A 55,909-nucleotide genomic window follows, 5' to 3' on the forward strand; every position below is an offset into this window, starting at 1 on the left:
TTTCATGTTTTAATTATCATATTACATCAAATAAAACATGTAAAATTAGATAAAACGGCTGCTGGAAAATGGGTTTAATTATCGGAGGGTCGGGAGTCACTTGTTCTACTATAAAATCCTTTTTTTCAGAGGGGTATGAAATGTGTGGAGACATGTTCTGTTAGTTTGAATCATCCTCACACATGAATACTGCAGATGCTACAATGTCATCCCCCATATGCCATAGTCTTGTATTATGTGAAAACAAAGTGTCAGATTTGATATGATTATCACACTATGGTGAACATCCTCCCCTCTACATATATAATCGTGCAGGTAATATATCACAGTTTAAGTCAGGTGTGGCAATCATTTACCCAGTGCCGTATCTGAGATTTTAGGTGTCCCTTGCAAAATTAAAAATATGTGCTCCAACAAAAAAATAATAATAATACACTCTCTATCTCTTAATACTTTTCTTGTTTACTTTTATCACTTTTGTCAATATACATTTTTTGATCATGAATATCTTTAATTTCGTATTAGTATTAAATATAAAAATTTCACCATGTTAAAGTACTCATAAATACGAAACTTAAATTTAGTCTTGTAAATTAAACGTAAATTAGTAATTTGTCTCAAGGCATGAACAGTGCCGGCATCTCAAATGGAAAAAGCTTTTAGAGACGGAGGGAGTAGTAATTATATAAAATAATAAAAAACTGGAAAAACAAGTACAAAAATAGTAAGATATAATAATTATAAAAAATATTATTATACAAAAACTAATTTAAATGTAAAATTTATTAAATTTTGATGTAAAACTTTAACTAACTGATTAATTAATTCTAATTTAACTTTTTCATTGAATATATAAACATTCAATAGAAACCTAATTTAAAATAAATTAGATATCCAAAAATTAAATTATTAAAACTAATATAATGTACAAGTTGTTTAACCGAAAACTAGTGTTGACCATTGTATTTAATTATTAAAATTAGTAGTCTAAATTACTAATCAAATAGATTAATATTCTTATTACATATTTTTCTTATTAATTTTATTTTAAAAAAATTATAAATTACTTTTTCATTAAAACTAATATAACATTTTTTAATTTTGCTAAGATAATATTTTTTTTTCAAACAATACATACATATACATATATATGTGCCCCTCAAAATTATAGGTCATGTTCCATCGAACACCTTGGACATCTAAATTGAATCAGCACAACAATTTCTTCGTTCATGCTAAATGTGTGATACCAACACATTTAATATCAATAAAAAGCTCGACACTCTAAAGACTCCACTTAAATTTGACAAACAAGAAATTAAGCCTGTTTTTTAAAAAAATGTTCGAAAGGTCAAATGTGTATACCCAACATTAAACGATATAGACAGAACGGTTAGCCCGGGAGGGGAAAGAAAAGGAGAACCCCGGGGACGGCCGTTGTAATGAATCAGAGAAGCAATAAAAACAATGAATTGACATATAACTAGCATTTATCCATCAATTGCTGGGGCTAATTCTTTATGCAACACTGCTAATATATATACACCAATTTTCCAGAACTTCTCCAGAGTAGGGCAATGCCTTCCAACTCTGTGTTCAATTAGAAGAAGCATAAGTTTAATTTTGCCTGGAGAAAGGGTTGAATAAGCCAAAAAGATTAATAATTAAAAATTGAGCCACTTGAAATACATGCAATGGGAACAAATGCTAACCCACTGTACACTTTGATCTCACAATATACAACAAAGAAGGCATAACTTCTGTTGAATAAATTATCTTTATAAGGAAGTGCCAAGCTCAGATCCACCCAGGTGTTGATACTGCCATTTCCTAGTCTCGTTGGAAGCTTGCTGCTGTTGCTCAGACTGAAACACGAATATATGGACACAGAATTGTCCCCCGGGTAAAAGAAGTCATAAAAGAGTTGTGTAGTTCTACTCATCACTTCTAATATGTTCCTGGGTACATGCACCAGGAACTGCTTCTTTCTCATTTGAAAGACAGCGAATGGGAACATACACAAATCCTTTGGGTAACCGTTGGTTCTTCATTGATGCTTGGTCTGAAGTCATTACCAATTCCTTTTCAAATGTTTCAGGATGCTGTGTAATTTCAGGAGCGTTAACTTAAAACTGAAATCGGATTTTAAATTAATATATTTGTAACGAATAAAAATGAACACCAGCGCAGAGAACTTGTTTACCTTTCTAAATTTAGCACGCTTTTCTCCCTCACTAGAAAAGCTCCATGATGCTGCAGAGGAAGGTCTAATTGGAATTTGTTTACCAGAAAAAGATACCCTATCTGACGGTTTTGACGGGAAAAGCTGCTGGGAAGTAGAGCTGTCATCTGTCTTCTGATCATTGTCCATCGACACAGGTAACTTAATACGCCTCTTGCCTGCAACTGTGCTATCTACGGTTATGTCATCCGATCTTTGTATTGCTTCACTGCCTGACTTGTAATCATCTGTATAACCTTTCAGCGAGGTTGTAGCTGATTCAGAACTGACATCAGTTGGGCATAAGGAACTATAACTGACCGCAGATAAAGCAACAGCCTCTCTATTCGAAGCCAGTATTTCATGTGAGCAAAGAACCAATTCACGCTGCAACATCCACAAAATAAGATACATATGTGAAAAAACACCACTAAGTCCCCACAGTAACGCAGAAGATATGTAAATTCCATGAATATTTTGGTCACTTTATATCTCTACTAATTACTTCCCGCAAATTTATTGTTGGATGGATCAAGATGTTCAAAATTACATAAACGGGTAGAACAGTAAATAACTAGGAAGCATGAGTGCGGGTGCGGGAGTGCGGGTGCGGGAATTCGTCAAATCAAATTCCAAAATATGGGGATACGGGTGCGGGGGATACGGCAAATATTATAATATTATATATTATATATATATATATATATATATATATATATATATATATATATATATATATATATATATATATAATACCTAAGATGCATTTAAGTAGAACAAAATAGTTGAATAACTAAATTAATCATCCTTAAGTCTTGACAATTAAAATACATAAATAAATATTGCAATTTAAGTGATTCAATTGAGCATAATCATGGCTTCCATGATTTTGACCAACTAATTTTAAGGGTTTTTTTTTTTAAAAAAAAAGGTGTAAAAAATTACGATTTGTGCCACTCCCGCACCCCCGCATATCCCCATCACTGCCTCCACCGATACGCCACGTGGCGTATCCCCTGCGTATCCCGCAGCACCCCCGCACCCCCAAGTATCCCCTACGCAGTTCTTCACTACGCAGTTCTTCACTCAGATGAAGTATCCCTGCTTTCTAGGTAAATAAACATGCACAGAAGTAGAGAGTAGTTTAAATTTCACCATTATTCATTTAAACAATGGAGAAGGCCTAATCCAACACCAAGGACCTCATATAATATAGCCAAAACATAGATTTGTCTAATGGTTACAATTACTTTGCAATCGATATTTATTACTAAGGTTTTCAGTATTGTTATTATTAGTTAGCATTGTACTAATTTTTTGAGTACTAGGGTCTCTACTTAAGTCTTCTTTAATTGGAATTAAGTTATCTCATTATTGATACTATGCACTCTTTTCAAGGTATTAACCAAATCATTTACCCGTCCCGCATCACCTAAGACCATCTCCAACCAGCAAAACCCCTAGCTAAAATATTAGGTATTCTACCATAAATAAAGAATAAAGAATATAGAGAATGTGAAAAAATTACAATTGTTCACTCCAACTAGACATTCCCCTCCACTAAATTTTAGCGCGTCCCATCATATATTACCATATTTAAATAATCTAATCTATTCATAATAATTAAAAATAATCATAAAATACTACTTCTAAGATATAGCCAAACATTACAGTCAACCCACTCTGAGTATAAGAAAAATCTAATCAATATATTACCATATTTAAATAATCTAATCTATTTATAATAATTAAAAATAATCATAAAATACTACTTCTAAGATTTACTTAGAGAATGCAATGCAGTAAGAAATGTTAGATTATATGCTAGATTATGACAGAAAAATCAGTAGAAGCTTGTATACATGAATTGTATTTATACATCTCCAAGTATCAGGCAAAGCCTTTGAACAAATGTAAAATTTACTGCCTATTGATGTAGAACTCCTACAGTAACTTATTAAGCTTATTAGTTAAGCTTGCAGGCCAATGATGTCATTGTGATGACCTATCTCACGTGTCATTAAATCCTAAACACTCCTATATTTAACACGTCTCCTAACTGGAAATCCGATCTTGGGATGAAAGACCTATCTTGGGACTGAAGGGTGGAACAGTAGGAGCCCTTGAGCATTTAACCTGACCCATCTTAGGATTCATCGATTTTGGAAATAATCCTATCTTGGAATTGACCTAACTTTAGAAGCAAACAATACAATTTTGGCCATGTCAAAATCCACAGGATGTGCTGCTGTCAGCACAATGGTAGATGGCCGCTAATCAGTTATTGAAACTGATGCCCACCAATCAGTCCAGTCCTTGAACTGAACTGATGACTTATGACATGCTAGCACTCATTCGTATGACCACTCGGTATAGAAGAGCCTATGCCTGAACAGAGGAGGTGCTGATGTCAGCACTAGATAAATGTGCCTCTGTCATACTTTGATCAACTGGAACGGTAGCTTTCCTGGACAACATATCAGTCACGAATTGATCCATCTACTTCTAGGAGATGAATGCAAGAGATGGCAGTGAACAGTGTGTATGTATTTGTAATTTTGTATACATACTACTACCGCTACTTTGTCATATGTGGCAGTCAACTTTGTGTATATATACCACTACTTCTGCCGCTTTATATGCTAATATGTCATGATGAAGGGGGCATGAGCCTGGAGTACACAAACAAAAGCAGTATGACGAACTCTTCTTCGCAAGTACTATCAAGTATCACCTGATAACTTTGTCGGAACTAAAGCCGGAATATAGCCCGGTGAACTATTTAATTTGCAGCAACAATAAATAGTGAGATACAATCATGCGGACCAACCAATCCAATTTTTTTTTCAGCAATATTAAATCTATAACTCGGAAACTCTTAAACTAAAGTGATACTACTGAATTCAAAGATCCGGACACTGTTTCCCTTAGGAAAATAAATGTTAGATATTTTTTTAGTCAGGTCTAGGCTCATTAAATCCCTAAATGTAACAATATAATAACAATCGTGCTAACTAATAGAGTCAAATTAATCCTTAAACGGCCAAATATTTGTTAATCTTTTTAGAAAACAGGCTGGCCGAATAATACAAGCCCTAAATAAGAGACCAGTTTATAATTCCTTAGACTAGACCAGTTGGCCCACTAATAAAGGGTGTTTTCTTTTCTTTTTAGGCTCCAACCAATTAAGCATCTTCTGACCTAATTTTAACAGCCGCATAGTATTTTCTCTTTTCACCCCTGATCCATATCTACGTGCATATGTATAGAGGCACCAAATTTTCTATACACTGAAAATCAGATTCCTTTTTGTACGCATATCTAAAGAAATATATACTCACACTATGAAATGATTTATCAGCCGTTCTGTATCTTGCATACATATATGCACACTAAAATGAAATTAACTGGAATCAGGCTATATTTTAGTATGGTTATACTCATAAAGTGGCGACCAACCTTTCCTTAAGAAGAGTTGCCACAATCTGACTGCAATCGCAGGCTTGTGAGCAAGTGCTTGCCTGATTCAGTTCTACAGCGATTATCTTGGTGGTTCTTAGGTGGAATTTCACTGACGACTCACCTCCTAGAGCTCTAGACGGGTATGTAACTTTTATTCTAATTTGATTTTGTGAAGGGCTGAAAACACAAAAAAAAAACTAACTGGGAAGCTTGAGTTTCCATTGAGAGAACTCAAAGCTTCAACTGGTGGTCTCTAAATCCTTATATATATCACCTTGCTATGATATCATGTTAGCAACTGAAATTTATATGCAAAATTCTACTCCCTCCGTCCCCTCCAATTCTTATCATTTGGAATGGAGTGCTCGGCACGCATTTTAAGGCTCATATAAAATATAGTTTTATAACTTATTTTTATAATTTTCTTTTTCTGAATAAAATTTAAACATTAGATTTTTATTCAGAAGAAGAAAATTTTAAAAATAAGTGATGGAACTATATTTTATATGAGCCTTAAAATGCGTGCCGAACACTCCATTCCAAATGATAAGAATTGGAGGGGATGGAGAGAGTATATGTTACTCCGACTCGGGTACGAAGTGTCGGACTCAAAAAATCTTAATATTGGGGACACGGAGACACTGTCCCATCTTTTGAACACAGGTACGAGGACATGGCGTAATACATTTATAAACAGGAATAATAAGTAGATACCTTAACAAAAAGTGACTATCAAGGTATTACCAAACACAAATTTGTAAGGAATATTGCGAATTAGGGATCTCCGATGCTTTTTTTTTATTTTTGCTTCTTTCTTTTTTGCTTTTTCTTTTTCTGGTTTGCATTGTATATTCAACTTAATGTGGTCTTTTAGTTGATCAAATTGTCCACATTTCAATCACAGGATCCGACATGGAATAAGTGTCGACAGAGTGTCCAAGTGTTGGACAGGGTACGACTACCTAAACAGAAGAGTCGGAGTAACATATTGATATTTGATAGAGAAAAAAGAGAAATCAGTTGCGACAGAAGCTCATATATGAATTCACTGCCTACTGATACAAACTACTGACCAACTCATTAGGCTTATTAGCTAAACTTGCTGCCCTGTGATGACATCAGGATGATCTCATCTCACATGTCATTAAATTATGATAATATTGAACACTTCAATACCATTATCTTATAATTTAGAAATACGACATGGGTGAACGGATATCAGTACAATAGTAGATGAATATATATAATACAAACATTAACCACGAGTTAAGTGATGTTAGCACAAAAAGTCATGTGAACCACACAACAAATAAAAACTGAAAAGGGGAAGTATATCTATAATACAAGATTAGATTAACAAAAAATTTCAAGTTTGGCTATAACTGGAAATTAGTATTAGAATTAATATGCAAATAAGCAGGTGACAATCTAATCTATTAGATATATCATGTCCACGTATTTATGAACACAACGGAAAAACCAAATACCAGATCAAGTAAAATATGATTCAGCATACAAGAAGCACAGTATCTCACAGATACCCTTTAAATCACATCCTGAATTTTTAGTAGTGACATAACCTACTAGGGCTGAAGGGACAAAAACAGAAAAACATAACATAGAAAATATTCAAAAGAAAGGGACAGATTTTAAGCTACCTTTAGTTTCTCCCTCTTGATAATTCTTTCACATAGAAGCCGTAACTTCTCCAGTTCAACCTGAACAAAAGAATAATTGCCAAGGCTCTATAAATTTTGAAATACAAAAGATGCAGAGGATATTTATTTAATTAATCACATTATTTACAAGTGGATGAACAAAGGACTAGGATGTGAATAAACAAAAATTTTGAGAGAACAATATCTTGGACATAATTTTACCCTAGACAGTGCATAAAAAGGTTCTGCACATGCAGGAAAAAAATATTCTGTCAAGAGGATGAACAAAAGACTTGACAAATGTGAGTCAATATGCACGTGCAGAAGCAGAACCGTCTATTAAAGAAGCCACCCTTATGTTCAAGCACACCATGGTATACACAATAGTAACTTAAGAAGTTAACAACTCTTGCAAGAAAGCCCTTCATAACTATGGACCCTAGGATAAAAGAATACAAGATTCGCCAGAAGTTCTCTTAATACACTATCCAGCTCCTGTTTTGCTAAAAAAAGAAAATGACACACTAGACCATAATTGGCCATGAAACAGCATTCCATCATAAGGTAACACAAGCAGTGCAGCAAGTATCCTTACCCTAACTGGCTTAAGACTTTTAATATCTTCGATCCCATGTCTTTGAGTCTCCACCTGAAAATACATTGAAGCAAATGAGGCAACAAACTTTAAAGTAATATCAATAAACACAAATTGCAACTTCACCTTTGCCCTTTCTGCCATGCTATGCTTTTCACAGTAAGCCTTGTGCTGCAACTTGCCTCCGCAAGCCTTTAAATTCATGTGAAAACCAGCACTTTTAGCACAAGAAGGATGAAAGGAGCTCTGACAATGGCCATAGTTGCACTGTTGACAAGAAATTGCATAGCGATCGCCAATTTTAAAATTGCATCAATCTTCAATAACAAGTAAAGAGTCAAGGGAAAGTCGCATGCTAACCTTTACACAAACACCTTGCTTGCGTTGACAGATGTGACATGTCTCACTCCCTTTAGATATCGTCTCCTGACATAAATCCACAGTGGTAAAAAAAATTATTAATGCAAAAAAATACCCTTTTGGCTTAAAATCTTAATTAAAAAAGATCTCAGTTGAACCAACGGGATAGTCTTAGAAGGAATATGACCATGTCCATTTCCAAAGTTCATTAGAAGACATACCATTCCCTGTACCAGATTTGCTTGGCCCCTTTTATAAGTAGATTCTAGAATCCACTGCAACATGAATAAAAAAAAATCATATATATATATAAAAGAAAAATCACGCAGAAGACAACAAACACAAGCCGTGTATATATGTATGTTAGGATTGCGTTGAATCACAAATCTTTTAAGGCTACAAATCTGGTATGCACTAAAAATGAGAGTATTATTCACCAGATATTTTGAAAATTAAAAACATAGTTCAAACTAATAGACTCTATATTATTTATAATATAAGCATGGTATAATCATTAATGTACATATTTCCATTGTAAACACGGAAGTAGATGTTATATTATCCGATTCTTGGTGAATCTTAAAACCATTTTTTGGTGAATTATGAGTCGATATTGGTGAATTTTAAATGGTTTGTTGGTCTGTAGGCTACGATGGTTTGTAGTGGAATATGCCCCTATGTGTGTGTATATATCAAACTAGCGTAACTGGAAAAAATAAATTTACTTCAGCACAGAATGCATGAATCCATTGGCCATCAGTTGACTTTCTAAAGGCACCCGCGGTGCCACCACATAAACCACACTCTGCCAGAAAGTAAGGCTTGTCCCAAGAATTAACAGCTGCAGCACCAAAGCTTCTAGAGGAAGACATTTCTTCACATAATTCACAATACCACGGTCCAGCAGAGTCTTTAACGCTACGATAACAATCCAGGTGAACTGCAACCTGTGGCAGCAGGAAGAGTTAAGAGTTGACCATATGTTTTATATTCAATTGTAATGGAGTCGAAAGTTATTAACCTTGCAACTGGAGCAAATTGATATTGGGTTTAAAATTGTCTCAGAACGTCTGCAAATCTCACAAGTTCTAGGGTATTCCTTTGAAAAATCAGAAGTTGAATGGACAGCATCAGAATTCTTCTCTATCGAAACTCTTGTGGTACCTAATCTTGAAAGTGTCTCCTTTGCTCGCAGCATCTGCTGAGAGTAAAGACTTGCCCTTCCACTTGAAGAATTCACCTTCAATCATTCCATAAGACAGGTAAGAAATTGATTATGGCAGTCAAAAGCTTAGTTAAATGTAATCATACGACAGTGTTCTTCTGTGAATGCCATTGCATTGTGAAACTTAATATGCTTAAACAAAAGAACTTACTATGTCCCGTTGAGCAGATTCCTCTTGAGAATCTTTCCTAAAAGAAGAAATCCTAGATGAAGCAGCGGCAGCGGCAGTTGCAGCAGCAAGCACAGCCTGAGCTTCTTTATGGCGTCTTTCTTTCCTGCCCTGCCTTTTCAGTTCTTTAAGCTCACTAAGATATTTATTAGCTGTAACGGCATCCCATTTTTGTTTTGCTAGAGCATCGGTCTCCTTTGGAAGATTTGTCAAAACCTTAACTATTATATTGTCTGCAGAAAAAACGAATACAAAAGATTAACTACAGAAAATCAATGAGGTAGGTTGCATTTAAGGCAACTCGTAAATCATAATTAAATATGACAAAAAGAATGTCACAAAATTAAGTGAGAGAGAGACCACTAAAATGCTTTCTTTTAACCGCATTGTGGAGTAGGTGCTGCTGAAAATAGACAAGTTCCCCTTCAACTTCATCTGCAGGAGACTGCTCCAAAATACCCATTCTCCTAGCCTGGGCCAACTGTTCTACAATTCCTCCGACTTTAGAAGTAGAGCCAGGAGAAACTGAATCTTCAGTTTGATGATGACAACAAATACTAGAGCTAGAAGATGCTTCCGCCGAGGAAAATTCTCCATCCCTTGAACCTGCCAAGCAAAACAGAATATTACATGAACTTGAAAATTTTGATGGAAGTGCACATATAAAAGCACCAGATGAAACCAGAATTTACCATCATCCTCGTCCGATAATGGTCTTTTAACAACCAAATTTGGTATCTGTGACAGCGTCTTCTGTATGGTTGGGTGCATGTAGGAAATAGATACTGCTTCTGTTTCACTGTATTTTACAGAAGTAGATATAATCGACTTCATACAAGATAATGCAATTCCAGAGAAATAAAGGAATTGTAGAATTATACAGACTTATCGTCAGAACATGGTGTGACTGAAAATTATTTATAATGCTTACATGATATTAGGGACACAATTTACAGCAGTATCGCAAACTGGATTCGCCACAACAGATCCCAATGCAGCACTATTCTCAGATACAGCACCACCCTCGGCCTGGAAAGACTTGACAGCAGTGCAAATCAACAAGGAGGCTCCTTTACCTGCCCAACATAAGCACAAAATATGAACAAAAGCCCAGTACTGCTATTGCAACCAATACATTCATTAAATTACCATACATGACACTAAAATATCTTTTAGCATTATAAGATTAAACACATATTTAGCACATCTTAAACTAGGCAATTAGGGAAGCCCTAAAGAGAATTCTACATAGTTATTTAATCCTTTTGAATAAATAAAAGAAAAACAATCACTTCCAATGTCTTTGACAAAAAAAATGTGCACTTAGTTCATTTGTCACTTAACATCCTGTTGATTACGAGTGTACTAGACACATACTAAGATATTGTAAGTACCTAGTTGCATTGTATTTCCATAATAAGGATTATAGAAGTTCAGTTTATCCTTTCAAAGTTATTAAAAAATACTGTATACAACTTCTACTTGAGATGATTTTTCTAAAATGTATTTTCTCATGAGATAAATACATTTGTCATTAGATAACAATATAATATACATACTGCACAAGGCTCCAGAAAACCACAAACTTGACTTAAGATTCTCCAAAATATGTAAACACAACCTTCAGTCTTAGAGGAACTGTTTCGCAGAATATCTTGAGACCCATCAGGCTCGATCAAAATCTGCCCAAAAAACAAGATTGATAGATAAATTATCAAAATCAATCCTTCTACATCTTCGGTTGTCAGCAATACTAAGGCACAACATTTAACCATTTCTGTCAGGCAACTCTAAAAGGCAACCCAAAGTGCAGTCAAGCAATTACCGACCAAATGTCTAGTTGAGTAAAACATAGCTAGAAACTAAATTAATAAGGACACTTCTGGAGCTCTTCCTAGGGTTGGTGGAGGGTCTATGTGATGGCTCAATAATGTGATAAATGCCTGAGACCTTGAGGCATTAATACAATCCATTATAAAAAACCAACAGACAGAAAAAGCAAACAAGTGAAGGCAGAACACTCAACACGTCTAGAGAAGCATGTGCTTCAGCCGATATTACAAATGAGGTCTTCTGATCTGCCCCCTTAACTTTCATATTAAACAACTCGTACATTAATTGATAGACTATCTACATGCGAAAAAGAGGGGCTTCTGGGTTTATATTCGATACTAAAGATAAATGCGTCACTCACCACCTCATACAAAGATAATTATTAACAAGAGATCCGTTATAGAGAAGGATTCTCTATCGGATTAGTGTATCAGAGGATTTATCTTTTGGACTTCTAGGGTTCCGTTGACTAAGAGACAACCACAAGACAGAGGTTAAAATGTTCCAAATGGATTATGACAAATTTGATGAGAACTCCTACTAAAATCTACTAAACTATCAAAAGGATGTGGACAAATTTGATGAAAATTTCCACTAAAATCTACTGAACTAACAAAATTACAATATTTTGTTTACTATTATATACAAAAGAAATTTCATCATAATGGTTTTTAATTAAAGCACATGAAGAAAACTTCGATTACTTAATTTGGGCAGCTAAACTAAAGAATTAAGAAGTACATAAAGGTTACTAGGCTCCTATTAAGCATACAATTAACAAGTGCATGTTTTCCAGAAATATTACCAAGGTTCCAAAAAATATTTATGTAAATAGTAATCATTTAGTTATAACCTTCTGGGTGGTATCACTTTTACACGCAGGCTCATGCATGGCGAGATGATGAGCACTTTTGTCACTCATGGCTACTCCATCAGCAATCGAACTTGACTCAGTCAAGCACAGAGCTTTACCATCTCTCAGAATCCTAATGTCATTTTTTGTTCTTCTTCGAGGTGGCACAGATGTAACAGAAACATTAGGAATACAAGATTCTGACACTAAAACATGGGTTTCATCAGTAGATCCTGCCTCAACTTTGGTTGGATGTTTAAATCTGACTTTCAGGTTCTTTTGCGAGGGACCAATAGTAGCATGGTTTTTTTGCCATTCAACTATTTTGCACTGCACTTCCGGCACCATGTGTTCACCCTGCAGTCAGAAATGAGTGTCAAAATGCAGTCAGATATATAAACAAAATATATGGCAGACCGGCACATATATGAAAAATGTGTAGATGTGGTAGCAGCAACATTCTGACCAGACACAATACTCTGTAAAGCTAAGCATAAAGTTGGGCATTACTATGAGATTTGACGTCAAAACTTCAGGAGAAACACCAATTTCCGAAGCCACATCAGTCATCTTTACTCTTCCTCGATCAATTAACTGTAACAGATTATTAACAACATTAGCATAGATGCAATTTAAGAAGAGGAAATATATCCAAATCACAAAGATATATCCCCGCCTACTTTAGGTTAGGTTGAAAACTTACACATTCACTCAAGTCAATATCATCCCTGCTTTTCTTTGCCAATACATCTGCATTGTTTGACTGTTGTGTATCACCAAAAGCCAATTGATTTGTTAAATTTGAACTCGCATTAGGAAACACATCGCCATGAGGTACACTACTATCTACCCTGTCCAAATCCAACTCTGATGTTTCATTATGGCCTGCAACTTTTTCTTCATTTTTTCTACCAATTTTAATCTTATGTGTCATAGTTGACATTGGCTGATGCTTGGTGATGTGGGGATCAGGAATAAGCAAACGAGAGTCACCATCTTGCAGCGTGATAATATTATTTTGGATTTCTGAGTGCTTTGAGCAATATGCGCGGAGCTCAACCTAGAAAATTAGAAGACAAAGTTGTTTCAAGAAAGAAAAATAAAACCATTTGACTAGAATAGCCTCTTCACTCTTTATTGCTCCATAGGAATTAGGATATAGTATCAATTCCCAGATTTCAGTGAAGGCACCCTTATAGAGTTCTCATTCAATAAACGGAATACTCAAAAGAAATGAAAAAAAATTGAACTTACATCATCACTGCCAAATTTTCCCCAAATCTCCATCCTATGTTTTGCTTCCCTTGCACATATAGGATGAAACGAAGCTCTACAAGCTCCTAAACGGGATAAGAGAAAAAAACAGATATAAATAGTGCATACTGCCTAGTGACATTTATTAATAAGTAAAAAAGAATAAATACTCTTTTACCAGATCAACATGCATATAATGGCTAAAACTATCTACCAAATATAATATCAACATATTATGGTGGAATTTAAGAGGGAGACTACTGAACTGAATTGGTACTACATAGTAAATTCACCCTATAAACATACAACGAAGAGCCCAACCCAAGTTAAAGGACAAACTAATCATCAAATATACAACCACTCCCAAGAAGAAATAAGCTCTGACATCAACACAAAAAATTAGAGGGAATTGTCTCGTATGTATAACCCAAAAAAGACAATGGATGTCGAACTTTTCTTCTCTTAGAATCAAAAAACAAATTTACTAGAAAATAGAAAACCTCTTGATCTTAATTTTTTTTTGTAAGATAATGGTTTATTCACAAAGTTCTATGCATCAGTATTTACTTTGTGGACTACATAGTTTACTGCTTCTCGTGTTGTTTCCAGAAAAGAACACCCAGTTCATACATCATCCTGGATTTAAAGAGCTTCATTTGAAGAGCGTAAATCTTCTTAGAGACATTCATCATTACCTAGTAACCTTTTGCAGCTTCTCAAAAAGTTACAATACACTAAGTTTTCTGATATTTCAGAATATTTCACAACTTCCCAAGATTTTCATCAACAGCAAGGAATTACAGGAGACTAGTCTATTCACTTCTACGAGTAGGATACTTCTGCGTACATCTCACTCTCAGACCTAATTCTCAGTAAAACACAACGGGTATCTCTAGTTTGATTTTTAGATTCGATTACTCAAGTGGGTGTCCAGTACTACAGATATTTCTCCACGAGGTTGTTTTTTCTGTTTACCTAAAAAGGATACCATCATGTACTGGCCCAAAAAGAAAACATACAGAGAACATCAAAACTATCACGTTAACTGAATACATTTTCAGGGAGAGAGAGAGAGAGAGAGAGAGAGAGAGAGAGAGAGAGAGGAGCGCAAACTTATAATCAAGAAAGTACTTTCAGATATTTCTTTTGAAACAAATCTTTTCGGTTAACTTGCAGGAACCACAAGGCATTGGATAAATACAAACAGAATGCATTACTCATATATCATTATAATTCAATCCAATGTTCCATTTCTACGTCAGTACAACTATATTAATATATATGTATGTAACCAATTAGCGTACTGTAAATTTCACATATTGAACATAGTTCTTTCTTTCAGTGCAAGGTTTTGTCTACTACAAAGCTTAGATCATTAGGATAACACCCGCAAGTTCAATATATTAAGATGACATCCCTAGACAGCAGGTTTTTCGGGAGTTGCTTCCTACATTAATCTCAGCTATGATTTTGTGTGTTGGAGGTGCAACAAAAATTTGTGGCTGGCTATATGGCTGCAGGTGCATAAGTGGATAATCAGAGCAACTCAGAACTTTAATGTTTATGTTAGGATAATCAAAAAAATTACATCAACATAACAATTTTGAACATGGAATTAATAATCTGATATATATTTATATGGATCTATATACACATTTACATGTGCCAAAAGGACAGGCCAAATGCAGTGACAGTAGTCCATTAAAACTTCTTCAAACTATTGTAACTTGTTAACAAGTCATTGGCAATTGATATATCCCAATATACATACCTACTATACAAAATGACCAAGCACTATTATTACCACTACTTCCATGATCCATCTATAATAAGGAATTAGCTTTCATCAGATACCTACCCCCTGTACAAAAAAGGCAAACAGAGAACATGCTAAATATAGCAAGCAACTATTTCCTCTGCAGGCTCCAGAGCTCTTCAAAACTCTTAAAGGTCAGAATCAGGTATTAAGGTTTCAAAATTCACAAACTTCATAGTCCGCCGCATCTTTGATTCAATGAGAATTAGCCAACTCTATACCTAGGTTTGTAAGAAAAAAGGTAAATGTGCTTATTGGTAATTCAACATTTCCATACTAATAAAGCCCTCAACGACTTCTAATTAAGGGCCCCACTTAATTGTCAATTGATATCTCAGTCCATCCCAATTTCAAGCAAAATGGAAATGCACGTCACCAACATAAACAAGGAATAGAAATGCAATCTACCTCCCACCTCAAACGCAATGGAACAGCAGAATATCGGGTCACATGACAATATGGTGACCGTTCCATTCCAGTAATCTAAGCTGAGGCTACATTCTTCTCACATAGAAACATGGTAAATTAACTCTAAATTTGCCAACGTTATTTATCACAAAAAAGCCTATTACAGTTCTGGAGGGAACAGCAGCCAACCTAAAAGTCCCTTTCTTCTAAATGATTGGCAGTCATTGATGTTCTTGAACACCAGAAAAGTGTGGTAGTAGTATATTCCAAAACAATTCCACCGACTTCTATCTACAAACAATATTCAACACTTTAAACCAAAATTAGCTAGTATGTCCGCTCTTAAAGACGGTGAGCGGAGTCAGTGTAAGATGTATTATGCACGCAAACCTTAAGGAATGAAAAGGCTATTCAACACTACATAAAAGTATCTACAGGGAAAAAACAAATGTGGGTCTGTGTGACAGAAGTGTTGCGCAAGGTTTCTGCAGACATTGAAGATTAGTAGGGTATGACAACAAGATAACAAGGCCTGCCAGAGTAGCGGCAAAGGTGTTATAATGCAAGAAGAAGTCTATAGTTTGATAATTACCACCCACCACCTACCCACCCACCCACAAACACCTAAATATATGAACTAACTAAGTACAGTACCATCATAAGATTTTTTAGGGAAAAAAACATATCCGATTTACAATATCTAAAAAATACTCATAAAAGAAACTTGATTTCTGTAGGATAGAATTTCAGAAAATATTGATAATTTTTTATTACAGTCCAATGAAAAGTTCTCTATTTATTTGAAGAACATGTATGGAACAAATTAATTAAATTCTCACTAGCACTTGAACTTGTAAAAAAAATGAAGGTATCCAGTATGCAAGCAACTAGATCAAAAAATGCCTAAAAAAACCCTTCAACTAGTGGATGTTGATCAAGTAGGTGTTCTTCTAACATAAACTTCACCATGAAGAGATTACAACTGCAAGAAATCACATAACCCAAATGTTGACAAAATCTACTTTGCTCATCTATTTCCAGAGGTAAGGTAGCAAGGTTGCAGATGGAGACCAAAGAATATCCACAAAAGCAGGAAAATTTATTTGTACTAGACAGAACAGAAGTTCAGTTATACCTTCAATTGAGATACTAATAATTAGTACTTATCTAACCACTGATATGTCTATGTAGTTTGTTTTTAGTTATTGGTCATTTATAAAATGGGAAATCTTTATCCTTAGTTTTACAAAACGATTCTTGTTCCATAGACGCTATTACTGAAACATAAGTTTTTAGTTGCTTTGATGTCAGCAGATGCAGAGTGACATATGATGATATATATTATACTCTTGTGCCAATTCTCTGAGATGGCAACTAATCTTCTACGTTATACTACACCTTGTCATCAAATGTTTGTCCTGGATTTGGACAATGTTGGGGGGAAATCTACTCAACGGTTATGTATGTAATGATACAGCTAGCACTTGAGCGCCATATACTATATGTGTCATATACCTGATGATATGCTTCAAATAAAATAAATAAATATCTTGCAAAAGAGCTTGAGACAAATGGAAAAAGCACAAGTAGGATTTAACAAAACGTCTAAACTACTTATTTGTATGATCATTATAAAGTAAATATATCATCCAGTTAACAGAAACCAGAATTAGCTGAGAGACCATACGCACCAGCACAAGAACCAATACAAACACCAATAGCTTGGCCATCCAGCAAAAACTACAGGGTTGTGAAAATAATAAAGCAACAGAACATACCATTACTGCATCGTAAACAAGCCCCATGTCTTATCTTGCATAAACGACAAATTAGCTTGTGCCGAGTTTCCATTATCCCCTCTAGATTCATAATCGGCTCCATTCTCCTGGTGTCTTCTATGTAGACCTCAGGCATCCACTGACAACAAAACAAGTGAGCAAACCCACTGCTATCACTTCCACAGCCTTTCTTCCGAACAGGCTTCAGAGCACCAGCCTGTTTCGGACAAAGCAAACACGGTCTTTCTAAATCCTTCTGGTTCATGTTCTTACACCAAGTACACAACCAAGACTCTGACACATCCTCCTGTACACCATAACATCTTTGATGAACTGCCATACTACACGAACTACAAATTATCAACCGGTTTAACTGGTCACCAGTTTCACCCAAACTGCAATAGTGACACAAAGAAGATGACCCTTCCACTGCAGAAGCAACAAAAAGTTTCTCCAAACCCGCATCCCCGCCCAAAAGCTTCCGTTTCTTTGAAGGACGTTCGGAAGTCAAATATACCTTACTCCTAGAACCTAAAAGCCACTCTAAACCACTACCCTGCTGATTCAAAGCCCTGTCCTTCTCTTCCAAAGCCAATTCTATGCCTTCACCACATTCCACTTCCGCCAACTTGTCATCATGTGCATCTTTAGCTTCTTCCTCTTCTTTTTTATAAGAAGCAGGGGATACGTCACCAAATCCATTATTCAAATTACTATCATTTCCATTCGATACGCAACTAGAAGCTCTCACATTATTCACACAGGGTATCATAAGACAATTCCAATCACCCGAAAACTTAATAGAACCCAGCTGATACAACTTATCAACATCATCAACCGTTAATCCTCTAAAATACTCCTCATTCCTCGCCCAAAAGGCAGCACCTTTACTTTTCGCCAGCCTAGTCGACTTCGATTCAGCGGCATGAGACTTTTTATGCCTCTTCCTCCCATCCGACTTCCTAGACAACAAATCCGCGAACTCCTTTGGCAAACTAACAGTTTTAACAGCCTGTCCATCCTCCAAATCAAACGGACACCGCTCGCTTAACGCCTTTCGAGCCTGCGTAAACAAATCCACTTTCCCAATCCCTAGGTCAATTTCCTCAATTTCGCAATTTTCCCGCGAAAAATCAATCGGGACCCTAGAATCAACAATTCCGACGTCGCAACCGCCCTTCCGCCGCCTCGAGCATCGGCCTCCGGTCATTTCCCCAACCAATCACCACCAACGGTCTCAAATTCCATCACAAATCGAACCCAATCCAATTCCTAACCCTAATATCAACCAATAAATATCAAGATGTGTATGTATAGATGAATATAGATATATTTAATTAATTGATTACAAGAGAGATGGAACAGAAAGAGGAATAATCGCGGCTAGGGTTAGGGTTTTTTCGGTTCGGATCCGTTTTCGCGTTCCGTTATTTTAATGGATATCGCTTTCGCGAGAGAGATGGAGAGAGACGATGAAAATTTAGACAGAGGAGAGAGAGAATTGAATATTGTATTAATTTTATGCGATAATGAAGGTGTTGTTTAATTAGAGTGGGGGCATGTGTGTATAGAAAAAGATACTCCCTCCGTCCCTATTTATCTGTCCACTTTGGAAGTAAGAATTTGTCCCTATTTATCTGTCCATTTATACTTTCAAAACTAATTTAATGATAGTTTTTCAAATATATCTCCATAATTTCAATTTTCAAGGCTTGACTTATTTAAAACTTGGTTGAATTCATGTTTTCAAGACATAAAGTAGGGGTATTCCACCATTTTCAAGATATTAATTAGAGGTATTTAATGAAAAAGTTCATACAATCAATTATTCCTTGGTATGTGTTTTTTTTTCCAAAATGGACAGATAAAAAGGGACGGAGGGAGTAGTATTTACGAGTGTAGAGTTGTAGGTGCACGATAAGTGTAACGTGAATGATGAGGGGATAAAGTTGGTATATATAGACGTTTGTACAGCGTGAATCAATAAAGAACCAACTAACTGCTCTGACTTTTGGTGGCGTGGCAGGTTTCTGTGCACGCACAACACCGTTTTCTCTTAAAAAATTCAATCCATCCTTACGTTTCAATCGTCCGTTTCAAAATATTGTAACGATTTTTTTCTATAAAACGTAGTTCAATTTATTCACGTATGCATTAATTAATTATTTTAAATAAATGTTAGGAAACTCAAAAATATTCTTTGCATTCTAAAATATCGTCTCTTTTTAAAAAGTTTGCGTATTTTAAAAAAATTTGGTCAACTATTTAATTTTCTTATTTTTGATAATTTATTTTTCTTGTTTTCTTAATGATGCACCAAATTAAATTGAGTTGGGATATATGTAACCTTTTGTTTTGAAATATAGTTTGTTTATCTTTTTTACACATACTTCTAAGTCCCTTGACTTTATAATTAAAATCAACATTATTAAAAAATATTTTGTAAATAAAAATATATGATTAATATGATAATTCAGAATAAGAAAATTATAAAAATCTTGATTTAGTTATGGATCAAAAAAATTAGAAATGAGTGTCAAAATTCAAACAACTTATGTGTCAAAAAGGAGGGAGTATACTAGTCAAATATTGGAAATTATATTCCGCTGATATTGAATGAAAAAATATTCAAAAAAATTGATTTGACAAGGAACATGCAAGTATGTTGCCACGGATTTTTTCAAAAAAAACATGTAAAATGGGACAAGTGTGATATACCATCCATATAAACAGTTTAAAAAACACATAAATTACGTGACAAATGCGATATAGCATTCATATAAGCAGTTAATTTTATTGAATAAAAAAATATTAATTTATTACATCACTTCTTTACGAGATTTCGGCCGAATCTTTTTTTTACATTACCATTTTCTAATATTATCTTACACTCTAATTATGATTTTAATATGTTTTTTATAATAAATTGATTTTTAATAAACCGGTTACAGAAATAAATCATAAAACCAAATTAAACTTGATTATTGGACTTGGTGAAAATGTGTAATCAATTCTCTTTGTTTGGAGCACAACCACTTTTTAAGTCCAAAAAAATCGATTTGTTTAAATGAATGATATAACTCAAATTAAACCTAACAAGAGTCATCGCTCGTGGAGTGAAAAATTGTCTTTTATGGTGAAAGATTGAGGATTTTTGTAAATCCTATTAATAATTATCTTCTTAAAATGCAAGCTAATTATTCTGTTTTTCTTTATTTGATGGATTTTAATGAAGAAGGCCAAATAAAAATATAGTTCGGGTTACTTGGTCGTCAAGATACTGACACATTTACTTAGTTATTTAAACCATGATTAACATGTATGAGAGGGTGTGTTCCAAGCGCAATAAAAATTATCAAGATAAGACTATGAAAATGCAATCAAAATAATTCCCCCCCCCCCCCCCACACCAATCATTGATGGTGTTTGTTTTAAAAAGTTACTTGAAATATAAATATAAAATTCATAAATAGCCCTCATCTAACACCTTAAGGTCTTAGTGGGAATGGTTCTCTATATGGTATCAGAGCTCTGGTTTGCGGGAAGTCTCGAGTTCGAGCCCTTGCCACCCCCCAATATTCTCACACTTTAAAATGAACACGAAGACAATTTATACCCCAAATTTAAAATGAACACGAAGGCAATTTATACCCCGAAGATGAGCGCCCGTGATCCACTTTTCAACCCAAAAAAATGGGATTTCGACCCAAAAAAATGGGATTTCGAGTGAGGGAGAGTGTTGAAATATAAGTATAAGATAAATAAAGAGGTCTCCTCTGACACCTTAAGGATGTGGTCATGTGGAGAACCATTCCATCTAAAACCTTAAGGTGTTAGATGAGCCCTCTTTATGGATCTTATACTTATATTTCAACAGAAGGCATGTGAAGAGTATCATCTATCAAAATTGACTTGAATAATACAGTTTATAATTCTCTCAACCAAAGTTAATTTGAAAAGAGCTGGAGTGCGATGATTGAAATGCCTGTATAACACAGTAATGCCCGGTTACATAGTTTTGTTTTAATGTGAAGGATCGTTGGGTGCTAATATATGTGAAAGATTTTTTTGGGGTGGAATGTCAACCACACAACAACTAAGTTGGAGCATGATTTTTTTTTTTTATAGTTATTTGAATTCCAACAATATATCAGAGCAATTTTTACAACAATATGAGGATAAAGTTACAAGTAAAGTAAAACATCCCAAGTCCACAACTGGATGCATACCGGACCCAACAACCCGCCACAGGTCGGCCCAAAAGTGCTAACAATTTGGTATACATTAGTTATTTGCTTGTGCTTATAAAGGTCCAAATACTCATGAGGATAAAGTTACAAGTAAAGTAAAACATCCCAAGCCCACAACTGGATGCATACCGGACCCAACAACCCGTCACAGGTCGGCCCAAAAGTGCTAGCAATTTGGTATACATTAGTTATTTGCTTGTGCTTATAAAGGTCCAAATACTCTTTTATCTAACCGATGTGGGATGTTACAAACACCCCTTCTTATATGCTCGACGTCCTCGTCGAGCGCACAATCAAACTCGAAACCCGGGCAGTGCCTTGGCACTTCCGGCCGGGTAGAGCTCTGATACCATTTATAACATCCCAAGCCCACAACTGGATGAATACCGGAACCAACAAACCACCACAGGTCGGCCCAAAAATGCTAGCAATTTGGTATACATTAGTTATTTGCTTGTGCTCGTAAAGGTCCAAATACTTTTTTATCTAACCGATGTGGGATGTTACACGAAGTGGTAAATCAAAATCTAATGAAAGAAAAGTTTTATTTTGAAACGTTTCTCGTCGAAACTAATGATTCAAAATATAAAATTGATGAAAATTCTAAGTTCGGAGAAAAGAAACGGCATGTAAATTTTGGCCAGAGATTTTTTTTCTAATTAAAAGATCCTACATCAAAAACTTGTGTTAGATTTTTTTTTAGTTGATCTAATAACCCAATTTTGTTTCAAATGTACATAAATGAGTAAGATAATTTTTTTTTCAATATATAGATGTAATTAGGACAACAAACAAATCAAGTTGTTTTCTTAAAATCTGATTCGGCTTAATTTTATTTCAAGATTGAGTTTGAACAATTAAATTTGTTTAGTGAATCTTTTTAATTGAGTTTTATAAATATTAATCTAAAAAAAGATGAAGACATAAGCATACAAGACTTTTATATATCTTATAATGTAATAGAAATAAAAATATTAATTAAATACAATATATGATGTTATATATGCTTTGTGTATGTATAAGCAACTTAAAGGTAAATCATTTACAACTTTTTGATTATAGAACAATTATTTTGTGAAAAATTCAAATTACTTTCTCTAAATTAAATTATACAAATAATTAATTCGATAACTCTAATTTACGAACAATAAACTTTTAATTTGTAAATTTATTTTGTACTTGAAGTGTTACGAACCTTCTCCGAATTATTATTTTATTGCTTAAAGTGAAAAATAAAGGGAATTTTACATTTCTTCAGAATTTCGAGGTGAGAGTTTTCACAATGTATTGATGGAAATTACATTTATAGCCTATAAATTACTCGGATCGTGTACACTTTGAAAACTAAAAAATCGTTTCTCAGTTCTCTGGATTCATCCAAAAATGGGATCGATAGACACTCCCAACAACGCCGACAACGACTCCGCTCATCCCGCCGACAACCACCGCCACCTCGCCGGAGAATCAACGGACTTCGTCGTAACTCAGCCGGAAAATGAATCGTACAGAAAGCGAAAATCGAGCATGCTACCGCTCGAGGTCGGCACTCGCGTGTTGTGCCGGTGGAGAGACTCCAAGCATCATCCCGTTAAAGTCATCGAACGACGTCGTGTACCCTCTGGCGGTCCTAATGACTACGAGTACTATGTTCACTACACTGAATGTGAGTTTTTGTATTGTAATTTATATTATATGAACTGTGTTAGGGTTAGGGTTTGAATTATTTCTTATGAAATATAAGCAGACGTTTGTGGTTAATTGAGATTGTCTAGGCTTGTTTTGTTTTATTTTTTTAATCGATTTGAGGGGTGTTGCTATTTTGAAGAGTCTAGCTGATTTAGGAGAGTAGCTGTGTAGGTTGAATGTGGAGATGAGCTACTAATCTTAAATCCGGAGTGACGAGATAGTATAGGGTCATGAATAGAATGCGAGTTTACATAATAAACAGCATGTTGTATTAAAATACCACTGATCCTGCGTGTTACCTGTGCTTTCTATGTGTTGAAGGTAGTTTCTACCCAACCAATGTCTTCTAAAATGTTAGGGATATGCAAAAATGCAGAAACTACTTTACCTTTGTGAAGTTTGGCTCATGTCTGATTGTGAGATTTCAGAGAGAAGGGTCTAGTGAGGCACCCATTGATGGTGTCTCATTTTCTTAGGAACTAACAATATAAGTGTTTCTGTTTCTTAGTCATGTATCATTTTCTATGTTCTTCGTCCCAAAGCTTTGAAGAATTGAGGCAATTAATGCATATGCACTCAAAAAATTGAATATTGGTTTTGATATACAGGTATTGCATTTGCGCAACTTCCATTAAGTTGAAATTTGGACATTTGTGTTCTTGCTAATTTTCTACCATTGACGTTGCCAGATTATATCTTGGCTTTTATTTAATTTGATGCTCCAGTGTTTTTGGTGCATTTCCTGAGGAATTTAGTTCTCATTGAGTCATGGCAGATCTCAGTAGTGTTTTAATCATTTAATGTCTTGGTGTTTGACGGTTTCCCACAGTCAACAGAAGGCTTGATGAATGGGTGAAGCTTGAGCAGCTCGATCTTAAATCAGTGGAGACGGTTGTAGATGAAAAGGTGGAGGACAAGGTAATATTTGTGTAACTTTATTCCCTTAAACTTCTTATATACTATTTACAGTTCTGCATTGCCTCCCCAAGTGTTTTCAATTTTTTTTTTTTTTTTTAAATTCATGTTTGCATTGTTCATCCATCTCTGAGAAATCAATATTATATAGTGGGATGCATCTCCTGTTTCGTGATGTGTCTAATTGTGTTTGTTGCATGTCAAAGTCATTCTGGTTGCATATTCCTCTGTTGATAGGAAATCTTGTGCTTGTGGTTTTCAGGTCACATCCTTAAAAATGACTCGCCACCAGAAACGCAAAATTGATGAGACACATGTGGAGGTGTGGTACTTATTGCAACATGGATACTTTATTGTGTCAGATATCTGTTTTTTGTTTTTAGAATGGCTAATATTATTGCTGATGTCAGTTTCCATCACAGTGGGAAACCTTAACTGGAGATGGAAAATATGATTGTTGATGAGTAACTATATATGAGTCAAGGGGTTAATGTCTGTAATATAGTATAGTGTCTTATATTAAGTCTCAAAAGGACTATAACCACTGTATACTTCGTCGCCGACCTCTTTGAATTGAGTTGACAACTGGAAAAGGGTAAAGAGGGAGCACAAGCTTTGCCTTTTTTCACTGATGAGGCTGCTCCCCATATGATTATGTGTCCATTCCCTTGATAATAATACATACCCTATGATTGCCCTTCAGTGCACTATGCTCTTTATGATGAAGTTTGTCTGATTTTCTCGTCCTTGATTACAAGTTCAGTAAACATGTCATGTAATACAATGGTGCCTCTAAATCTATAAGACTACAAACAAGGCGTCATGTATATTCTAAATTAACTTTTTACCCTATCAAAATGTATACAATAAAAAATTACTAGAAAATGTACTATTGGCTTGGGACTAGTGGTTAAACCTCATCCTTAAGTCTAAAGTTGTAGTATGTAGATTTAAACTTCAGCAGATGCAAAGTGACGTGTGTGTGAAAGTTCAGTTGGCCTAAAAATTAGAAGTTGGTATGAAAAATTTTATGTAGATACCCTCAGGTGTTGATGTAGCTGTAGGAAATTCGAGCTTTATATTTGTGTAAGTATTAATAAACGAGCAGATATTTGGGGCATTTTGGTTTAATTTACGGATTTCTGCGAATATCCACATCTTAATTAATTTTTGTAGGCAAAAAGTAAAGAGGTGAAAATTTTGCTTTTTGCATCTCCTGCTCTTAGCATCCCCTCCCTTTAGTAAATCAGATTTGTTCTCAATTATCTTATCATAGATGATGTTCCCTGAAGGGATTGTTCCAATTTAATGTATTAATTACTAAGAAACAGCCAATATGTTGTGTTAGTTATTAAATTATTGGAGGCATTTACATATTCTTACAGCTGGGTTGGAGATAATTTCGGGCAATCTATGAGTTTGAATTATATGTCTTCACAATATATAGGGCCATGAGGAGCTTGATGCTGCCAGCTTGCGCGAACATGAAGAATTTACGAAAGTTAAAAATATTGCAACCATAGAGCTGGGAAGATATGAGATTGAGACGTGGTACTTCTCCCCTTTCCCACCAGAATACAACGACTCTTTGAAACTGTACTTCTGTGAATTTTGTCTTAATTTCATGAAGCGACCAGAACAACTTCAGAGGCATATGGTGAGTTTTGGGCCATACATCTCATTTCACATACATTGCCTTTTAAAAAGTGTGTTCTTATATATTTTTGGAAGTGCTATTTCTAATTTGTTTCATATAATAGCTGCACCACATATAAAATATACAAATAATGTTTTTCCCTGCCTTTTTTAAAATTTGAAAACTTTTCCAGTTGCTTGTTCTTGCAAAAGATAATTGTTTCTGTATACAAGTACTTCCTAATCCTCTCCTTTAGCTTTTTGGGGCTTCGAACCACGATTGCCAATGAGCATCGAGAATCTAACCTAGGGCTCTGTCATTTAAAATTTATTGATATTGTCTAAAGGCTTTAAATACTGTGACAATGTTGGATAATAATGTGTACAAGCTGGATTCAGCAGACCTCTGACATGTGTTGATTATTATTAATCATGTAATTGCTGGTCTAGCAAGAAATTGCAGGCCCGAGGCCTGAAAGTTTGGGTGTCATCACTTTTCTGGTCTATTTACTAATTACAATCCTTTTCTTCTTAGTACCTCTTCTAGCACTATGTGGTGCCATTTGCTATCAAATGAGCAAGGTAATGACCGTTTAGGGGATTGAAATCTGAAAAGCCCTTGTGCTACTTGTGAATGGTCTTGTCTTGGGAGTTCCTTTTTATTCTTCTTTTATTCCCAAGTTTCTCTCTGCTTTTGGTTTTAATAGCTTTACCAATTAGGAAATATATAGATACTAGTGTCGAGGTTGACTGGAGTTGTTGATAAAAGTAAATAAACATTCAATTTTTACATTTTATGTTTTGGTGCCCTCCCTTTAGTGTTACAATACAAAGGAAAATACAGCTCAGTACTCGATATAGTGATATGCGATTGGTTTATATCTATTCACCCGTTTCCTACATTAATTATTTTCTGGAGCCACTTGGAACTCTGATGTTGATTTCTTTTTGTGTTGAAAGAGTTTAGGGCATACTATGCTTGCACTATAACATGGACCAATATATCCATATAATGAAAGCTCTTGATCAAACTATTTATAGTCTCATTTGGGGTCATGTCAGCCTTTGACTCCCTGTTAAATCAGAGCAATTGTTTTGTTTATCTCCAAATACTTGAGACAACAGAGATAGAATTACCCAATACGCTGCTCTCTCTTTCAGTTTGTTCAATTTCCTCATGTTGTTTGACTTATATATAAAGTCGTCGTTGGGATTGAGGGAACCCTCCAAGTAGGTGCTTAGGTGGTATCAATCACCTAACCTATGTATATACATTTTGATGTGTTGATTATTTAGCATGGTTGCTGCATAACAAATATTAGTTAAAGAATCAGATCTTGTAAAAGAAATTAGCATTGTAAAAAGCCTATGTCAAAGTGGATTTGACCAAAAAAGAGATTCGGATGTTGATTATTGCTTTTCTGTGCAGAAAAAATGTGATCTCAAACATCCCCCTGGTGATGAGATATACCGCAGTGGCACATTGTCAATGTTTGAGGTATGTTTGCATCTTTAGTTAGTCTGCAAATTCCTTTACCTCTTGGTGTCTGTCTCATGTGAGTATAGTCTCATCGTTTGGAACTTGTAATTACATAGATTACTGCCAATTCATCTTTCTTCACTCTTGAATGATGCTACACTTGAGACTTTCGTTATGATATTGATTCTAGAGCCACATTGTCCCAAGTTTAATAACTTGTATATTTGGCCTGGCCTTGTATTTTTAAATATTACTGTTCAATGGATCTATTCTAAACGATTACTTATAGACAGGTACTCTTTATCTTTTTGTTTGTTTAGCTATCTGACATTTGACATGTTTTATAGGTAGATGGGAAAAAGAATAAGGTTTACGGGCAGAATCTTTGTTATCTGGCAAAACTGTTTCTTGATCACAAAACACTATATTATGATGTTGATCTGTTCCTGTTCTATGTGCTGTGTGAATGTGACGATAGAGGATGCCACATGGTTGGATACTTTTCAAAGGTATTTTTTAATTACTCAATAATCTTATTAAATTTTATGCTGTTCACTAGGGTTGGTATATCTTCCATACAAGGTGGCATGTTGTTGAGATGATTTTATGTTGTTGTTTTAATGGATAATTACATCGTTTTCTATAGTTGATGTGTATTATTGGGATCTAAATTATAAAAATTGAATTCAGTATCGTGAAATTTAAGGTATATCAACTCAAAAGAAATTCAGAAAGGGTACAAAAAAATATCTAGGTATTCTGTCTCGCAAATACTTTATTGATCAGCGCTCTAGGGCCAGCTGATTAGTACCATTGCAGGAGCTAAAGTTCCCTTTGTAATCAAGTCTGTGGAGTGTGGAGGCCTAGGGCCTGACAGAGCATAGAAGGATATTCAGAATTGCTGTTCTTATTAATTTATCTTGAAGGACGTTTCTATAGTTGGAATAACTTGGTAATAACAGAAGAGTTCTTCATCAGTTCATCATATTGGCTACAATTTGACATCACTATGCTTCCATTTTCTGAAGCCTCTTTGTGCAAGTTTATTGCTTCACTTTTATATCTGTGATGATTCTGTTATTACTGTGAATATGCGATGCAGTACTGAGTCTACTGACGTCAATCTGAGATCCCTGATTTCTTTGTACTGTAAATGTTCTGGTGATGCAGGAAAAGCACTCGGAGGAGTCCTACAATCTAGCATGTATTCTAACGCTTCCTCCCTATCAGAGAAAGGGTTATGGGAAATTCCTGATTGCGTTTTGTAAGACTTCGGACTCTTATATTATGTCATTGTTAAATTCCTAATGTAGTCATCTGATACCATGAAATATTAATATTTTAGCTGAAACTGGACCCTTCTCCTAGATCCTAGACGAGTATTATTGAAATGTTGGTTCAGTTCTCTTACAAATTTAAGGGTTTACTGAAACAATTAGTATCACTCGATTGCAAAGCTTAAAAGTAGATATAAACTCATCCAGAAGAAATATTGTTCTATCCACATGTGAATTATCCCCTAAGCCTGATTATTTGATCAAGATTACAAATTTGATCATCAGCAACTAGCTGGGACTGGGAGGGAGGGTAATTCTAGTTCAACTTATGCATTTAGTTCCTTTAGGGTAGTGATATATGCACACATTAAAGTGTTAGTTGGACACCCTCTCTTAATTTGACACAATATATTGTTCTCTAATTTCACTTTTGTTTTCATCCATTAATTATTAATTAAATAGTTAATATTTATATAAATATATTTTGATACCTGAACAATTATCGTATAAATGAAATATAACAATCGAAATAACATTTACTAGCATCATACACATTTTTCTGTCAGGGTCACATACGGCTTTATATAATCATATTTTTATAGGTCAACATTGAATAAAAAATAAATATTTTTAAGAATTTAAAAAGTATATAGATAAGCATATATAAAATAATACAATATAATTAAGTTGTATATATAAATTCACATATGATTTAAAGAATAGTATAACTAAACTATAAGAATTATAAAGTAGAATCATGCCATATAAGTTGAAATATATAATATAACATTTTAAAAAAATATATGTAATGTACTATATTAGGAGCAAACATTATTAAATATTATTATTTATATAAAATTCAGTTATATGATATAGACATTTTTATAGATAACATATGTTAAGAGAGGTGTTGCATTTTTATAATATATTGCTAATAGCTGTAAATAATATGCCCTCAGTCCCGTTGATTAGTATACTTTTGGGAGAAAGTGTTTGGCATGCATTTTAAGGCTCTTATAAAAATATAGTTTCATTAAATTATTTTATTTTCTTTTTCTTCTATATTAAAATTTAATGTTTAAATTTTTATTCGGATTTTTTTTTTGAAAATAAGTTATGGAACTATATTTTATTGAAGTCCTAGAATATGTGCCAAGCAATGCAAAAAAGTTGTATATAAATGAGTGGGACGCAAGGAGTTTATATTATAATTTTATATAGTATAATTAACGAATTAACGAATTCTTTGTATATGTTTATTGATAATGTCTATTTTAAGTATAGACCAAATTTGCATCGATATAATTATTATTATAATAAACAATAGTAAATTTTTTACAAGATTGTTGAAATTTAAACCAAGCATATAATACTAATTGGTATAAACAAAAATAACAGATCAGAACCAAAATAGAAAGAGGGGGTATTGTATTCAAATAATGAAATAGGGTGTGCAACTATCACTTTAGGGTCTGCAAAGATCACATTCCCTTCTTTAGCACGAAGATACCAGCGTGCCAAATAGTATCAGGTTATAATTAATTTGTATGGTTGTTTTGATGTTGTAGCATTCTGTAAAAGCTTAAAACTTGTTAGTCTTCACCGTTTTGTGTTTGGCAAAGTGCTGATCACTGTGATAGGTTTCTTTTTCTAGTTTATTATGCCCATAAAATTGTCATGAAGGTTCTATAACTTGAACTATTCTATAAGTTGATATACGGGTGGCAGAGGTATTCAACTATTACTAATGCTTATTATATGATTCCTATTGTGGTTATGTTGATGTTCCTTATAAGTGAATATTGTAGCTAAGCTCTTAATAAATCTGGCACAGCTTATGAGCTTTCAAAGAAAGAGGGGAAAGTTGGCACACCCGAAAGACCCCTGTCTGACTTGGGACTGCTGAGTTATCGTGGATACTGGACTCGTGTTCTCTTAGATATTCTAAAGAAGCACAAGGGTAACATATCTATCAAGGTATATCTGAGCTTACACAAATACACTTCAGAAGATATTTTCCAGCCATATCTAACTTTCCGATTACTTGATTTTTTTTAACTAGAAATTATTATTACATGTGAGAATTGAGATGGATGTTTGCAACAGTCATCAATAGTGTATAGGCAGATACGCACATTCTGCAGACTGAAATTTCATTGAAGTAGTAGTTGGGAAACTCATAAAATAGGCTAAAAGAGGCAATCCAAGGATATCTCAGTAATACTAGTAGAAAAAGTTGTGTAAATTACATATTTACAATTAGAAACGATACAGCTTCAAATTAAGAAACAGCAAGTATGAATCTCTTAATGTTAACCCCTGAAAGACGGGAAGTATGCTAATTCTAATCTATTAAAACCCTATTGTTGGAATTTGCTCCTTGATAGGCTTTAGCTGCTGCTTGTATTGGTATCAACAAAGTCTGAGGGTTGCGTAGGAGCTGGCCTGGATCGTAACTTAAGTTATTATGTTGATAGATTTATGTATTTCTTTTGTGGCAATACCATGTTTTTTCCTGTGATAACAAGTCATTAACATGTTGGGGGATGGTAATGTTAGGATGATCAACTTCGGAGTTTGCCATATTTTTTGTCTTCTAGGAGGTTTGTGCTGTTTTTTGACACCTGAAATAGACCAAGTTGGGCTTATATCCCTATTTACCTTAAATTATTTTTATGGCCTTTTTGGACAAGGTCTCTGCTGGTTTGACCCTTGCTGAGCAAGGCACAGCTTGAACCATAATGTTTGTAATTTGTATATTATCAAATGGTGTGAAATAACATGACGTATCTGGCTGCTGTGCGTAGACTCTAGTTTTTTAGTTGGTAGTTTTGCACTTTTGTGTATATTCTGCAGCTCTTAGTTTTATTGGTACCGTGTCTGCAGGAACTTAGTGATATGACAGCAATCAAGGCAGAGGATATTCTGACCACCCTTCAGAGCTTAGAATTGATTCAGTATCGAAAGGGGCAGCATGTTATCTGTGCAGATCCAAAGGTCTTGGATCGTCACCTGAAAGCTGCAGGGCGTGGTGGCCTTGAGGTCGATGTCAGTAAACTGATATGGACTCCTTACAAAGAACAAGGTTGAGATAATACAAGCTTAATGTCTAGTGTCAGTCTACCTTGACTCTTGACCCTTACATGTATAGATGAATATTTGCAGTTTAGGTTATTGAAGAGAGAGCCACTATGTTATATAATTCTGTCGTCTCTCGCAGAACAGTCTTTGTAACTGATGTAGATTATATAATTGTGCCAACTTTTCATGTGTGTTAATGACATTTACCTCTTTCATTAGATTTTACAGGCAGGTTATAGTTGTAATATACCTTTTAAGGACTGTAGTCTGGTCGGAAGAGTACATGATAACAGTTATGATTTCATATATTGGAAGACATTTTGCAACTAAAAAGGGACGGAGTGAATACTTGTCTAGATCACCCTCTTTTCCGGAGTGTATTGTACGAAATTGTAGTGTTTTGTGACCACCAAATTTATGGGCCCCGTGCTCTTTGTGTTTTCCGAAACTACACCCATGAACTTCATCTATCAATTTAGGGGTCTTCGTTGTCTCTTTCAATTTGTAGGTGGAAAAATTCAAGCGGCGAGACAATTTGGAAACTAGAATAAGTTCAATTGGAAATTAGAATAGTTCGTACTTGCCCTTTGTCCAGGGTATGGCTGATGCGGACTTGATCATAACTGAATCGGGCCCTTTGTCTAGGGTATGGCTGATGCGGACTTGATCATAACTGAATCAACTTGGTCGTGAAAAAGTGCAACAAAAAACAAAAGGCCGATATGGGTTTTTATAAGTGTCACTGGTTTGTAGTTCAAATGCAATGGCTCCATAGCAACGAGCAAGCACAAGACTAATTAACTACACACAAATGTATTGTAATTTGTACCACCTCCCTTGTATATATATCAAAACTTAGAATTAAGCTTTTCAACGCTTTTTTCTCGTTAGACATATATTACTGACCGAAATATTGATCCAAAATTTGATATGGATCCAGTCTGGGACAACATTCGGAAAAGATGCTAGTCAATGTAAAACGTATGTGCCGGTGTCTGTGCACCTTGAATATTTGACTTGTTAAATAGATTCAATACATATCGCTTTTCAGAAGACAATACTGTTTAACGTGTTAATTGCCCGGACAAGACGATGACAGCTTACACTTGGTAGGTCTTTCTTGGTGTGCCGTTATTCTATAATTGTACATCATTACGCCAAACCAGAATTTTGAAAAATTTCATTACCACAATATTAGAGAGTAAATACTTCTTTATCGCAGTAATCATATAGTGACTAACCACAGGGGTTACAGAAAAGCCCAACATATATAAAAACAGAAAGTTTCATTTTGATTCGTGGTTAAAAAATCTTACCAATCACTTGACGACGGAATCAGGATTACGAGAGATTTGTAACTTCATATTTTTATTAAATTTCGAAGACTTGAGCATAGGCCTAACCCAGTACGATTCCGTTACTAGTTGTCTACGTCCTCTTCCTAAGTTTTAAAGATAATCATTTGAAATAATCCAGAGCAATTTCCATTATAATTACCTTGACATAAATTTATACATGCACAACTAGGCTAAGGTTGAGCTGATGTTCGAATTGAGTAAGCACATTGAAATGTCGGAATTTGAATATTTGCAAGTCCATCTCCTCTGGATCTTCTTTTCCACAGACTCACCGCTTCGCTATCACAAGCCTGAGGTACTCTCTTGATCACCGGCAAAGGAGGATCCAGCTCGGCCAAGTTTAGTACCGGAACAACCGCAGCACATGAATTATTGTCACGCACATTTTTATCATGATCACCGAACTTTGTGCATAATTGCCTTCTTCTTCTTTGATCAATCAATATGGGCTGATTACATTTAGCACTACTGTTTCGACTCCTTCCGGGCACTATTTTGTGGTGGGGTTTGACGGTGGAGGCTGTGGAAGAGGGGGTGAGGTGGTGGTGTTTGACTTGGCCCATGCAGCTGACTCTCGGAGAAGAAGGGTCATCTTTTTTGGGACAGAGAGTTCTTGGACGGTGTGCTATCGTGTCTTTCACTGAAACTCTGCATAGTATTGGGAGGAATGTTTTGTTGGCAGAGGATGAAGAGGCTGCAGGGTTTCCATTTCTGTGATGATACAAGGTCTTGTGATTTCGATGATGATGATTTTCGGTGTATGTTCCTGTTCCCATTTCTGCGTATATAACTCTGTTTTCTGATGCTTCTTTGTAATCTCTCTGACTCTGTCTGCTCTGCTACACTTCTTGCGCTTGATATGTGTATATATATACCAGAGAGAGAGAGAGATTTGAGAGAGAGTGGATGTTGGGAGAGATTTTACAGAATGAGGATGTTGGGAGCATGGGAGGTTAAAAGAAGAGAAAGGAGGAGGTGTTGAGCTTTAATAATTTGTGGAAGAATGAATGAAGGTGTACTACACATGGAGTTGGAGTGGGGGGAGATATAGAATTTTTGGATGGTTTGGTATTTTAATTGAAATATCAATGTAACTGCTTAGCTTAGTCACAAATAATGAAATAAGGTATAATGGAATGATTGGGATTTCAGGATGTGGATGTACCTTCTAGTATATAGTATAATATTAGTTTGTTCTGTTTAGATAATTATACAAGTTGACGGAGAACTCCTCTGTGTGAGTTTAACATTAGGCTTTAAAGAATTTAAATTGAAAAATGTTTAAAATAATTCAAAATTAAAAATAGTTTGAAAATTATTTGAAACTAAAAATTAATTTGAGATATTTTTTTTTGTAATTTAATTTTTAATTTTATTAAAATTTATTCAAAAGTTATAAATTATTTTATAAATTATTATATTTTTATAATTTTTTTTTTATATTTTTATAATTTATAATCATTCATAAGTCAAAATTAACTAAACAGATAATTTAAATTTTTAATTAATCACATTAAATTATGTTGAATAATAAATTTATTATTTTAAATTCAGACAAATGAACTCGTAGTCAACTGATGAGCCAAGGATCACCCGGAGTTGGGGGTCTTGTTCATTTCAACAAGAATAAAACATGTTAAAGCCAGAAAAACAGGATAAAAGTTTCAAAGCTTGCATGGCTCCAATTCTGTTTTATGCACAAAGGTCTCCCCATTTTTGATATCTTATAAGCTACACTCTACTTATAGCATGCTTTGAACCAACTACAAGATATTTGGACTCCGTAAAATTAACTAATGTTTTCTATTAAAAATATAATACTGGCTACCAGATAACAGTAATTCTACTCCAAAGTTATATTGTTAAAAAGATTCACGGCACTTTTAATGTAACAATGTAATTTATTATATTTTTAATTTCAATAAATTTAGAAGTATGATACTATTAGAAAATATGTTTTAATCTATCTAAAAATGATAACATTCAGTTATATAAAGAATCGAAAATTAAATTTTATTTTCTGATCAAAATTTCATATTTTTAATTAAACAATCAAATAGGACCTGTATATGTTGCCTCATTTCTGACTTTCTTGCAAACTCTCTGGACTGTCAGCTGCTTGTTAATTTTTCCCTGTCAGGATCAGCTACTTGTTTACTTTGACTAAACTTTTCTTGTAAGGAGGGCGTTGGATATTGGTAATCATATTCAGAATTTATTCACATAATTTCGACTTCGTGTCAAATTCTTTTGTATTGCTGTTTCAGACGATATTAGCATTTTTTGCTAAAAGTTACTCCCTGTCCCGGTGAGTAGTATACAATTATACATATAGGGAGTGGCGCGGTAGTTAAGAAAAAGTGTAATTTAGTAATAAAAAGAGCTATTAACCAAAAAACCCAACCAACTTGTCATTCTTTTGCTAAAAAGCCTTTTAACTTTTCTTTTCACTAACAACCCCAGTGAACTTTATTCAAATCATATAAAACAATACAAAATAAACCATGGCTAAAATATACCAATCTGACTTGTCTAAGTATCTTTCCATAATTCACATCTTTTTATACATTTATGCGTTAAATAGTGCCTATTCATTAATAATATTAATAATATTAATAGTTATAATATTTTAATTTCATAAACCCATATTATATAGAAGGTATAACGGTTTTCATATCTCTGTCATAAACTAATGGGGTTATATGTTTTACGTAATCACAGAAGATGTGTGAAGAGCTCAGCAAATGAATGTTATTCCTAAGCTCCATTTAATCAAAATTACGTAATAAAAAATATAGTGTCCTCCATTTTTATTTTAGTTTATTCTTGTAGTTGGGGGGATTATTTGCCAAATTCAGACTTGGCTCTGCTTCTTTTGTGTGAGCAGCTTTGGAGAGGGCGTTTCTCTAATTTTATTTGGCTTGAATAAAAAATTTATTTATTTATTTATTTTTAATTTACTATTTTTTGATTAATTGTAATCATGTTGTCGCATAAGATATGTGATGATTAATGATTATAGTTAGTTCAGGTCGGTTATAAGTAACTCTAGTTAATTTTTTTCAAAGATTTAGTAAAGTTGATTGGGGTTGTTCGTGAAAATAAAATTTTAAAGGTTTTTTGGGAAAAAAATGACAAGTTGATTGGGTTTTTTGGTTAATAGCTCGTAATAAAAAGTAAGAAAAGTGGGTGAAGTGGTGGGATCGATTAATATTTAGGCTCTGTTTGAGAATTAGCGGTTAGCGGTTAGCAGATAGCGGATTGAATTGGATGTTTTGACTAGCTGATTGAATTAGAGGTTTTGACTAGCGGATTAGATTAGCTGTTTCTTGTAAAACTGTTTGGTAAATAGCTGATGGATTAGCTTTTTCTGACACAAATCAAAAACTCTAATCCAAAAAGCTCCTCAAAGTAGCTTTTTCAAAATTAGCTTTTTGGACCCAAACTTCTATTTCAATCCGGTAACTACCAAACACTAAAATTAGAGGATTCTAGTGGTCAAACCTCTAAACCACCTCAAACCTCTAATTTTTGTCCAAACTTATAACTTCCAAACAGGGCCTTAATGTTTAAAATGAGTGTAGTTGGAGTAAAGTGGTGGGACCTAGTAATATTTAAGGTATAAAGTGGGTGTAGTGGAAGAAAGTAATGGATATAGTTAAGTTTTTATACTATAAAAACTTACTATTTTTGGTATGTATATAATTGATGGGACGTCTCAAAAAAGAGACTGTATACAATTCAACGGGACAGAGGGAGTAGAAAATAGATCCGAAAATTGTTTAATAAACTTACAAACGGCTTTTCACAGTATTTACCTCAAAAACTATTTTTAGAAAACAATAAACAACATGTTCTCATTTTTTTTTTGAAAAAAATTTGCTTTTCAAATTTTATGAAAAGCTGTTATAGATTATACAATCAAACTGTACCAAAAACTATCGTTTTTAGATAGTTTTATCATTTTATAGTTTGTATGAACTTATTATGCTCTTTGTTTGTATTGTATTTTTCAGCTACATTGGAAGGAAAAATGATAGTTGAACCTCTTATATGGGTGTTTTTTTATCGAATATTAAAGTTTTATTGTCTAAGTGTCCCCATGTCTGAGGGTTAGATAGTAAATTTTTTTGAACGAAAGGAACTCCTGACAGCAGCTTTTGTATTCTGATACAATTCATTATACGATAAAGTATCTTGTGACAAAAAAAAAAAAACTGTACCAAAAATATTATTTTTATGTTATAAGTCAACAATTATAAATATAAAAATATTATAAAACCATTATATGATTTTATAACAATTTCTTCTTTTTTTAAATCTTAATACAACAGTTTTTAACGGCACAAGTCCTTAATTAGTATGAAAAATAACAGTTCACCTTCACCATGAGGCAAATCCTCCATAATTAAACTAAAATATTACTATAAACAATATTCTAAGGAATCCTAATAAAATACAATAAAATAATCTAAAATGAGGACAACGAGGGGTACTATACAATCTTGCTGCCGTTTAGCCGTGATGTTGCTGTTACTTGTTAGTAACAGCTTGATATACGTTCATACAATTCTTACGTCGCTTTTCTTAGTAGTGTTCATACTTGACTGCTTCTCATTCACTCATTTTTATTAGGCCGCATTTGACGGAAACTAGTAAGTACTAGAATATATACACCAAAATCTCAATTTTTATGTTAAACGTGTTTTGCATCTGATAGTGTACTGAATTCTTAGATATTCGATAAACGTCAAAGCAAATAATTAGCTTAAGTTGTTTTACAACAATTACGCATGTTTAGTGTTTGTAATCACAATTACCAACCTCCAACAATTTTATTAATTACAAAAAATTATTACAGTAAAAGATACACTAGTTAATTAATTACTGGTTACACCATTAAACAAAATAATGATAGCAGATCAATAATTTTATCCCTTTACTTGATGAAAGCTGCTAAATTAAGTATCTTTACCTCAAAGGTTGTCTGGGGATGGACCAAATGCTTTTTTTTACGCTTTCTTTTTATTGCTTGAGTTTTAATATCTTTTAATTTTAAAAGGCAATCACATATCCAACATTTTCGCTCTCCCATCAGAACAAGAAAATTAGGGTTTTGAGAGTCGACTCCCAAAATTAGCCGTCACTTCTCCATTCTTCACCTTCATCCTCTACATCCACCAAATCATTTTCGCTCTCCCATCTTCTCCACTATTTACCTGTTTTTTGTTTTTCAATAAAATCGAGTGTTGCTTAAACCTCGAAGATTCCAATCGAGTTTTATTTTCAGATCTGTTTCGGATTTGAGCTTGGACTTGATTGTTTTATGAATAAATCAGATCTTTTGAAATCAAAGGTCCGATTGTGTTTTTCCGTCTCGCCTTTTGGCGTGTGTTGATTTAGTACCCAATTTTTGGGTGTTATATTTGTGGTTGTTATGTATTCCTGCATTATGAATGAGAATGATTGGGATGGAGTTTTGGGAGATCTGGTTTATCGCATCATTAATACTTTCGGCATGTCTATAGCTGGCTCCCGGCATGTAGATAGCTGGGGTATGCTTGGAACGGTGGTGATCGCATGTGCTCACCTTTCACAAATTATAGTTGTTCATTATTCGAGGATTCTTGTTCCTCATTGCTTAGTTTTTACAACTGAGTCGTCTGAACACCGCAACAGCCATGGAACTATTGTGAAGGTCAATTGTGAAGCTACCATTTTCGGGATTGATGTAGGCTGGATTACTCGAGAAGCCTTTGTATTCATTTTCAATTTCAAGAATCATTGGATTCATTGTGTTAAGCAGTCTGGAAACAATGCGGCTATTTGTTTAGCTCGTTTTATTGTTTATTAACCTGATTGCATTGTCAGTTGGGGATCTGTCCCGACTAGACTTGTTTTAATTTAATGGAGTGAATTTGCATTTTGTCAAAAAAAAAAAAAAAAAAAAGGCAATCACATATCCTAGTGGTAAAAATTTATTAATAAAAGGGTGACTCATCTATTAATTTAGGATAATTTTATGGAAGAACATAAGTATTTTCGATCGCAGTCTTCTCGTATATGGATTAAAAAAAGGACTGGAGAATTCAAATTAAGCAGCACAAGAAGGCAGTAAGCCAAAGCAAAATTAATGGGGGTTGTTCAGATTAAAGAAGAGATTGAACGTGGAAGGCCCTTGGGATTTAACCAATCATTGATTAATATCTTACTTCTGCTTTCTTTTTGTGCGAAAGGGACGTGGCAGCAGTACTGTTCTGCCACTGCATGGAACACGATTTCATAAATTTGTTCTTTGGGGGTGAGCAAGGGAGGACATGAATTAGTTTTAACTTTAAAGAATTTCGGTTGATGTAATAAAACTAATAAACGAATAGAATTTGGGTGTGTTATTTAACCTGTTAGGAACTGATAAGTTAATCTGTAAATTTTGTTAAAAAACTGATCCCAAAAAAAAAATGTTTTTAATGAAAATATATAATTATAATAAAGAGATTCATTAGAAAATTTCAAATTTCAGGTGGCCCATGCAACTTTAATTCAAACAATATTCATTATTAATTAAAATATATTTTTGAATAATTAATAAACGTATTTAGTTAATATATTTATACTGAATGTGTTATCTAAGATGTTAAATAAGTTCTTGCTAGTTAGAGTACTAGAAAGTTAATTAAAATTCGGACTGAAGACATATATTTTAAATAAATTGAAAATCAGACCGAGAAAAATATATTCTGATAAAATGTTTAAGTATGTTATGAGAACATATTAATAAGGAGTACGTGCCCCAAGATCAACCAAATTGGATTTAAAAATAGAGCATATATACCAACCATGTAATTCCGAGAGAGAACCAATAAAATCTCATTTCTCATCTATCAAATTTTGCGTGTCATTTTTTAGTTGATTATAAATTTTTATTTATTTTAATTTCATTTACATTGATATCCCTTTACATCTTTATCATCAAAATTTTCGAACTAAATAAAAATTAATTACACATATGTATGATCACGTTCACACATGAGAAAGACACTCATATACGATTGTATTATACTACGCAGAAACCCCCTTACTCCGAGGGGCGACGAACAAGTCCCCGCAACAATCTTTTAACTAAACTACCTACATCAAATAAATTTTGCTTAAGTTCATTTATTTTATCCACCTACAAAAGTCTACAGGATAATTCTGTATAATCTAAATATTTTAGATTAAACATCATCGTATCAACCGATTAATGGTGATCACGGTCAAATTGACGTTACATATATAGCATATCAGAGAACCAAGTCACATTATTGATGAAGATATCCAACTCACGCGTTGATGGATTGTTGTGTTTACCATTTTCACAAAAAACAAATAAAAGAGGATAATCTTTTCGAATCCCTACAAAAACACAGAGAATATGATACAAGACAGACTTGCATGTTTATGATGCATTCTAGAATTCTATTAACTTTTGCATTGTATGTACTCGCTATTCAACAGTCAGTGCTCAGAGTTCAGACCACACGCAGATGGGCTCTGCTACTACAAATATAACTACACAGTGAACAACATTTTTAGCATGTACATATAAAGTAACTCGTCAAGGGCATAGGACAAAACTTTTACACTGTAAGCCAGAGAGAGTTATGTGAGCTCATTTTCTGCAATGGAGGAATAGTATTATCAATTATCATAAACCTTTCAATATTTTCACAAGATAAAAGATGAGTTGCATAGATTTGAAACTCGCTGTGAATCACTTCCAGGAACTCAATGAGTGACCTATATATTAGCTGTGAAATGAGTGTTCAAGAACTCGATTTACATGATAGATTTAGGCACTCGTGAATTTTACTTATGTGAAGGTTGCCTGTTAAGATTTGTAGTTAACATTTGTTTACGAGCATAAAAAAACAGGCCAAAACCGACATCAAATTGATTGATTATGAGCTGATATGATCGGTTTTAGGTCTTAATTAAACTGACAGTCCGTTGTAATCGGTTTTGAAGATTTGGTATTCTAAGTTTCTAACCAATCACAGTTTTATATTTATAAAACAATTATCATTCTAGCTAGTACCATGAAACTAATAACTTATAGATTTAACAAATTTTACACAATATACTGCATGTCCAATTTAACTCATCAATTTTAAGCAAAAACCATTTCTAAGGTTCTAGATGCTCTTGCATCATAAGCTCCTGAAACCCCGACTCCCAGTCAAACAAGAGAAGTACATTTGATCCGACTTGCAACCTACAAACAATTGAGAGTTGATGTCCATGTAACTATTCGATACTTTTTTGTTGTCAGGTAATAATGTGATACTTGATGCAAGACAGCCTTCCAGAACACAAATGTCTCGCATATCTAACGGATCGGGAATGCTTTCACTTGAGTGTGTCCATCCACATACAGACAAACTTGTTAACAAGCAAGCCCATACATAACACATATAGCTAGCTAGCTAGGTTTCTATTACATAGTATCCACTTTGAACAACTCATAATATGGGGCTGTTTGGTTGAGAGAAGCAGAAGCTGCTTCTGGCTTCTGCTTCTCTTGACCCGTTTGTGTAAAGAAGTAGAAGCACTTTTAAAAAGCTGAGAATGCTAGCTTCTCTCTCACAGCTTCTGCTTCTTTTCCAAACACTTTATTAACTTCTCTACTTCTCACTTCTACACCACTTCTTTACTATAAGCAAGAAGTCACTTCTTTTAAGCTAACCCAAACAGCCCCTATATGTGTTTGTGCGTGCATGTAGGTTTGGTCCCCATCTCATAATGTGAACTTTCTACAAACCAACCTCTAAAGTTGACTAGGTGAGGTCGATTTCATGATATGGTGTGCTTGCTTACAACAATTATATGACTTTCGACATTTGAAAACTAGCCACAGCTGCCGCCAAGCCCCATTCGGCTTTTTAACATGAAAGTTGACCCTCAGCTTCAAAATACATTTGTCATGTTATAGAACAAACACTCTTATGTTATGCATGCATTTCGCCCTGAGGTTTTTGTTTCAGATGAATACTGTATCTCAAACTAACATTTTCCGTTTATGCGGCAGAATTAGAGCCTGTTTGCCTGCGCCAACCCCGATTTTAAAGTGAAAAACGTTTGTTTGTGTAGTAAGTCAAAAATCGGCTTACAGTCCGAATTAAGTCACAAACTGACTTCAAGCGAGAAATTATTTTGAGGTACCTTTTACAATCACTTGTTTTTTTTAACTTTTTTTTAGGCTTAATGACTTTTTGCCCTCGAAGTATGGGTGGAAGTTCCGATGAGGCCTCAAATTTTAAAAACATACTTTTCGACCCTCAAAGTATCTTTGTCGTACCTTTTAGCCCTTTTTAAAAATACGGGTATAAATGAGGGGATAAACTTGATAATTCATATTCGGGGTAAAGTTTGGACGTACCTTTTAACCCTTATAGTATACATCTCGTTCCTTTTAACCCCTAACGAATACATTAAAATACATTAGATGTTTCTTTTAACCATTAATGTTTAATGCCACTTTTAACCCTCACGTGTGAAAATGTCAACTTTGTCCACACCGTTATATACCGGTATACGTCATAAGGGCTAAAAGGTACGACAAAGATATTTTGAGGGTCGAAAGGTACGTTTTTAAACTTCGAGGCCGCATCGGAACTTCCACCCAAACTTCAAGGGCTAAAAGGTCATTAAGCCTTTTTTTTATAATAATTACTTATACATCATAATTTTGTTATTATTATTATTATTATTATTATATTTTTAATAACTCATAAATCATTAATAAGTCAATATTATTCAAACAAATATTTTAAACTCCAACATATAAATCACGTTAAGTAATAAATTATAAGATTAAGCTATGGATGTTATTTTCTATGATCTTGAAAGCCTAGAATGAGGGACCGGATAATTTTAGGCCCCGAGCTTTATTTTTTCACATGGCACCTACATATATATCCACTAATGAACATGAGGTGTCGGCTTGGCAATCACACACCTACATTATTCTATTTCTTGATCAAATCTGTTAGATACTGAAATACGGATGTTACACAAAGTCAGATAATTTGGCTCATAAATCATCATTATAACTAACTTAATTCTTCGCTTCTGCTCTGCCATTTGGTCAATACCATGAACTTAGCTAATATTTGGTATGTTTTTCAAGTATTACTTCTGAAAATTCCCAAAGCTAATCTTGAGATGTACCAGCTTCATGCATGTTGCGAGGCCTTGAATTCTTTCTTTACTGCCGCTAACTATTGAACTTCTTTGGAGTTTTCAAAGTCTTAAAGTTTTTATTTTTCTAATTCAATATTCAGGCTCCTTTGTAGCTATGGTGTAATCTGAGATGAAGGTGTGATTTGATCTTTTAATTGAGATGGTAAAATGAATATACTTGAATACTAGTTGCTTAGAGTATTGGAGGGTAAATATATAAGAACTTGATTTGCTCCACTATTTCTATGAAAGACTTGTTACTAAGAACTTGGCATCTCACATTTTGTTTGATTAAACTCAACCAGTTACCTATCCAAAAGCGAGGGCCGATTATGCATTCTATCGTTTCTTTCACTCCAGACGCAATACACCATCGTTACCAAAAAATGAAAAAAAATATGATCTTTCTAAGTGGGATTTGAAATAGAGCTAGGCTGCTAAATATTAGGGTCACACTCCAGATTCTGCGATAGACGGAGCATTTGCAATACTGCTTCAGAGTAAGAACAGGGGAAAAGAGGTGGTCATGTTATTCCATTATTCTACTGCAAAGAGAACAACTATTGGAACCAGTAATCCTGAATTTGGCAAGGCTATTTAAACTTGGTATACATGAAGAGGATGCCAAGCCAACCGACATCATGATATTGAATTAGCATGCATGCGCGCGGGTTCAAAAATTGTGGATAAATTAACAACATTACTTTGGTTCCAGTTCCATCTGACCGTATCAGAAATACTTGAGGGAGCAGCATGACAGCATCTCATCCAGCTAGCATTGAGACTAAAAGGAGCTAATTTGGCATTCGAATCAGATTCAACAATAGAGATAATCTCCTTGCCATACTGTTCAGTTAAAACCTGGTTCCCCAACCAGGCTTGTGCCAAGGACGACAGAGGCCAAGATGACATTGATGGCCCACTGATCTTGCTTTGAGAACATTATGGACAAGCCAGAAGCAATTAGAAGGTATTTTCTCAGTCCAAAAGTTGGGCTACACTTAACAACAACATCAACCACTAGTAGACTGAATTAATGTGCTTACATGTTTAGTGGGCTGACTAACTGGGCTACAAACAAACAGCAACCAGCATGTGCTGAATGAACAATAGACTGCAAAATGGGCTTACATATGATGTTAGTAGGCTGGCTAACTGGGCTACACATAACATTAACAACAATCAGCATGTGCTATACACCAAATACCAAACATATATATAAAGCCAAGCAAATTCATTTGATAAAAGTTCATCTTCTATAAGAATTAATTAACAAGAGAAAACGAGTAAAAACTCTAGGCTAGTAACATTAAAGATTTAAAGCTATATACCAAATACTCTTTTATGTATTGATTATTTTGATCGAAGTCATTAGAATCTAATTTTCAATGACCAAATACCAAATACCAAATGCGACTCGGTTCGTTTACGGCTTTAGAACTCTACTCATTACTAGTAATTTTCAAATATGAGTTAAGTATTTTTGTTTCTACTCAAATCGATTTTATGAGTACGGGTAGTAGATTTTGTTAGGTGAATGATATTAATAGAATTATTAATTTTAAATACATTTTTGACGTTATTGATCATTTTTAAATGTAAATTGACGATTTTTATTTCTATTATCGTTTATGTAGAAACCGATCATAGATTTTCTTAACTTAAAACAGATATAATTAATTGCATTTTGAGTACAACTGGTCATTCTAAATGCAAGTTATCTTTTTTCTACCCTAATCATTTATGTATAAATCATTCATGATTTTGTTAACTAACACAAGATACTAGTATGATCATCAGTTGTGAATCTATTTTGAGCTTTATTTTGTCAACTAACACAAGATACTAGTATGATCATCAATTGTGAATCCATTTTGAGCTTTACTGATTTTTTTCAAATGCAAATTAATGCTAGCGGTTTTAAATTTTGTTAAGTGAAATAAGATATCAATAAGAACATTAATTATAAATGCATTGAACAATAGTGATAATTTTCAAATGCAAGTCGTTGATTTTTGTTCTTACATTCGTAAACACCGCTCACAGATTTTGGTAACTGAAATAAGATATCAATAGAAAAATCAATTATAAACGCATTTGTGCTTTGCTGGTGATATTAAAATGCAAACTGTTATTTTTTATTTTTACGTTTGTGAAAATCAATGTAAAAATCGATCGTAAATATTATTGATCTAAATAAGATTTTTAATTATAAATGCATTTTGAGTATTATTAGAGGCTTTAAGATCCGTGCTTGAAATTTTTATTAATTTTTGTTAATAGAATTATAATATATTTGACGGGATGATGAGACAGTGATGATAATAATAATGCATTCTTTTTTGCAAATTTAAAGCATGTAATTGAGTTTTTACAAGAAATTTGTTGTAAAGGTTCACATGAATTTAACACAAACGTTTCAATTAAAACTGAGTTTCTTAAATATTTTAAAAGTGAATGCAATCAAATTAAATAAAAATTATTATATTTAATGGGCATTATTTTTTTAAAATGTTTGTAGTCTTTTAAAATGTACCCGATTCATTATTACAAAAAAATAAAATTTATTTTAACCAACAAAAATATTACAATATTACTATTATCAATAAATTAAGACTCAATAATAGTTATTACTAGTCGTTTTCAAGTAAGAGCTACCTTTTTTTGTTTCTATTCAATCGATTTTATGAGTATTGGTGGTAGATTTTGTTAGATGAAAGATATTAATAAGATTATTAATTTTAAATATATTTTTGTCGTTATTGATCGTTTTCAAATACAAACCGGCAATTTATATTTCTTCTATCATTTATGTACAAACCGTCATAGATTTTCTAAACTGAAACAAGACATTATTATGATCATCAATTATAATTGCATTTTGAGTACAGCTGGCCATTTTTAAATGCAAGATGATTTCTCGTTTCTACCCTAATCATTTATGTAAAAATCGTTCACTGATTTTGTTAATCAAAAACAAGATACTAGTATGACTATCAATTGTGAATGCATTTGAGTTTTACGGATCATTTTCAAATGCAAATGCATGCCAGCGTTTCCGGATCTTGTTAATTGAAATAAGATATCTATAAACACATTATTTATAAATGCATTGAACATTAGTGATAATTTTCAAATGCAAGTTGTTGATTTTTGTTCTTACATTCGCAATAACTGCTCGCAGATTTTGGTAACCGAAATAAGATATTAAAAAAAATTAATTATGAATGCATTTGTGCATTATTAGTGATGATTTTCAAATACAAGCTGTTATTTTCTTGTTCCTACGTTTGTGAAAATCAATGTAAAAACCGATTGTAGATATGAATGTTAATTATAAATGCATTTTGAGTATTATTAGACGTTTAAGATATGATGAGACAATGATAATAATAATAATATGTATTCCTTTTGCGAATTCAAAGCATGTAATTGAGTTCTTATAAGCAATTTATAGAAAAATTTCATATCAATTTAACGCAAACTTTTCAATTAAAACTGAGGCATATTTCTTAAAATTCTGTACTGTTTTCCAAAAATTCCACTTCAGACCATTGCAATTTTTTTCCTATTCCTTGGATATGCAATAAATTTGATGTTTTTCCAAAATCCGCTCGATATCGCAATGCCACTAAATTCTAGGCCAGACGGGAGGAATTAAGCAAGATTGGGACTACTAGTATTGTACTAGGACTCTGAAACCTCAACAAACATTCTCACACAAGATCTCATGCAATAAATACACACAAAATCCATCTCATTATGTTTGGTTTTGCATGCAAAATTTCTACGGAATGAGGTAAGGCAGGCCACACGTGGATACTACAAAACGTACGTGTAACTCTCCGAACTACCTACGACACTCTCTCTCACTCCGCTATATAACTCTCCCTACAGACACTCACTTTGCCGACAATACTCTCCTCTTTTTTCTTGCTTCTTGTAATACTTGAACATCCTCTTCTCCTTCCTTAAAATCCAATGGCGGCGCAAAGCGAATTCCGTCCGGTGGACCCCACTGTCTGGCGAGCATGCGCCGGGAATTTCGTGCATGTTCCGGCGGTGGGCTCCAGGGCTTATTATTTCCCGCAAGGCCATGCAAATGCGATCAACACCTCGGCGTCTCTGATTCAATCCCAGCCGTTCGTTGTCTGCCGCGTTCTGGGCGTTGATTACTTGGCCGACATGGAGACTGATGAGATTCTGGCCAAGATTCAGCTCTTTCCGGTGGAGTCCGAGTCGGCCGAGTCGACTCAGTCCGAGTCCCCCGAGTTGACTCAGCCCGAGTTCGCCTCCGTCGTGAAGGTGCTGACGCCGTCCGACGCGAACAACGGCGGCGGGTTCTCGGTCCCGAAGTCCTGCGCCGAAACAGTGTTCCCGCCGCTGGACTTCGCCGCCGACCCGCCTGTGCAGACCCTGATGGTGAAGGACGTGCTTGGTGCAGTGTGGGAGTTCCGCCACATCTACCGCGGGACGCCACGTAGGCATCTCCTCACCACAGGCTGGAGCAAATTCGTCAACGCCAAGAAACTCGTCGCCGGGGACTCAGTCGTGTTCATGCAGTCCAAAAGGAGTCAACAGAATTTCGTCGGCATTCGCAGAGCCGCCAAGGCCAAAAACGTGGCGTCCACTAGTCGCTGGAACTATCTGGACTTGAAAGAAGGAGAGGAGGACAAGAGTGCTGAGAATGCGGTTAAGCAAGTGATGGAGAAGGCTGTGAAAGGATTAGGGTTCGAGATTGTGTATTATCCCAAAATCGATGTTTCTGATTATGTGGTGCAGGCTGAGAGGGTGGAGAGTGCGACTTTTGGCGTGGACTGGATGATCGGGACTCGGGTCAAGATGGCGATGGAGACGGAGGATCTGTCGAGGATGACTTATATTCAAGGGACTGTGTCCAAGATTCATCAAGTAGGTGGAGTACAGTCTCCATGGAAAATGCTTCAGGTATGATTTTGTGTGCTGTCAAGTCATTTATTGTGCTGCAGTTCGTATATGTCAATGTAATTTATATGTTAATAATGTCATTAGTCCTTGAAATTAATTTAATTACGAGAAATGGCTAGCATTTCTGTATAATCTGTTGGTTTCTGTACTGGTTTAGTAGTAGATTGTGCAATCTTGCTAGCTTTTACAGACAAATTCACATTATTTTGTTCTTGTTAGTTTCATTCTTGCGGTGTCTTAGCTTCTTACTTTGGTGTGACTGCTTTCTTATGAATTTATGTTTTATATGTTAAACCTCATGTGTATCTAATTGAGGTATTTAATGAATGAGAAAGAAAAGGGAAGCCATTAAATGGTTTGAATCTGGTATATAGCAGGACATGAACAAAGACATTCTGATTTGTTCTTGAGAATCATTATTCTCCTGGCCAGTGACCATTGGAACACAAGGACACATCTCCTTTGTCATCCATGTCTGTCCTCTCCAACTCTGTAAAGCCATGATCATCGAAGTGTAACAAAATAGTAGTGGATGTGGCCCTGTGTGTTACTCTAAATTTGTATATGCTTGAAGGCTGTAATCTCATGTCATCTATATTATTACTCTGTGTACATGGTTTTGATGCTAATTGTATAAATATATCTGAAACCTTGTCTGAAATGCCGTAGAGGATCCTTTATATGAGGCATACTGTTAGGACAGAGTTATTTCTTATAGCCTGGACCCTGTCCATGGGGTGGGTTGGCGTCTTGGTGACAAATGAGGAAGTATGAGAAACGCCAGGATTGGGTTGTGTGTGCCTTTGTTCACCTGTCATGACTTTTAAGACATGCGTTTCTCCGAGTTATAGGGTCGGTGGTAAGATATTATAAAATGGATGCAATGTAAGTTGTTCTGTATTTTACAAGGTCAAGTTCTTTCTATAAACGTCCAAGAGATTTGACTGATGTTTACGTGTTATTTGACATGCGCTCCTTCAAATTATGGGGTGGGTGGTAAGATATCATCAAACGGATGCAACGTAAGTTGTTCTTTTTTTATAAGGTCAAGTTCTTTCTATAAACGTCCAAGAGATTCGGCCGATGTTTACGTGTTTTTTTTGACATGTGCACCTTCACTTTATGGGGAGGGTGGTGAGATATCATTAAACGGATGCAACGTAAGTTGTTCTGTATTTTATAACGTCAAGTTCTTTCTGTAAACGTCTAAGAATTTCAGCCAATGCTTACTTATGATAACGTTACCAAATCTTCATGTTGTGTACTTGATTTTTAGTGTATCATATTCACATAATTGTGTTGCTGTTTGCCGATTTGTGCAGATATAGTCAAACCTGGGGTCCTTAGCTGGTTTCTGGTGATAAGTGATAACTTCTTATTTTTGTGGATTTGTGCAGTTTCTAGTTACTTTCTTTGAGAACCTGAGGGTTTCTAGTTTCTAGTTATTTTTGTGGATGTATCACATAGATACAGTACACCATGTCTTTCCTTCAGATTTAAGATATAAAAAAACAATATTATTCTACTATTTATTGTGCACCCTCACAGAAAAACTTCTATGTGAATATATATATATAAATTAAAATTGGTCGATATGTTGCGCCTCAATGTTGATTTGCACCTTTAAATAGTCATGTAATATATTTTTCCTTGCCTACATGTGCTGTTTTTTCCTCGTCCAAGTTACTTTGTGTGTATAAACTTGTTGTATGCATGGTTATACTAGCACATACAACCGTTGGAGCTGTGACAGTGGGGATATTGAGTATTCTTCGTATGTAGAAAGTCTTTGATACTAGCCACTATACTTCAGTATAAACTATTACTGATTGTGTTCCTTGTCATTTCTGTTTATTTGCTCTGGATATTCATATTTTCCTTCGACAGGTTACCTGGGATGATCCTGAAGTAGTGAAGAATGTTATGAATGTGAGTCCTTGGCAAGTGGAATGTGTGTCACTACTGGAGCAGTCAGAAGTCCCTGCTGCGAAGAGAAGTAAACTTTCTGTGGATGCAGGGTCGCCGCTCCATAGAGAAGGTGCAGTCATTCCAGGAGACGGTGAAATTTTTGAGGATGCAGGGTTACTGCCTGGCAGAGATGGAGAACTTTTTCCAGTGACAAGGTCAAGTAGTTCGGTGGCAGAGCCCTTTAACGCGGACTTGAACCCATTACTGATGAACGCTGGTTCCTATCCTGGGGGGATACAGGGGGCCAGGCAGGATCATATATGTGTTTCAGGCATCTCCAATTTCTTTCACGAAAACACACATCAATTTGACATTACCTTTTCTGTTTGCAACAGGTCTCCAGTAACTGAAGCTGTTTATACTGAAGGGGATACTGTGAGTAGCTCATCGGCTGATCCTCCCAAGGAAATCCAGTTCTTCGACAATGAGGCAGTTGGAACACAAGGCTGCAGTGATTCACCCAAAGTCGGTATCAACTCATTCCAGTTGTTTGGTCAGATCATCCACCTGTAATAGTCTGTTGAAGTGGAGTGGAAGGGAATGCGAAGCTGTGGGAACGCACGGGTTCATCTTCCACCACCTCATCTACAGATACTATTTGTATGCTTTTGGTTGTGTTTTGAGTATAAACTCTGAAACGATGCACATCTTGCTTTTATTGTCTTTCAATGTCGCTGTACTGTACTTCTGGTAATCAGATAACGCTGGTCTGTTGACTATTTTCGTATACATATATCTGCCTGCCTTTGCGGAGTAGTTTAAATTTCTCTAGCGGGAATTATTGTTTTATTTTATTTAGTTCGTGCTCTTGGTGGATGAGCCGATGAACATACCCGTATACTGATGCTCTATTTACCTGTAGCTGTTACAAATAGACTACATCAGGCATGTTAAGCAGTTGGAATAAGTGGTTCTCGCCTGATTTGATATCGGAAAAAGAGGTGAGGAATGGTTGCTAAATTATGCAGGTATGTCAATTATGAAGTCATTCGGTTCATGATTAATGAGCCCGGTCAATGGCGTCACCATCATAATCTCAAACTACTAATGTATGTATTGTTTTGATGTTTGGATTAATTTTGTCAGAAAGAATATAGGTATAGAAACCCGAACCCACTTGGGGGGAAATGAGAATTGGAACCTTTATGTGTTGGTGTTTGGATTAATAATTTTGTGAAATGAAATATTGGAATAGGAACTGCAATCTCAAAGTGAGCATAAAATCAATTTTTACACTCTCCTTAGAGTATCCATTTTCGTATTTCTCATTCCCTTACCATTCCAATTCTCACTCAAGATCCAAACATCATGTATATGGGTGTGTATTGTTCTCATTTTTATTCCCGATTTCAATTCCCATTCACGATCCAAAAGCCTTATATGTGTGTGTTTATCATGTTCTAAATATTGTTCTCATTTCCATTCCCGATTCCAATCCTCACGAATCACGATCCAAACGATCCAAACACCCTGTATATGTGTACCGTGTTCTGAATTGGTTTTTGTGTATATGAACACAAACATGTCGCTTTCTACAGGAGTGATCTTTCACCAAAGTTCAATACACTTTCACCGTTGTCTCCATTCATATGCGCTTCTTGTTGCTTAGCAGCTTTTCTTTACAAAATTTGTATCTAGCAAACTGCCTGTTTTATCGGAATATTATCCCAAACCAAAAACTCCAAAATCCGGATTGGATACTGTTGGTGCGTGACTGAGGCTGACGTAAAGTTGCTTGACGTCATGAGAGGATGACAGGACGAGACGTATGCACATGACGACATGACGGCTGCTTTGAATTGCTGAAGAACGAGTCTGAAGGAAAGGATAAGTATTGAAGAGGTTATGAGCGGATAAACAGGAGGGATAAGGCATAGCTGCACGTGGAGTGATAGTAGGGCTGTTAGTTGTGTTTTAACTTGTATAAATAGTCCTTAAAATCAAAGAGAAGGGGCAAGTAACATCAGCCCATATACATTGTAATATACTTTGAATCATAGTGAAGCATTCTTGGCAGGGTCACAACCCTCCCGCGGTTTTTCCCTCTTACGAGGTTTTCCGCGTCACCAATTCTTGTCCTTTTTACCTTATTGTTTTTAGCTTAATTTCTTTAGCATTTAACCCCGCAAAATCTAGCACGAACAATTGGCGCCGTCTGTGGGAAACTTGCTAAAGAATCTACGAGGAGACGTATGACGACGGGTGATCAACAACAACATGGCTCTACGAGCCAGGGGGATAATCCCACAATACAGCAACTGTTGGAAACGATCCGGAAGATGCAGGATGACATGAGTTCTCAACAAGAGGCGTGGAGAACCGAGAGAGAAACACTACAGAGAGAACTCACGACAGCTAGATCCAAGTCTAACCCCACGGAGAAAGGAGTGTTGGGCAGTGTGGCTAGGCGCTTGAACATGGACGACGAAGAAGAGGAGCAATACGACGAGGAAATCGAAATGGAAAGCCCAGAACAAAGGGGTCCTGAGGTTAACAACAATAATAATGGTGGAGGTCCGGATGATGGCAATGGTGGTCCAGAGAAGCAAGACAAAAATGACAAACGCGACAAGGGAAACAAGAAGAAAAAGAAGAAGGAAAACAAATCCAGTAAGTCACGTAGTCATGACACAATGCGCAAGGAGTTACAGGCCCTCAAAGAGATGGTACAACGCATTCCTGGGGTACCCAAACCCTTGGAAAAAGCTACGCCCCTGAGTTATGCAGACTCGCCCTTCTCTGACAGCATAGCGATGGTCGAGACCCCGAAGCGATTTGCAGTCCCACCCATGAAAGCATATGACGGCACGACTGACCCACAGGAGCATGTGGCACAGTACAAGCAGAGAATGTTCACTGTACCCATCACGAGGGAGCTCAGGGAACCATGCATGTGCAAGGGATTTGGCTCAACACTCACGGGACCGGCCTTACAGTGGTATGTGGGCCTACCTAACGGGAGCATTGAGACCTTTGCTGACCTCGTCGACGCCTTCAATCTCCAGTTTGCAAGTAGCAGAGTATTTGAAAAGACCACGAGTGACTTGTACAAGATTACTCAGAGGTACAGAGAACCACTCCGAGAGTACTTGACCAGATTTAATCGAGAAAAAGTTACCATCACCAATTGTGACATTCCAACAGCCATTGAAGCCTTCAGAAGGGGCTTAGAACGGGACTCCCCACTCTACGATGAGCTAACAAAATACCCTTGCAAGACTTTAGATGACGTTCAGGCTAAGGCAATGGCCCAAGTACGATTGGAGGAGGATAAACGGGATCATGATGACAAGTATTACCGGCCAAACAGGAAGATCTTGACAACCAAGACCAGGGACTACAGACCATACTCAAGAGATGCCAGAGATGTGAAGGAGGAACCACGCGTCAACTCGACCCAGGAACAGACAGATTGGAGGAAGGATCCCAATCTTCCCCCAACTTATGACAGTTATGGGTTCACGATCACACCAACGGAGATGATGAGGGAGTTTACCAAAATGGGAGACACGGTCAAATGGCCGGTTAAGAGCAACAAACCAAAGGCTAACCCTGAGTCAAAGTTGTGGTGTGATTATCATGGCGACTATGGACACAAAGCTTCCGACTGTGTTGCGTTGCGACGTGAACTCCAATACCTGGTCCGCAAGGGATACTTGACAGAATTCATGGCCGGCAAGACGACGGGTGTCATACGCGACTCCCCACACAAGACCCCCTCAAAGCAACTGCCCCCACCACCATACCACAAGATCATAAACTTCATAGCTGGAGGTAGTGAGATTAGTGGAACTACATACTCACAGGCAAAACGTGTGGCTAGGGGAAAAGCTCCACAGATGATGGTGGTTGCTGAAAAGAATGACACGACGCCTGCACTTGTATTTGGCGACCCTGACAGACAACATGTAATGGAGCCTCAACATGACAGCCTAGTGATATCGCTACCCGTCGGTAACTGTTTCATCAAACGGATCATGGTGGACAACGGCAGTGCTGCCAACATAATGATGAAGGACACATTACGACAAATGGCCCTTGAGGACAGTGACATGATCAAGAAACCAACCACTCTAGTGGGATTCAGTGGCGAGACGAAGAGAACCATTGGAGAAATCACACTGCCTACGTATGTCAAAGGCGTCAACATATTGACCAAGTTTCTGGTCATAGATTGCGACTCAACGTACAACATAATCATGGGCAGACCTTGGATTCATGACCTACAGGCCGTGCCCTCCACATTCCATCAAGTTCTCAAATTCCCAACACCTTGGGGGTCCAAGAAATACGAGGAGAACAAAGTGTGGCGAGAGAGTGTTACAAGACATGTATGAAACCTACGGTTCAGTGTGACAGCATGCAAGACAACAGGGTGCCTATAAGCGGACCAGAAAAACTAGCAGAAGTGGACTTGGCAGATGGAGACAAGAAAGTTCTTGTGGGAGAAGATTTAACGCCCACCTTGGAGGCAAACCTAGTTGAATTCCTCACGACACGACTGGACGCCTTCGCATGGGATCACGAAGATATTACGGGAATCAGCCCGGACGTCATCACACACAAGTTGAATGTGGATCCAGATTTTAAACCTATACAGCAGAAAAGGAGGAAGTTTGCAGCTGAAAGAAACAAGATTGTCAACGAGGAGGTGTCACGTCTATTGAAGGCAGGGATGATCAAAGAAGTCGAGTATCCAGAGTGGCTCGCCAACGTGGTCATAGTGCAAAAGAAGAACGGCAAATGGAGGGTTTGTGTGGATTACACTGACCTAAACAAGGCATGTCCAAAAGACCCCTTCCCATTGCCCCACATTGACACAATGGTAGACTCCACGGCTGGACATGAGCTGCTAACGTTTTTGGACGCCTCGAGTGGATTCAACCAAATTCAGATGGAACCTAGTGATGCCGAGAAGACAGCCTTCATCACGGAGAGAGGCATATACTGCTACTTAGCCATGCCATTTGGCCTACGCAATGCAAGTGCCACTTTTCAAAGACTAGTCAACAAAATGTTCAAACAACAAATTGGACGCACTATGGAGGTGTACATCGACGACATGGTTGTCAAGTCAAGGCGAGCAGAAGATCATGTTAGGGACCTTAAGGAAGCATTCGACATACTCCGAGAATTCAACATGAAGTTAAACCCCAGCAAATGCAACTTTGCCGTCTCCTCTGGAAAATTCTTGGGACATATGGTGACAAGGAGAGGAATCGAAGCTAGCCCTGAACAAGTAAAGGCAATATTTGATCTGACAAGTCCATCCAACATGAAGGAGGTCCAAAAATTGACAGGAAGAGTGGCTGCCCTGAACAGATTCATCTCACGGTCATCTGACAGGTGCAGAATGTTTTATGACGTGTTGAGAAAGAATAAAGGTTTTGAATGGACGCCTGAGCATGAACAAGCACTCATGGCCTTGAAAAATTACCTCACCACACCTCCACTCCTCG

The 55,909-nt window shown here is 35.5% G+C and overlaps 4 protein-coding genes across 4 annotated transcripts; 3 read left to right on the plus strand and 1 right to left on the minus strand.

Moving 5' to 3' along the window:
- Positions 1 to 1,639: 1,639 nt before the first annotated feature.
- LOC108218473 (uncharacterized) lies at positions 1,640 to 19,147 on the minus strand. The gene is made up of 19 exons (XM_017391426.2): positions 17,633 to 19,147; positions 13,631 to 13,716; positions 13,080 to 13,436; positions 12,887 to 12,970; positions 12,377 to 12,733; positions 11,312 to 11,372; positions 10,622 to 10,766; positions 10,383 to 10,489; positions 10,051 to 10,296; positions 9,673 to 9,923; positions 9,318 to 9,536; positions 9,022 to 9,243; positions 8,518 to 8,571; positions 8,297 to 8,362; positions 8,063 to 8,203; positions 7,937 to 7,990; positions 7,342 to 7,401; positions 2,204 to 2,608; positions 1,640 to 2,102 (listed from the first exon to the last, which is right to left on the minus strand). The coding sequence occupies exons 1-19, from the start codon at positions 18,840 to 18,842 to the stop codon at positions 1,935 to 1,937; spliced, it is 4,293 nt and encodes a 1,430-aa protein (XP_017246915.1). The 5' UTR covers positions 18,843 to 19,147; the 3' UTR covers positions 1,640 to 1,934.
- Positions 19,148 to 23,201: 4,054 nt separating this feature from the next.
- Positions 23,202 to 32,176, plus strand: LOC108219454 (histone acetyltransferase of the MYST family 1). The gene is made up of 9 exons (XM_017392920.2): positions 23,202 to 23,545; positions 24,398 to 24,486; positions 24,746 to 24,805; positions 25,931 to 26,140; positions 27,548 to 27,616; positions 27,946 to 28,107; positions 28,769 to 28,862; positions 30,710 to 30,852; positions 31,762 to 32,176. Exons 1-9 carry the CDS (start codon positions 23,266 to 23,268, stop codon positions 31,963 to 31,965), a joined length of 1,311 nt encoding a protein of 436 aa, XP_017248409.1. The 5' UTR covers positions 23,202 to 23,265; the 3' UTR covers positions 31,966 to 32,176.
- A 15,340-nt stretch (positions 32,177 to 47,516) lies between these two features.
- LOC108217357 (auxin response factor 17) lies at positions 47,517 to 50,963 on the plus strand. The gene is made up of 2 exons (XM_017390192.1): positions 47,517 to 48,482; positions 50,370 to 50,963. Exons 1-2 carry the CDS (start codon positions 47,517 to 47,519, stop codon positions 50,961 to 50,963), a joined length of 1,560 nt encoding a protein of 519 aa, XP_017245681.1.
- A 1,679-nt stretch (positions 50,964 to 52,642) lies between these two features.
- LOC108217358 (uncharacterized) lies at positions 52,643 to 54,787 on the plus strand. The gene has a single exon (XM_017390193.2). It carries the CDS (start codon positions 52,643 to 52,645, stop codon positions 54,785 to 54,787), a length of 2,145 nt encoding a protein of 714 aa, XP_017245682.1.
- The last annotated feature ends 1,122 nt before the right edge of the window (positions 54,788 to 55,909 follow it).

The sequence above is a fragment of the Daucus carota genome, chromosome 4 (assembly GCF_001625215.2).
Source record: "Daucus carota subsp. sativus chromosome 4, DH1 v3.0, whole genome shotgun sequence".
Lineage (NCBI taxonomy): Eukaryota > Viridiplantae > Streptophyta > Magnoliopsida > Apiales > Apiaceae > Daucus > Daucus carota.

What these genes read in the sequence shown, in the direction of transcription:
- LOC108218473 (XM_017391426.2), bottom strand. Translation starts at nt 18,842, where the DNA reads ATGACCGGAGGCCGATGCTCGAGGCGGCGGAAGGGCGGTTGCGACGTC. An exon ending in CAATTTGCTCCAGTTGCAAG is followed by an intron (nt 9,244 to 9,317) that starts GTTAATAACTTT and finishes CTGCTGCCACAG; the next exon opens with GTTGCAGTTCACCTGGATTG. An exon ending in AAAGTCTTAAGCCAGTTAGG is followed by an intron (nt 7,402 to 7,936) that starts GTAAGGATACTT and finishes TCTTTTGTTCAG; the next exon opens with GTTGAACTGGAGAAGTTACG.
- LOC108219454 (XM_017392920.2), top strand. Translation starts at nt 23,266, where the DNA reads ATGGGATCGATAGACACTCCCAACAACGCCGACAACGACTCCGCTCAT. An exon ending in CTATGTTCACTACACTGAAT is followed by an intron (nt 23,546 to 24,397) that starts GTGAGTTTTTGT and finishes GGTTTCCCACAG; the next exon opens with TCAACAGAAGGCTTGATGAA. An exon ending in GAAATTCCTGATTGCGTTTT is followed by an intron (nt 28,863 to 30,709) that starts GTAAGACTTCGG and finishes AATCTGGCACAG; the next exon opens with CTTATGAGCTTTCAAAGAAA.
- LOC108217357 (XM_017390192.1), top strand. Translation starts at nt 47,517, where the DNA reads ATGGCGGCGCAAAGCGAATTCCGTCCGGTGGACCCCACTGTCTGGCGA. An exon ending in CTCCATGGAAAATGCTTCAG is followed by an intron (nt 48,483 to 50,369) that starts GTATGATTTTGT and finishes TTCCTTCGACAG; the next exon opens with GTTACCTGGGATGATCCTGA.
- LOC108217358 (XM_017390193.2), top strand. Translation starts at nt 52,643, where the DNA reads ATGACGACGGGTGATCAACAACAACATGGCTCTACGAGCCAGGGGGAT.